The sequence below is a fragment of the Lotus japonicus genome, chromosome 2 (genome assembly GCF_012489685.1).
Source record: "Lotus japonicus ecotype B-129 chromosome 2, LjGifu_v1.2".
Lineage (NCBI taxonomy): Eukaryota > Viridiplantae > Streptophyta > Magnoliopsida > Fabales > Fabaceae > Lotus > Lotus japonicus.
The window spans coordinates 13,458,032-13,530,120 of NC_080042.1; the positions used below are offsets into that span (position 1 = coordinate 13,458,032).

Genomic DNA, 72,089 nt, shown 5'->3' on the forward strand with positions numbered 1-72,089 from the left:
AAAGTGTAGCGCCCGAAGGCAAAATGTACAAACCAAATCTAAAGGTAAGTGTCCGCAACACTATCCCTCAAAACTGAGAATAAGCTGGCCCATCGGCCTGAAACAAGACCTCCTAAGTCCAACCAACTCTCTGTGATTCCCGTAACGAAACCACACAAAAAGCTATAGGTGGGAAACTACCCTGTCCCGAATGAAACAAATGATGTTCAGAGCTAAGACTCTACTCCTACACTAATCCTATCTCGAGGAGCTCACACTAACACTCAATCCTACATGCTAGCATGATCGTCGCCCGAACCTGAATTCAGAACGATCTAGTCTAAGTACACCATCCGTCCTCCGCTCGCTATCGCGATGCGCTCCTGTTCCAGCATCCCAACTCTAGTTTCCCCCGAAGGGTGAACCGTCGTGAACCAGTCCGCCAAAGACATCTGACAAAGGGCGTTTGTCCGCCAAAGCACACACAGAAGACGCGAGGGTCAACTCCAAAGAATTACATAAATAATAGCACCAATAGATATAGATAAGAGAATAGCCACTTAGGCTTATAGGTAGGGATAACATCCTAGGGTTACATTTTCCATAATGAACTTAACAGCAATAATAACAATTAACATGTTCCAAATAGGGTTACCAAATAACAATCACACTCGACAACTAAATCAGTATGCATGAATGCAGGATGATTAGTCAAACAACGTCTCCGACTCTCACTCGACACGTCGCCACGTGTTCTAGGTAAATTAAAGTCTCTAAAAGCTTACCCTAAGGTAAAGTCGATTCTGCGACAAAAGACACTTCTTCACATCAACATAGTAACTCATGATGATCTCCGGATCATCCGACTCATCTCAATCCGAGGGTCACAACTGCTCAACAAGCAAAGAGTATCACATACTCGGAAACTACCGGTTTCCCGAACTTATCCCCAGGATAGCCCAACAATTAGGCATGTCAAGTCGATCCAACCCCTTGGGTTGAACATACGGACTCGCACACGCAACTCCCACAATTAGGCATGTCGAGTCATCCAACCCATCGGGATGAACATACGAACTCGCACACGCAACAAATGACAACGCCAAGTCGGTTCACTCAAAAGAGTCGAACATACGGACATTGCGCGTGTCCAATGACTATCGCCGAATCGATCCAATCCATCGGATTGAACATACGGATCCGCGCGAGTCGAAAGGTTATCGCTGAATCGATCCAATCCCTCGGATTGAACATACGGATTCACGCGAGGTAAAATGGCAATCGCTGAATCGATCCAATCCATCGGATTGAACATACGGACTTACGCGTGCCTGAGTGACTACCGCCGAATCGATCCAATCCATCGGATTGAATATACGGATTCGCGCGTGTCGAAAAGTTGTCGCTGAATCGATCCAATCCCTCGGATTGAACATACGGATTCACGCGAGTCGAAAGGTTATCGCTGAATCGATCCAATTCCTCGGATTGAACATACGGATTCACGCGTGCCTGAGTGACTACCGCCGAATCGATCCAATCCATCGGATTGAATATACGGATTCGCGCGTGTCAACAATTATTGCCGAATCGGCCCAACCCGTCGGGTTTGGACATACGGATTCGCGCCGCAAAGTCGAAGATACACCCAACAACATAGCTGCTCCAACAGCACAACCACAATAGCTGCTCCACAGCACAACAACAACCGCTGCTCCAACAGCACCACAACATCTACATACTCGAAGCCCCTCCACTTTCTCAATGCTGGGATCCGACGACACTTCTCGTTTTCCAAAATTATGATTTGCATCCAAAGCTTCCTTCCGAGATTATTACCATTACTTAAAGATTTAGAGGTTGTTTAATGTCTTATGAGTTTTCTTTACAAAATAATTATCTCTTTAGTCTTATCGCGAATCCTATAAGTTCTCGGGATCTCCTAATCCCCAAATGACTCCAGAGAATGTCTCGATCCATACAACACCACAACAAGGCCCGAATCTCATTCGTCCTTTCAAGCTTTCTCAAAACTCTCAAAATAAAATCGGCATGACCTGCCCGCTTTTCTCACCGTTCAGAAACTCAGATTATAGTGCAAAAGCAGAATTAACTCATCATAATCAATCAACATGTCATATGTCAATATCTTAAGCAATAACCACATAGCACCTAGCATATAAGGCATGCACCACACATCCTAAATTACCCAATTAGCACTTAGCATGTCATTCACTCATCAAAAACATTCAGTAGATGCATCATCTACACTGTCAGCCGAAGCCTCAGAAAACATTTTCCAATCACACACAATTCCAGTGCATAAACAGTAAACAATGTCGAAACATCGACCCTAAGCATTAACTAGAGATTCAGTGAGAAGCCCTCACCTGTAGATTCTCCAGGACGATCTCCTAACACTTGTTCACAATCAAAGCCTTGCTCCTCTGGGAATTCCTCAAAATCACCTTTAGAGCAAAACCACAGAAATACTATTAGAATCTATCGAAAACTAAGCTATCGATACTTACTAAGGTTACTCGAAGTAATCTATACTCTAAGGTACGATAATCTAGCGCGAAAGACAAGTTTTCGGAAGAGGAAATTTTCCTCCTCCCCCTTAATAGGGCTCGGCCACTTTAGGTAATTATGGGGCTCGATTTTTCTTCGATCAAACTTGGTTCCTATGCTTTCATAAGCCGTAACTAAGGGTATTCTGAACTCGGAAAAATTATCGGATCAAAAACTGTCGCAGGGGTATTTTGGTCATGATTTTTAACTTAGAAATTTCAAAACTGAAATCCCAAAAATAAAATTTTGCAGGGACGTCACCAACGACGTTTATGACAACTAATCCTACTAACACTAAGCCAAGGCGATAGTTTTTAGCCTAAAGGTTGAAGCTTTACCTCAAAAACTCCAAAAATGGGTATTTAAGGCTAAAATTGATTCCGGCGGAATTCCGGCGACATAACGGAAAATCTAATCCGGCAGAAGTGATCTTGGGCACATATAGAAGAGGTTTAGAATCAGAAATGAAAGATTCAGGATAGTTTTGCAAAAACCCATAAACTATCCGCTCAGAAAACTCTACAGAAAAGCTATGGAAAAAGCGATCAGAGGTAAGGATTAGCGACTATACCTCGAAACCTTGAAGCAGCAACTGATTAATCAACGATCAAGCAAGAGATGAAGAAAAACTCTTCTTCCTTCCTCTTCAATGGAGCTCGCGGGTTTGGGAGAGAAATGGAGGAGTTCTTGTAAATTTTCTCACCTTTCTTGCTATATGTAGAAGATGGAAATTCGCGGCGAAATGAAAGTTTCGCGAATCTGATTTTTCCGGCGTCATTCTTCATGAATTCTAAGATATGTTTTGGCGAAAGAATTCCAAAACTAAAATGAGGTCTCCTTATATTTTTGGCAACAAATGCATAGTCGGTGTAAAACTATTTTACCCGATAAGTTGCTTTTTGCATCGAATGTCGGAATAGAAAACTTCCTTCAGAAGAAAGATTGAAATCATCAAGAGAAATGGGTGTACGCGTGTGGAATATTCATTTGAAGCTCTGAATAGAAAAAGTCTTCATTGTCGAGAAATTCTAGGGTTTTGAAATACCAGGGTTTCGGTTTCGGCAAACTTCCGATGATTGGAATCGGACGTGCGTAGATCCTAGAGTTTCGCCTCGAAACGGTTGTGATATATGGAAAAAGAGAAGTTCTAACATTTCTCTGAAGATTTTTGGAATTAACTTCCGTCGTGCCTAAAAGTGAAAATTAGCTATATACTAGGGTTTCTGACCTAGGTTAAGCGTATAACGATCGTGCTATAACTTAAATCGACTTCGATAAAATCCTTTGACTTTTCCTGAACTTTCTCCTTCATAAATATATTTCCTTTAATAAACTTTTGTTCAGGTTTCCCTTCTCAATACGTCAAACCTAATCGTGAATGGAAATCTCTTCCACTTATTCTAAGCTTAAAAACTTGGGTCTTACAGCTACCGGCAGGAAACTACCCTGTCCCAAAATCGAAAAGCATGACGGTCAGAGCAACGACACTACTCCTACACTAATCCCAACTCGAGGAGCCCACACTAGCACTCGATCCTACACGCTAGCGCGGTCGTCGTCCGAATCTGCATCTAGGACAACTAAGTCGACATACACAACGCTACCCTCTCTATCCACCCGTAGGCGCTCCTGCACTGGTCTCTCGGGCTCGGGGCCCGGACCAGGATCCTCGATGACAGCAGCAGTAAACGAACTGGACTCCGTCGAAGTCCCACCCACTAGCACCTCCTCAGAGGGGTCCTCATCATCCGAAGATAATGGTGGTGGTGGTGGTCCTCCCAGGCCGGGTCCACAATGCACGCCGGGCGGCAAGTTGAAGCTCACTATATGCCTCCTCATCACCCCCTCCGTCAAGCGTCTGAATCGGTCAACACGGTCCTCCATGATCCGACCAGTGTAGGTCGCACGGTGGCCTATGGGGTCGACCACCCATGCACCTGGGTCGTCCTGGTCAAGCATCTCGAATCTGGTCCCCCCCGAGGGGCTGACCATCGTAAACCAATCCGCCATACTCATCTGATAATGGCGTAGTCCGCCCAAACACACACAGAAGACGCGAGGGTCAACTCCAAAGAATTATATAAATATTAAAGCCAGATATATATATATGGGATAATAATTATTAGCCTCTCAGGCTTATAAGTTCAGAGATAACATCTTAGGGTTTCATGTATCACAACGAATATAAAAGATCATAATAACAATTAGCATGCCTCAAATAGGATAAACAAGTACCAATCACACTCAACAACTAAGTCAGAATGTATGTTGCATGCAATGCAATGTTTGTTAACAAGATGCATTCCGGAAGAAGGATGGACATCAACGAGGCGGCCCTAACACCAGCCACGGTGGGTACCTTCCTGCTCGCGTGTCTCTTACACCACACAAAAGTAGTCAGATCAGCAGTGAACCCGTAGGTCTGCCATTCCGTCTGCTACTAAGGACCACCGTAGTGTCCTAAATATGGAAATCCGGGTCTTATGACCATTTTGGAATCCACCGAGGTCCGGTATCACGCCGTGTATTAACCTCAAAATGAGTGCATGAATGCAAGTGATTAGCCAAACAACGTCTCCGACCTCACTCGACACGTCGCCACGTGTTCTAAATAACTTAATGTCTCTAAAAGAATACCCTAAGGTAAATGTCGATTCTGCGACAAAATGAATTAATCAAGAGAAGAAAGAATGTACTTTGGAACTCATGGTTCCCGGCTAAACTTTAGATAGCCAAACAACAAACTGCTCATCGAGCGAAAAGGTACCGAAGTACTTGGAAACTTCTAGTTTCCGGCTAAACTTTAGATAGCCAAACAGTAAACTGCTCATCGAGCAAAAGAGTATCAACATACTCGAAAACTTGTAAGTTCCTCAAAACTTGGACTCGACGACACTTCTCATATTTTCAGGACTAATATTCAGGCTCTAAGCTCTTATCTAAGGTTGTTATCATTGTTCAAGGGGTTTAGAGATTGATTAATGTCTTATGAACTTTCCTTGAGAAAATAGATTTCTTTTAGTCTTATGATACTTCCTATGAGTTTCAGGGATCCCATAATCCCAATTAATTTCTGAGAAGGTCTCGATCCATTAAAATATAACAAGGTCCGAACTTCGTTCGTCCTTTCAAACTCTCTCAAAATCTCATAAAAATTCGGCATGACTTGCCCGTAATCCTCACTCTCCAGAAACATAGGCACGAGTGGAATAGCATAAATAAAACAGCTCAATCAATAAGCATAAACAACATATTCCAACACATCCTAAATTAACCATGTAGCACATAGCATGTGAATCATTTAGCACACAATATCATGGCATCAAGTACTCAACAAGATCGGCCGAAGCCTCAGAAATCATTTCAGACATTTAGCAATTAAGTGCATAACACATAAATCAAGTCGAATTCGTCGACACCTAAAGCATTATCTAGAAATTCAGAGAGTAGCCCTCACCGGTGGGTCCTCCAGCTTCCTCCTCACGGGTTCCTTCACGCTCCTCTACTTGATTTCCAGGAAACTCCTCAAATGAACCTTAAGCAAAATCAGAGAAATCAACACAACGAATCAGATACTCAGCAAACAATAAGTCCTAGGGTCACACGGAACACTACAAACTCCGTGGTACGACAATCTAACGCGTTAAGACGAGTTTTCGAAAAAGTCGGATTCCCGCTCTCGGCCACTTTCCTTAATTGGGAGGGTCGATTTTTCTTCGATCAAACTCGGTTCCTAGGTTATCATACGCCGTAACTAAGACGGTTCTAAGCTCGGAAAAATTTTCGGATCGAAAACTGATATAGGGGTAGTTTGGTCATTATTTTCAGCTCAGAAATTCAAAATTGGATTTTTGAAAAAAAAATTGGATGGGAACGTCAACAACGACGTTTATGACGATTAATCCTACTAGCACTAAGCCAAGTCGATAGTTTTCAGCTTAAAGGTTGCGACTTTGCCCAAAAATGGGTATTTGGTGCAAAAATTGATCCCGGCGGCATTTCGTCGACATCTGACAAAATCTAATCCGCAGAACACGCTCAGGAGCATGCAGGGAATAAGTTTAGACACTGAAATCAGCTTATTTGAACAGTTTTTCAAAAAGCTCAAAACTTTGAGCACAGAAAGACATAGAAGAAGTCGACAGAAACGACGATCGGAAGAGAGATATAGTTTACCTACCTCAAGGTCTTCGATTAGCAACGATCGATGAAGCAAACGGGCAAGAAACGTCGAAGATCTGGATCCTCTCTTCCTCTCTTGGAGCTCGCGGGTTTGGGGAGGGAAATGGGTGAGTTTTTTTGAAAATATCTCATTTTCTAGCTATTTATAGGTTTTGGAAAATGCAGAAAAATGATTTTTTTGCGATTCCGATTTTTCCTGCGCGTTCCTCTGCGAATTCTAAGATAGGTTCTGGCGACAGAATTCCAGAACTCAAAACGGAATTCTTGGAATTAAACCAAATGATCCAAAGTCGGCATGAGTCGGTGTAAGTCGGTTTATCCCGAAAAACTACTTTTTGCAGTGATCGTCGGAAGAGAAAACTTCCTTCTGAAGAAAGATTAGGAATAACGAGAGAAATAGGAGAACACGGGTGGAATCTTCATTTGAAGCTCCGAATAGAAAAAGTCTTCATCGTCTGTCGATCTTAGGTTTCTCGAACTATCAGGGATTCCGTTTCGGCAAACTTCCGAGAATTGGAATTTGACGTTCGTACTTTCCAGGTTTTCGCATCGAAATAATTGTTTATAGACGAAAAAGAGAAGTTCTAACATTTCCCTGAAGATTTTAGGAACTAGTTTCCATCGTGTCCTAATGTGTAAATTAACGATTCACTAAAACCTTTGACCTAGGATTAGGCGTATGTTAGTCGTGCTATAACTCTTATCGGTTTTTCGATAAAATTCTTGGACTTTTCCTGAACCTTTTCCTTCACAAATTTATTTTAATCAAATAAACCCTTATATTTTATTCACTTATCCAAAGCTTAAAACTTGGGCCTTACAGAATGAAGTAAGTTAAGACCAAACCAAAGACATATCAATTATTCATTTATGTTAATATATATATATATATATATATATATATATATATGTAAAGCTCACTTGAGCTATAAGTATTAAATGCATTAAATAATGAAGTTAAACAAATTTTTATTCAACTTTTTTTTTTAATTTTTAATTAGTAATTGTTAAACTTTTCAATCTCTCATATTTTAAATAAAATATTGATATTATTTAAATTTTAATTATTAATGAGGGAAATTTTTAAGTAATAATAATAATTGAAATTGACTAACTTTACACTAATAACAATATTACATAGTTAATAGTAATTTTTTATACTTCTTTCTAATTGTAAAACTTTCTAATTTTTTATATATTAAAATTAAAATTAATTTAATAATAATTATTCATCATAAGTTGAGGAATTAAAAAAAAAAACTTATTACTATTTTTTACACCACCTACTAAAATGTAAAAGTAAAAGTTACTTTGAACCTTTGTATTAACATTTTCATTTGTATTAAATAAGTTATATTAAAATATTAAAAATGAATAAAACTGCCTAAGTCATTAGCTATTTAAACACCTATTAAAATGTATAATTAAATTGAAATTTTGTTATAAATACACCAAAAAAACAAAAAAAATTGTATTATATACATTAAACTAAACTAAAACCTGATCAATAATATTTTCAAATTAATAAGTTATTCAACTACCAACTAATTTTCATGTTTGTTATATAAGGTAAAATAGAACATGAAAAAAGACTCCTGAAACATAACTCTTTAGTTCTCTAAAAATGTGTGGAAAAATAAAAACGAAACAAGACACTCTAATAAACAAAAACTTCACTTTTATTTCAGGTAGGGAAGTTAATACGAGTTAGTGTAATGATTTAATAAAATATTTAATTAGATACAAAAATATTTCAAAATATATATATTAGTCATAGTCATTTATTTTTTAATTTAATTATCATTAAAAAATTCATTAAATACATTAAGCAGTAAAATCTTCCTAGCTTTGTACTAAAATAAAGGAAGCAATAGAAAATTTCTTTGTAATTAATATATTAAATAATAAAATTAAAAACTGAAAAAATTGTATTTTCAAGAGTAATTCAACTACCTAAATTGAATAATAATGGTCATAAACTTTAAAAATTGACTTGAATTTCGCATTAGGGAAAAATAACAAAAATTAAACTTGATTAATGACAAAAAAATGTTATCAATAAATAATTTAGGTAAAATAGTTTAAATTTTAAAATGACGCTATAAGGTATTTACTATTAACTATAACGTAACGTTCAAAAAAATCTACAGCGTATGTGTGTTTTATTTGAAGAAACAATCTCAATATAATTTTATGATCTTATTATATATTAGTAAAAATGATTTTGAGCACGCTTAATAGAGAAAAATAGTTATGACCGAAGTTGAATAAATATAAATTTATTACATAATTCTTAATCTATTTAATTTATATCTTATTATAGTTGAAAAAGATGAAATTACTTTATTTTTCACGATTTTAACATGTGTAAACCTGTTTGGGAAATTGTGATTACCCTTTCCAAAAAATGACTTTCCCCGAAAAAAGTACAAAAAATGGTAAAAAAACTTTTTTAATGGCATTAAAAACTCATTGCTTAATCTTTTTTTCAAATGGACTGTATTATTTTTCACATTATTAAATAAATAAATAATTAAATTTATAAAATGATCTAACATGTGTAAATCTATTGGGGAAATTGTAATTGCCCTTTCCAAAAAATGACTTTCTCCGTAAAAAGTACAAAAAATGGTAAAACAACTTTTTCGATGGCATTAAAAACTTATTGCTTAATCTTTTTTTCAAATGGACTGTATTATTTTTCACGTTATTAAATAAATAAATAATTAAATTTATAAAATGATCCAATGTTGATTATTAAATATTAATTATTAAATTCGAGTAATATTAATATTAATTATTTATAAAGAAAACTCCAACGCTATTTATTGAAAAGTCTTTTTTTTCAAAATTATTGAAATAATGAACACAATTATTATTTTTTATTTTAAAATAAAAATTATTTTAATATTTATGTAATAATTTAAACTGTAATTATTATTATATAATGTTAAAAAATGTTGTAAATAAACCCGTGCAACGGACGGGTATAATACCTAGTAATCATGTATTTCCAAACACCTGGAAGCTTCACAAACATAACAGAAGATTAATATTAGTTCTTTACTAATTCTATATTAAAGACTATTTGTGTAACTTTTCAAATGCTTAACTTAGATTATGTATTGTTATTTTGCTTCAGTTTTTAAATGCTTAACTTGCATTATGTATTGTAATTTTTCTTAAATTGGATTATGTAACTTTTCAATTTTAAATTCATGGTATTTTTCCAGCAATTGGACTAAAGTCATGGTACTGAACTGTAATTAACGCATCCGAACACATAATTCTCGGACGGAGTCCAAAATCTCAACAACTGGACTGGGGTAGAGGTTTAAGTCCCGGAAGGTAGTCCCCAACATTTTTTTAAAAAGGCTGGAGTGGCAATTCTAAATAATGGGGTGGGAAATCTAATTCTCCTGGACTAACTGGTTTCCGAATCTTATTCCTCCCCTTTTGCAATGCTTATCCTCCTCGCGGATACCCCATTTCACGAAATCACCCAATTCCTCAATCATATTACTCCACACAGCTCTTGAGATTGAAGTAGAGGAAACCCAAAGTGTTTGATTAGTTAGGGCTATGAGCTACACACAAAGGTGCTTGCCGCAATTTTTACACATCAGAGACCGCAGCGCACTGTTACCACCTCCACTCAGGTACCTCTCATCACTTATTTGGTTGATTTTTTAGGGGTGGTGGTGATAATTGATGATCACGAGTATGTGAGCTGCTTATGGAACTGCAAAGAGTGAGGTGGGAGGGTGTTCTATGGGAGTGAGTGAGTGATGGGGAAAGGAGGAGAGGTTTTAATTTTAATTTTATTACATTTGGTAGAGAGGATGGATTTAAAATAATCCTCGTTTATTAGATTTATACATAGCCCCCCGTAGGATAGCTCAAGTGGTTGGAGCTGGGGGACATATGAGTTGGGTAGGGGAGGTCCAGGGATCGATTCCTGCGGGTGGAAATAAGTTGGGCTAGGTTGTGCTTTGCTTAAATAGGCTTGACCTACTAAATAGAATTTTAAAAAAGCCTTAACTTTGTCTGTTTATTAAGTCGGTCTGACCTAAGCCTGTCCCGTGTCGGCAGTCTGACCTACTTCTTACCCTCAATTCAGAGAACTAATTCCATAAAAAAAATAAACTACTCTATATTTGTAGTTGTAGACTTGTAGCAAAGGTTTCTCCCTTCTAACCCCTAAATCTTCTGACAATTCTGTAACTTTTTAACTTCTTGCAGCCTCTCGCTTAAACACCAAGGGCAATCAAAACACAGGTAAATCCTTCAACCCTCGTTGAAATTTCAATAACTTCTAATCTATAATTTTTAAGGTAACATTTGATAGACATATTACTATGTGAATGGGATGGAAGTGGATGAAGAGCAGAACACAACAGACTCTTCAGTTCCATTTATAGTTTAGGACTTTAGGCTGTATCTTGTCAAATGTTACGTAAAATAATTATAATTGTTCCTTGTTTTTATCTATTCATTTGTTAAATTTTTTCTTTTTCTCTTTTATCTTTTGGGAAATCGAATGTTCTGCTCCTGGATAGCTAATTCGTTTCTATGCTGTACGCTTTATAATTGGAATGAAAAACTAGAACTTTGTAGTAGTTACTATAATATTTTTCTAGATGAGTAGATCAAGTGGGAACATGCTTGATACATGATTAAGCACCAATTAATTGGTTGTACCGTGGTTTATTGTTTTATACTGTTGGCTTGAGAAAATCTTACAATCTTTCAAGCTATTTGTGAATGAATCCTGACAATCTGAATTATGTAATAAGTCATATGATTATGTGTAATTGGTTAAATGGATAGAAGCTCACGAAACAGTCTAATTATTTCCATTTATTTTCTGATTAACTTGTTCTAAATTATGTTCAACTGTAGGAGGGTTGTTAAAATGTCTGCAGCTGAACTCACTAACTCTAGGATCTCATATGAGTCCTTTGCAATAAAGCCTCCCGTACACCCTACTTACGATTTAAAAGGCATTATCAAGTTAGCCCTTGCAGAAGATGCCGGTGATCGAGGTTTTTGCCTTAACTTTCTTCTGGTTTCATGCACTAGCTGTCTTGTTTCTTCCTAATTTTGAATTTTATGAATTCTATAAGCACTCTTGAGTTGCTGTCTTCTTTCTTTATTTAAAAACGAAGATGTATCTTTTTCTTTGCCATTGAGCTTCTTCTGCAAAATAAAATAAGAATTACAAAAATTACGGATGCCTACTATGTTATTTGGTACTTATACTGTACTGTATACATGGCATTGAGATTTGAGTACAATTTTTTTTTTCAATTGTAGGTGATGTAACATGCATGGCTACCATTCCATTTGACATGGAAGTTGAAGCTTATTTCTTGGCGAAGGAGGATGGCATCATTGCTGGAATTGCACTTGCTGATATGATATTTCATGAGGTTGATACTTCTTTGAAGGTATGAAAGCACTGAGAAGATGTCCTACCACTATATGTGCATTTAGTACTTGGCTGAATCATTGCTGTATTGCTCTCAAATATCAGGTGGAGTGGTCTAAAAATGATGGAGATTTTATCCACAAGGGGCTACAATTTGGAAAAGTTCGAGGTAAGACATTATTTGGAAAACATAATTACAAAAGCCAATGAAATAAAGTACATTATTAGTTTGTAGTTGGTTTCATTAAATGCTTCTATGAATCGTCAGCAATTCATGTGTAGGGCGGGCACACAACATTATCGTAGCTGAAAGGGTAGTGCTAAACTTTATGCAGAGGATGAGTGGGATTGCAACTTTAACTAAGGTATTTTTGTTTTAAATAATTTTTTTTTAGATTCTCTTGTATGCTTAAATCTACATTATAATATTATATGCTGATTGCCATGAAATCTTATTGAACTTAGGTAGCTAACATTACATGCTATTTTTGAAGTTCCCTGTAAGGTGTTGATGACATTAGATGTTAATAAATGGCAATATGAGGACTAGTGCATCAAAATTACGAAATGGCTGAATTTTTTAGAAAGAGGGAGAAATTCCCGCTTTAGCATTCATGGTTACTGGTTGAGTATCTTTTTGATACAAATTTTTTATCATTTCATCCTCTTTCTGGTCGAATTTTGTCACATACAACTTCGCAAAATTATATGAGGGATTATGCAAATGGCAACAATTAACAACAACGATCTTCTGATATCCTACCTTGTGGGATTGGCTACATGCATTGATTAATGCTATTGAGCTATATCAAAAACTAGATTTACAACAAAACCGTTTAGATTGAGTTCTTTTTAAGTGCTTTTCATATTGTTTCTCTTCTCACATTACTGGATCATGTTGGGCACATCCCAATACGTGCCACTCCAACACTCCCTTGTATATATGATAGGATCAGAGGTAGGCCTGTGGTTAATGTGTATGTTAGGAGGCCAACTAAGGATAAGTAATTGAGTCAGTTAGGGGCTTTTGTGTAATAAGGGGTTTGTTAAGGGACTTAAAGTCCAATTAGTAGAATAAGTGTATGATGGCTATAAATAGCTGATAGCCAGTTGGTTATTCAGTTTTTGGTTAGTTGGGATTGGCATAACTGAATTGTGGAATTCAGTTGGGTTTTCTCTTCCTCTGTAACCGTTTTCTGTTCTGTTCAATAAGATTCTTCTCCATTTCTGGAGAATTCTCATCTTGTTCCCAATTTCTCAAGGATCTTGATTACCAGTTCTAACACTGGTATCAGAGCACCGATCTTGGTGCCCTGATTTGCTTCCGCTGAAGAGTTCGTGAATGCCAGAAGAATTTTGGAGATGGTGACCACTCGCGCGGTATCACAGGTTGGAGATGAAGCTTCGACAGAGAAAGAGGAGCTTCGAGCTCGCATGGAGCTTAACGAAGCCAAAACCAAGCGCATGGAAGATGCGATTCAGGAAAACGAGGCCAGAGCAAAGAGAATCGAAGATTCGCTCTTCGCGGTTCTCACAAAATTGGGGATTTCCACTGTTGATGAAACCCTAGCTCGTGAAGTGCAAGCTGAGGAAGGAATCGACCCCAATCCCGATCGCGATAAAGGTAGCAGTAGCAGTAGATGGAGAAAATTGGAGATTCCAATTTTTGGAGGTGATGATGCTTACGGTTGGACTCACAAATTGGAGCGCTATTTTGCTTTGAGAGGTGTTGAGGAAGATGATCGCATGCAAGCAACACTCTTGGCTTTGGAAGGGAAGGCTCTAAGCTGGTTTCAATGGTGGGAGAGGTGTAATCCAGCACCTACATGGGAGGGTTTCAAACTCGCAGTAATCAGAAGGTTTCAACCAGCAATGGTGCAGAATCCTTTTGAATTGTTGTTATCCTTGAAGCAAACCAGTACTGTAGAAAGCTATGTTGAAGAATTTGAGAAATATGTGGGAGCACTGAAAGAAATTGATCAAGATTTTGCTAAAGGAATCTTCCTGAATGGCTTGAAGGAGGAGGTTAGAGTAGAGGTAAAACTGTATGAACTTTCCTCTTTGACTGCTGTTATTCAGAAATCTCTAATGATAGAACAGAAAAATTCAGTTTTGAATAAGCCTAGTTCCAGCAATTATTCTAAGCCTAATAGCTATAATAGAAGTAACACATTCAATAGAGTGGTAACTGTGGATGCTAAGGGTCTTGGAGATAAGAAAACTGAGGCAGTAGCTGGAAATTCTAGTACTAGTAGTGTTGGAACAACTACTACAATCAGAAGTGGAGATTATAGGCATCTCACTAGTGCTGAAATGAGAGACAAGAGGGAAAAGAAGCTCTGTTTTAGATGTGATGAGCCTTACAGCAGGGAACACAGGTGCAAGAATAAGCAATTGAGAATGATTATTATGGAGGAGGAGGAGGGCAGTGAAGGAGAGGAAGGAGACATGGATGTGGAGCAGTTCAAGTCTATTCAGTTGTCAATTTACTCCATGGCTGGTCTGACAACTGCTAAATCTTGGAAGATTGCAGGAACCTTAAGAGGGCAATCAGTGGTGGTGCTCATTGATTGTGGAGCTTCCCACAATTTCATTGCAGAAGAGACTGCATTCCAGCTTCAAATTCCAGTATTGGCTACTCCAAAGTATGTTGTGGAGGTGGGGGATGGACACAAGGTCAAATGTCAAGGGAAATGCCAGCAATTATTATTGAATGTGCAAGGGGTGGACATCTTACAAGACTTTTACCTGTTTGGGTTGCAGGGGGTTGACCTGGTTTTGGGTCTTGACTGGTTAGCAAGCCTAGGAAAGGTGAAGGCAGACTTTGGAAAATTAGAGCTGTCTCTCAAGTAGGGAAACAAATGGATGAAGATTTCTTGTGATCCAGCATTGGCCAAAACTCAGCTATCTTTGGGCTCTCTTATGCAAGTACTCAAAACTGAGGAGGAGGGATTATTACTCCATTGTACAGAGGAAATTCCAGAGAATAGGAAGGAGTTGCCAGTACCATTGGCACTTTCAGAAGTGTTGCAACAATTTGATTCTGTCTTCCAAGATCTTGAAGGGTTACCACCTTCAAGGGTGCAAGACCATGCCATACATCTTAAGGAGGTGGCTGAAATTCCAAATTTAAGACCATACAAATGTCCTCATTTTCAGAAGTCAGAGGTAGGAAAGCTGGTTGGGGAAATGCTACAAGCTGAGATAATAAGGCCTAGTATAAGCCCTTACTCTAGTCCTATTATTTTGGTGAAAAAGAAGGATGGAGGGTGGAGGTTTTGTGTTGATTATAGGGCTTTGAATAAGATTACAGTTCCAAACAAGTTTCCTATCCCCATTATTGAGGAATTGCTGGATGAGATTGGGGGAGCCCAAGTCTTCTCTAAGCTTGACCTCAAATCTGGTTATCACCAAATTAGAATGAGGGCTGAGGATATAGAAAAGACTGCATTTAGAACTCATGAAGGTCACTATGAGTTTCTTGTTATGCCTTTTGGCCTTACAAATGCTCCCTCCACATTCCAAGCATTAATGAACAAAGTCTTGAAACCATTTCTGAGGAGGTTTGCCTTGGTCTTCTTTGATGATATCTTGGTGTATAGCAAGAGTATTTCTGATCATGTCTCTCATTTAGGCCAAGTGTTGGAGGTCTTAGACAGCAATTTCTTGAAGGCCAATAGGAAGAAGTGTAGCTTTGGTCAAGACAGCTTAGAATACTTGGGACACATCATTTCTGGGCAAGGAGTTGCTGCAGATTTGAAGAAGGTAGAAGCTATGCAGCAGTGGCCTATACCAAAGGATATCAAGGGATTGAGAGGGTTCCTTGGCTTGACTGGATATTACAGGAAATTTGTGAAGGACTATGGTAAGTTAGCCAAACCTTTGACTGACTTGACTAAGAAAGATGGGTTCAAATGGAGTGAAGAGGCTACTCATGCCTTTAATACTTTGAAATCTGCCATGGTGGAACTACCATTGCTTGCTGTTCCAGATTTATCAAAACAGTTTGTAATTGAAACTGATGCTTCCAGCAGAGGCCTAGGGGCAGTTCTAATGCAGGAAGGTCGACCTCTGGCTTTTTGGAGTAAGGGCCATTCAAAGAGGACACAACAGAGGTAAGTTTATGAAAGAGAACTTATGGCACTAGTACATGCAGTTCAGAGGTGGAAACACTACTTAATAGGAAGGCATTTTGTGATAAAAACTGATCAACGGAGTTTAAGGTTTTTGACTGATCAGAGATTGTTCACTGATGATCAATTTAAATGGGCTGTGAAGCTCATTGGCATGGACTTTGAAATTCAGTACAAACCAGGGGTGGAAAACAAGGTTGCTGATGCCTTGTCTAGGAGGGATATGTACTGTGCTTTATCTGTAATCAACAGTGATGACACAGCAGCATGGATTCAGGAGGTCGATCAGGATGAGGAGTTACAACAAATCAAGCAGGCCCTGGTGGTTTCACCTACTTCTCATTCAGGTTATACTCTCAAACAGGGACTGCTGCACTACCAAGGCAAATTAGTTCTTTCCAGCTCTTCTAATCGAATTCCCCTACTCATTTCAGAGTGTCATGCCACACCTACTGGTGGCCATTCTGGATTATGAAGAACTTACAAGAGAATTTCCAGTTTTCTCTATTGGAAGGGGATGAAAAAGGATATTCAGCAATTTATAGCTGAATGTGATGTGTGTCAGAAAAATAAGTATGCCACATTAGCTCCAGCTGGTTTATTACAGCCATTACCCATTCCATCTCAGGTATGGCAGGACATCTCTATGGATTTTGTCACTGGATTGCCAAGGGTGAGAGCTAAAGACACTATATTGGTAGTGGTTGATAGGTTAACAAAGTATGCTCACTTCCTAGCTTTGGGACATCCCTTTACAGCCAAGGATGTGGCCCTGCTTTTTACTTCTGAAGTGGTCAAATTGCATGGTTTTCCCTCTACCATCATCACTGATAGGGATTCCATTTTTCTGAGTTATTTTTGGAAAGAACTTTTCAAACTATCAGGCACTTTGCTGAAATACAGCACATCCTACCATCCACAAACTGATGGTCAAACTGAAGTTAATCGATGCTTGGAAACCTATCTCAGGTGTTATGTGGGGCCCAATCCCAAGAGGTGGTTGGAGGGGTTGATGTGGGCAGAGTATTGGTATAATACTACCCACCATATCTCAGCTGGTATGACTCCATTTAAGGCCCTCTATGGCAGGGAACCCCCAGTGCTGGTTAGGAGCTGTACAATTCCTTCTAAAATTGAAGATGTGAACTAGTTGGTACAGCATAGAGATGAGTTGTTAGGTCTCTTACAATCAGTGTTATAAAACTCGGCTCGGACCGGCCGGTTCGACCGGTCCGACCGGGAATCGGACACCTGACCGGTTCGAGTTACACATCGGATCGGCCATGCAATTGACCCAGTGGGAACCGGAACAACTCGGCCGGTTCAGACAAAAAATCGATGACTCGGGTTTGAAAGGTTGGACCGGCAAGTCACATTTTGAACCAAGAAAAAAATCTTCTCCCCGTTTTTTTGGTGCCACCCAACCCAATTACATCATCAGATCAATGAACAAAAGAAGTTACAGGGAAGAATCCCAGAAATAAGAAAAAGGAAGAAACAAGAACAACCCAGTAGCAAACATAGGACGCAAAACAGAGTAGATCCTTCGTTCAATGCTCTTGCCAAGATCGTTAGAATGCCTCAATAACAAAGCCATCTTCATATCTGTGTAAAACCAAAAATGAAAAACCAGATCTAAATGAAAGGCTGCGCACAAAGTTTCTTTTATAGTTAGGGTTTCACACTTTCACCTTATTAGTTACTAGAATCAGGGAAATGGGCCGTATGTTTTTTTTTTATTATACACACTAAGTGGTTTTTGCTATTTGCTTCTATTATCTAAGTATTTGGGTCACCGTTTTATTCTTTTATTCTTTTCAACTGAATATGTAGATCTTTGACCAAAAAATAAACTGAATATGTAGACATTAGAGCAAATCAAAAGAGTTAATTTCTTAAATACATGTTTCAGATCTAATTCGTTGGTGTTGGTTTTTAATAAATCATATAATAAGTTAAGTTTAAAGATTATATGCCATATACAATTTTTTTTCTCACTTGTTAAATATTGTTTGGTTATATTATGAAATTAATTTTTTTAGTAGACACCGAGTCAAGCGGTTCAACCATCGACTCACTGGTTGAACCAGTGACCCATTGACCCAGTCCCCTCACCGAGTCGATCACCGGTCCGAGTTTAATAACACTGCTTACAACAACATCTGCTGAAGGCCCAAGATTTAATGAAGGCTCAAGCAGATAAGCATAGGAGGGATATTACTTTTGCTGTAGAGGATTGGGTTTACTTGAAATTGCAACCTTATAAGTTGAAATCCCTGGCTCATAGACCCTATGCTAAACTGGCTGCTCGGTATTATGGACCTTACCAGGTTGTAGAAAGGGTAGGAGAAGTGGCTTACAAGTTGGCATTACCTGCTCATGCCAAGATACATCCTGTCTTCCATGTTTCACAGTTGAAGGCAGCTCTCAAACCTCAACAACAACCTCAGCCGCTTCCTCCTATGCTCAATGAGGAGTATGAATTAGCAGTCGAACCTGCAGATTTACTAGAATGGAGGACAACTGCTCAGGGACATCTGGAAGTTCTCATCTCGTGGCAGGGCCTTCCACCATGTGAGAATTCTTGGGAATTGGCTGCTGATATACTGGCTACTTTTCCTCAATTTCCCCTTGAGGACAAGGTGGTTCTTTTAGGGGGGAGTATTGATAGGATCAGAGGTAGGCCTGTGGTTAATGTGTATGTTAGGAGGCCAACTAAGGATAAGTAATTGAGTCAGTTAGGGGCTTTTGTGTAATAAGGGGTTTGTTAAGGGACTTAAAGTCCAATTAGTAGAATAAGTGTATGATGGCTATAAATAGCTGATAGCCAGTTGGTTATTCAGTTTTTGGTTAGTTGGGATTGGCATAACTGAATTGTGGAATTCAGTTGGGTTTTCTCTTCCTCTGTAACCGTTTTCTGTTCTGTTCAATAAGATTCTTCTCCATTTCTGGAGAATTCTCATCTTGTTCCCAATTTCTCAAGGATCTTGATTACCAGTTCTAACAATATATTCTTTCCATGTCCCCTCATCTATACTATACTTGGTTTGTCGTTGGTTCCATTACCCGATATTCACTACCACCATATAGCATTTCTGATCTTACGGTCATCCGGCAGATTTTTCTTTTGAACTTGGTAGCTAGTTTGCAATCATAGCTTATACTTAAAACAAATCCCTGTTACTTTCTGATAGGAGCTGATTTTACAACTAACAAAAGGCGGAGTCCGTAAGGGAATTCGAGATTTCTTGGAATTCAAACAGACCAGAAAAAAAAAGTATACAGGACACGGAAACTCTAAGAGAGAGATTCCTAACTTTAGGAATGGTCAATGGTCAATCCCAGCCAAATTTCCCTACCCACTCTCCACTGCCTTTCCTTTTTATCCTTTCATTTCTTCTCATACTCCTTGCCATGTTTCCAAGTTTGTTATAACCTTGCATCACAAATTCCTCATCTCCCCCTTACTCATATTGTTCGCAAGATTGTTGTCATATGTAACCTAAGAGCTTTTCAAATTGTTGATGTTAGTATGTCTTAACTGTTGCACATATTTTATACAAATGTAATGAGCAAATTATAGTCACAAATGTGAAAAGCGAGTTGATTTGTACTACAAATTCAGATTGGATTAAAAAGATGGTGTTAGGATCAAGGGTAGACCTATTGTCTCGCAAGTCTATGTTAGGAGACAAAATAAGGATTAGTTAGTCCATGTTTAGGACTGACTTAGAATAAATACTTTCTTAAAGGACTAGTTTGTAATATAGCAAACTAGGATATAAATAGCTTTACTGTTAGTGAGAAGTGAGTTTTTGGAAACAGTTGAGTCTTGAACTGAATTGAGGAATTCAGTTAGCTAGAGAGAGAAAGTGGTTTCTCTTCCAAACTGTATCCAAGCTTGTTCTTCAAGAAATCCAAATCTTCTCTAATCTCAATTGCATTTTCCTTCTCTGTTCTTGATTTTTTCCCCAATTACTGTTAACCTAGATCTACCAGTTCTAACACTGGTATCAGAGCACCGATTCTGGTGCCCTGATTTCGTTTCCGCTGAAGTAATTCTACTGTGAAATCGCGTTCTGTGGAGGAATCGACTATGGTGATGACTCGCGCTTCTGCTATGGGTGATGGCGAAGGCAACTCAGAGAGTGAGGAGCTTCGGGTTCGCGTGGAGGTGAACGAAGCTAGGACCAAGCAGGTTGAAGACGCAATTGCAGAGACTGCAGTTCGAGCTAGGAGGATTGAGGATACACTTCACGCAGTGCTCACTAGGTTGGGAATCGCAACCCTAGATGAGGTAGGGACGTGTGATGTGCGATCTGAAACTGTCTTGGAGTCCAATTTGGATCGTGACAGAACAGGGAGCAAATGGAGGAAGCTGGAAATTCCAGTGTTTGGCGGTGATGATGCATTTGGCTGGGTACAAAAATTGGAGAGATACTTCCAATTGAGGGAAGTTACTGAAGAAGAAAAGATGCAAGCAACCTTGCTTGCTCTAGAAGGGAAAGCACTGAGTTGGTTTCAGTGGTGGGAAAGGTGCAATCCTAGGCCTTCGTGGGAAGCATTCAAAGTGGCTGTAGTGAGGAGGTTTCAACCTGCCATGATGCAAAATCCTTTTGAGTTACTACTGTCTTTGAAACAAACTGATACTGTAGAAGTCTTTGTGGAGGAATTTGAGAAATATGTAGGGGCTCTAAGAGATAGATCAAGATTTTGCCAAGGGAATCTTCTTGAATGGCTTGAAGGAGGAGATTCGTGTAGAGGTAAAACTTTATGAATTGACTACTTTAACTTCAGTAATTCAAAAAGCTTTAATGATAGAACAGAAGAATCTGGTTTTACAAAAAGCTATTCCCAACCCTAGCAATAGAGGGAGTGGATATTATAGGAATAATCCTTTTAATAAGGTTGTGACTGTTGAATCAAAGTCATTGGGAGATAAGAAAACAGAAACTGGTTCTAGTAGTAGTGCTAATACTGCTAATGTAGCTCCTGCTTTGAGAAGTGGAGATTATAGGCAATTGTCTAGTGCAGAAATGAAAGAAAAAAGGGAAAAAAGGCTATGTTTCAGGTGTGATGAGCCTTTCAGTAGGGAACATAGATGCAAGAATAAGCATCTAAGAATGGTGATTATGGAGGAAGAAGAAGAAGAGGAATTGGCAGTTCCTGGAGAAGAAGACAAAAGTATGAAATCCTTGCAATTATCACGTCATTCCATAGCTGGTTTTACTTCTGCAAAGTCTTGGAAGGTGAGGGGATTCATCAATGGCCAGGAAGTAGTAATCCTCATAGATTGTGGAGCTTCCCACAATTTTGTTTCACATGAATTAGTGGCCTCCCTGCAACTGCACATTAGCCCTACAGCAAGTTATACTGTGGAAGTGGGGGATGGATACAAGGTAAGATGTCAAGGCAAGTGTGAGGGGTTGATGGTGGACATTCAAGGGATTCAGTTCCAGCAGGAATATTACTTGTTTGGGTTACAAGGCATTGATTTGGTGCTAGGCCTTGAATGGTTGGCCAGCTTAGGATAAGTAAAAGCTGACTTTGGAAAGCTGAAATTGTCCATTAAACAGGGAGATGAATGGAAGTTAATTACTGGAAATCCTGCTCTCACTAAAAGTCAAATTAGTGTTAGGTCCTTCATGAATTTACTGAAGGCAGAAGGAGAGGGTTGGCTACTGCAGTTGATAGCTGAGCCAAGTCCAGCTAGGAAGGAAGAGGAAATTTGTCCAGAATTGAGTGCAGCTTTGGGAGAATTTGATGAAGTATTCCAGGACATTCAGGGATTACCACCTTCAAGGAAGCATGATCATGCCATACATTTGAAGGTAGGAGCTTGTTGAAAATCTTCAACTGAATTTCATTGATTGAAAAGGTAAAGATTACAATGAGTGATCTCAGTATTTATAGAGAATACAAGGCTTGCTAAGCAAGCTACCAACTCTAACAGAATCAGTTATGTGACAGCTGTAATGACAGCTCACATGACAGCTGTATTGACAGCTCATTCTAACAGAATGTAACTAACTCAAATATTAACTATACTACTAACAGTAACTAACTTCTTAATCAGAGTAATGTGTACTCTACTCTAATAGGCCCCCTCAAACTCAAGGTGGGGGAGAAAGTGATTTCTCAATCACATTGAGTTTGCCACGAAGAGTTTCAAAACGAAGTGGTGATAGAGCCTTGGTAAACAAATCTGCCAGCTGATCAACAGAAGGAATGTGATGCACAAAAAGAGACTTGTTGAGAACTTTTTCCCTCACAAAGAAGATGTCAAGCTCCATATGTTTAGTGCGAGTGTGAAGAACTGGGTTATGAGTCAAAGCCACTGCACCCATGTTATCACAAAACACCCTAGGAGGAGAAAAAGGAATCTGCAACTCCTGCAAAAGAGACTGAACCCACAACAGTTCAGCAGAGGTATTAGCTAGGCTCCTGTATTCGGCTTCAGTACTCGATCTAGCCACTAGGGTTTGCTTCTTTGAGCTCCAAGAGACAAGGTTGGGACCAAAAAAGACACAAGAGCCTGAGGTGGATCTCCTGTCATCAGGATCTGATCCCCAATCTGCATCACAAAAGGCCACAAGAGGGACTGGAGTGTGCAAACTACAAGGCTTGAGGTGCAGGCCATGAAAGAGAGTACCCTTAAGGTATCTTAGGATCCTTTTAACAGCCTTCCAATGCTCTTCTAGAGGCTGACTTAGAAACTGACAGACTTTGTTAACTGCAAAGCTAATCTCAGGTCTTGTTAAAGTTGCATATTGGAGAGCACCAACTATTGATCTATAGAGAGTTGGGTCAGCAAAGTAATCTGCTCCATATTTGCTGAGTTTTGCTCCACTAACCATGGGAGTAGAGATCCCCTTGGCCTCTCCCATTTCTGCCCTTTCAAGAAGGTCAGTTATATATTTAGTTTGTGTCAAAAGCAAGGACCTGTCCTGAAGATGATGCACTTGAACACCAAGAAAGTAGTCAAGTTGGCCTAATTGCTTCAAGGAAAATTCAGAGTTGAGGTTCTGCACTACTTTCTGAACCAGAGGCAAGGAATTGCCTGTAATGATAATATCATCTACATAGACTAGTATGTAGATGCAGCAAGTTGGAGTGTAGAAAGTGAAGAGAGATGGATCACATCTACTTGGTTTAAAACCATACTTCACAAGGGCTGACTTCAATCTGTCAAACCAAGCTCTTGGGGCCTGTTTAAGGCCATAAAGAGCTTTGTTAAGTCTGCAAACAAGAGATTTGTCTTCATGCTGAAATCCACTTGGTTGCTGCATGTATACCTCCTCTTGAAGAGCTCCATTTAAAAAGGCATTATTCACATCAAGTTGATGAATATGCCACCTCTTAGTAATGGCAAGGGAAAGAATGAGCCTAATAGTTATAGGCTTCACCACAGGGGAAAAGGTTTCTGAATAATCAAACCCCTTGACTTGATGGTAACCTTTGGCCACAAGTCTGGCCTTATACCTATTGATGGTGCCATCTGCATTTTCCTTCACCCTAAAAACCCATTTACAACCAATTGGCTTCCTATCCTTGGGAAGTGGAACCAATGTCCATGTATTGTTAGCAAGCAATGCATCATATTCAGCCTTCATTGCAGCTAACCACTTAGGATCTTTGAGAGCTTGCTTGGTGGTAGCTGGCTCAGCTTGAGTGAGCAGTAAAGTTGGAAATAATCTGGGCATGACTATGCCAGATTTTGCTCTTGTCTGCATAGGGTGAGTATTTCCCACTGGCTGAGGAATAGGAGCAGAAGAGGAAGAACCAGTCGAAGCTACTTCAGCTACTTCAGTGGCAGTAGCTGCTGGTGTAGGTGGAGATTGTTGCTGAACAGAAGCTTCACCCTGAGAAAAATTCCCAGAAGAAGAGGCTGCAACTGAGTCTTGACCTTGAAAAGGCTGCTGTTGCTGAACAGGAACTTGAGGAGCTAAAACAGGAATTTCTGAAGGGATTCCTTGTGCAGATGAATCAAACCCAGCAGAGAAAAACAGGGTAGGATAGGGAAATTTAACTTCATCAAAAATAACATCCCTTGACACAAAAATCCTACCATCACCATCCATGCATTTGTACCCTTGATGAGATGATGAGTAACCAACAAACACACACTCCTTGGACCTGAGTGACAGCTTAGAGTGTGTATAAGGCCTCAAGTGAGGATAACAAGCACAACCAAACACCCTAAGTATCTTGTAATCAGGAAGAGTCTTGAACAACTTGAAATAAGGAGTCTCATTGGCCAAAACAGCAGTAGGAAGACGATTAATAAGAAAAACTGCAGCCAGGAATGCATGATCCCAGTATTGAGAAGGCATTTTAGCAAATGCAAGTAATGAAAGGCCAGTTTCTATGATATGGCGATGCTTCCTTTCAACACTACCATTTTGATGGTGTGTGTAGGGGCATGTCAATTGATGCACTATGCCAAGCTTAGCAAAATGAGATTGTAAAGGTTTAAATTCAGTGCCATTATCTGTTTGGACAGCCTTTATTTTCAGATTAAACCTTAACTCTACCATAGCTTGGAACTTAAGAAAAACAGAGGAAGTTTCAGATTTGTGCCTAAGTGGATAAATCCATGTGAAACGAGAGTAAGCATCAACACAAGTCAAAAAATAAGAGTAACCACAAGAAGACTCAATGGAGGAAGGACCCCATAAGTCAGCAAAAACAAGCTCTAAAGGTGTAGCATAAACAGTAGTAGAAGAGGAAGAGGGTAACTTGTGAGACTTTGCTACACAACAAGCTGAACATTTAGAAAATTTTGCTTTATTAGACAATGATATATTACATTTGGACAAAGCAGAATGTAAAGCCTCATGATGAGGATGACCTAGCCTACAATGCCACAAGTCATAGGCAGTAGGATCTACATTATTAACAGAAGACACAAGAGAAAATGAACTAGCACTAGGTACACTTGAAGATGAGCTAGCACTAGGTACATTGGACAAAGGAACTGAAGCAGAAAAGACAGATGGAGCAGCTACTGGTGAAACAGATGTAGATGAAACAGATGAAGCTGGAGGAAGGGTTGGAACATGCATCCCTTCAAAATTGTATAAACCATCAGGACCAACAGTTCCTTTGAGCAAAACCCTAGAAGTTTCCTGACATTTGACAACACAATAGGATGAGTGAAACTCAAAAAAGACACGATTATCACGAGCAAACTTGCTTACACTAACTAAGTTCTTGGTGATGTTAGGAACTAGAAGCAGATTATTCATAGTGAGTGTAGTGTGTTTATGATAAGGAGATGGAAAAGAGGCATGTCCAACAGAAATAATAGGCAAACCTTGTCCATTTCCCATGAGATATGATCATTACCATTTAGGGAAACACTGTCAGAAACAACTGAGGCATCATTGGTAACATGATGTGTAGCTCCAGAATCTGGAAACCATGAGCTAAGATTTGCTGCAGCAGGAGTGTTAGTACCAGTAGTAGATGAAGTAGGTCCAGTAAGCATAGCCTGTGGAGCTCTAACTGGAGGATTTCCAGGTCTTGATCCACCAGAAAACTGAGAAGAGTTCCACTGTGATCCTCCAGATGGTTGGAAACCAAACTGCTGAGCAAAATTTCCCATGCCTAAACCTTGAGGAAATTGACCAAACATGTTTGGAAAGCCTCCATACTGTGATGTACCAAACTGAGAAGGTACACCAAATTGTGAGAAGCCAAACTGAGGCAACATCTGAGAATGCATAGGCAGTGGCATACCAAAACCAGTTGGCTGCAAGCCAAACATGCCAGTAGAACCAGTAGAACCAGATGATGAACCACGATGGTAGCAAATACTAGCATCATGCCCATACTTCTTGCAAATCTGGCATTGAACACTTCGATTTCCTCCTCGTCCACCGCGAGAGTTGTTACTGCCGTTACGACCACCGTAACCGCCACGAGAACCGCCATAACTGCCGCGATTATCGTAGGAACGATCATCGTAGGAGTTTTCAGAGGAACCTGAAGCATAGTTAGCCTCAGAGGTCGTCGGCGACGATGTTGATGAAGAAGACGACGACACCGGTGCAGGTTGCGTCGCCGGTGACGCAACTTGAGAAAGGAGCGCTGACGGAGGATTCGCACTCAACTGACGCGTGCGAGAACGCTCAAGACGCGCTTCATGCGCGATAACCATAGCTTCAGCTTGCGAGATCGTGCAAGGGAACTCGCGACTGTAGATGATAGTCATGAGATGACTATACTCGTCGGGAAGACCATCAAAAATCGCTTCAAGGTGCTCGCGAAACGATACAGGATCTCCGATCGAGAGCAGAGCATTGACGATGGCCTTGATTCGCTTGAGGAACTCAGAAGCAGTCTTCGATCCCTTGGTTATGGATCTCAATTCCGATCGCAGCTGCGTCGATTGTGCAAGCGATTGTGCTTGAAAGAAATCAAGCACAGCTTCCCAGATCTGCCAGGACTGAGTGCAGTTGACAACGGTTGGAAGCACTGATGAAGACAGAGACGAGAGAAGCCAGGTGAACAAAGCAGAATCCTGTTGATCCCATACCTGATATGCAGGATTCTCTACTGCATTCACGCGATCCTCCTCACTGAGAAATCGAGGAGGAATATCAGGATGAACAAGAAAATTCTGCAATCGATGAGTTCTAACGATGCCTTCAACGTGCTGCTTCCATGAGAGAAAATTGGAATCATCAAGCTTCAGAACGAGCTTGTGAACCAGAGAAGAAGAAGCCAATTGTGGTTGAAGAACTGCAACTGGAACAGGAACTGCAGTTTCTGGTGCATGACCTTCATCAGCCATGGTGATGAAGAAGAAAGAGGAAAAAAAAAACGAAAATCTAGAGAGAGAGATCTTCAAGGATCGTACTCAGCTCTTGATACCATGTTGAAAATCTTCAACTGAATTTCATTGATTGAAAAGGTAAAGATTACAATGAGTGATCTCAGTATTTATAGAGAATACAAGGCTTGCTAAGCAAGCTACCAACTCTAACAGAATCAGTTATGTGACAGCTGTAATGACAGCTCACATGACAGCTGTATTGACAGCTCATTCTAACAGAATGTAACTAACTCAAATATTAACTATACTACTAACAGTAACTAACTTCTTAATCAGAGTAATGTGTACTCTACTCTAATAGAGCTGATATTCCTAATCTGAGACCTTACAAAATTCCACATTTCCAGAAATCTGAGGTGGAAAAGATGGTTCAGGAGATGTTACATTCAGGAATTATTAGGCCTAGCATTAGCCCTTTTGCTAGTTCTATCATTTTGGTTAAAAAGAAAGATGGAGGATGGAGATTTTGTGTGGATTATAGAGCTTTGAATAAGGTGACTATCCCCAACAAATTTCCTATACCTGTTATTGAAGAACTTTTGGATGAAATAGGGGGAGCTACTATTTTCTCTAAACTGGACCTTAAATCTGGCTTTCACCAAATCAAAATGAGGGATGAGGATGTGGCTAAGACAGCTTTTAGAACTCATGAGGGCCATTATGAGTTCTTGGTCATGCCTTTTGGGCTCACCAATGCTCCTTCCACTTTCCAAGCCTTGATGAATGACATTCCCAAGCCATTTTTGAGGCGGTTTGTTCTAGTCTTCTTTGATGACATTTTGGTCTATAGTAAGGACCAAGAAGCTCATATATCTCATCTCAAGCAAGTGTTGGCTACACTTCAGCTCCATTCTCTTAAGGCAAACAAAAAGAAATGTACTTTTGGCCAGACCAGTCTAGAGTATTTAGGGCACATTATTTCAGGACAGGGGGTAGCGGCTGATGAGAAGAAAGTAGAGGCAATGCAACTCTGGCCAATTCCTACAGAAATCAAGGGATTGAGGGGTTTCCTAGGGTTGACAGGCTACTACAGTAGATTTGTCAAAGATTATGGAAAAATAGCTAAACCCTTAACAGATTTGACCAAAAAAGATGCATTTGTATGGTCAGCAGAAGCTACAACTTCTTTTCAAGCTCTCAAGCAGGCTATGGTTCAATTACCATTATTGACAGTCCTAAATTTTGATAAAACCTTTGTAGTTGAAACTGATGCATCCAGTAAGGGGATTGGGGCAGTCGTCATGCAAGAGGGGAAGCCTTTGGCATATTGGAGTAAGGGCCTTTCTCCTAGATCCCAACTTAAATCTGTGTATGAGAAGGAATTGATGGCCCTAGTTCAAGCTGTCCAGAGATGGAAGCACTACCTTTTGGGCAGACATTTCATCATAAAGACTGATCAAACAAGCCTCAAGTTTTTGCAAGACCAGAGATTATATAATGAAGAGCAATTTAAGTGGGCAGTTAAGCTCATAGGGCTGGGTTTTGAGATCCAATATAAGCCAGGAGTTGACAATAAAGTGGTTGATGCTTTATCTAGAAGGGACATGTATTCTTTTATTTCTATGGTCCAAACAGATGAGGCTGAGGAATGGGCTCAAGAAGCTGATAGAGATCCCACTTTACAGAAGATTAAGCAGGATCTATTGCTCAATTCCTCTTCACATCCTGGTTATGAGCTGAAACAAGGCCTCTTGAGATATAAGGGCAGGTTAGTCCTCTCTCCTCAGTCCAATAAGATCCCAGTCATCATAGCTGAATGTCATGCTACAGTATCTGGGGGACATTCTGGTATCTTTAGGACTTATAAAAGGATTGCTAGTTTCTTATTTTGGCCTGGCATGAGAAGTGATATTCAGAAGTTTGTGGCTGCTTGTGAAATTTGTCAAAGAAGCAAGTACCAAGCTTTGTCCCCAGCTGGTTTGTTACAACCTCTTCCCATTCCTTCCCAAGTATGGCAGGACATTTCTATGGATTTTGTGGGAGGGTTACCCAGAGTTAAAGGGAAAGACACAGTGCTAGTAGTGGTGGACAGGTTGACTAAGTATGCTCATTTCCTTTCTTTGGGGCACCCCTATTCTGCCAAAGATGTGGCTATGCTTTTCATCCATGAAGTGGTTAAACTGCATGGTTTTCCAGCTACCATAATTTCTGACAGAGACCCTCTTTTCTTAAGTATTTTCTGGAGAGAATTATTCAGACTATCTGGCACTCTCCTGAAGATGAGCACCTCTTACCATCCTCAAACTGATGGTCAAACAGAGGTGCTGAATAGATGTCTTGAAACCTATTTGAGGTGTTATGTTGGACCCACACCTAGGAAGTGGTTGGAGGGTTTGCATTGGGCAGAATATTGGTACAATACCAATTTTCAAGTTTCTGCTGGCATGACTCCCTTTAAGGCTCTATATGGTAGAGATCCACCTATTTTGGTGAAGGGTTGTGTGGAACTAACCAAGCTGGATGATTTATCTCAGTTGCTACAGCAAAGAGATGTGTTGTTATCCCAATTGCAGCAGAATTTGCTTAAAGCTCAGGCTTCCATGCGGACTCAAGCTGATAAGCATAGGAGGGATGTTGAGTATGTGGTTGGTGATTGGGTATATCTCAAACTTCATCCCTATAAGATGAAGTCTATGGCTACTAGGACCTATCCTAAGCTTTCTGCAAGGTTTTATGGTCCTTTCCAGATTGTGGCTAAAGTAGGTCAGGTTGCTTATAAGTTGGACCTGCCTCCTACGGCTCGCATACATCCTGTTTTTCATGTTTCTGTTCTCAAAAAGGCTGTTGCTCCGGGTCACACTCCTCAACCTCTTCCTGATACTTTGACTGAGGAATTTTGCTTGGAGGTGGAACCTGCTGACTTGCTGGATTGGCGGCAAAATGCTCAGGGTCAATTGGAAGTGTTGCTGTCTTGGAAGAACTTACCAGCTCATGAGAATTCGTGGGAATTAGCCACTGCCATTATGTCTCACTTTCCTGATTTTCCCCTTGAGGACAAGGTGGTTCTTTTAGGGGGGTATTGTTAGGATCAAGGGTAGACCTATTGTCTCGCAAGTCTATGTTAGGAGACAAAATAAGGATTAGTTAGTCCATGTTTAGGACTGACTTAGAATAAATACTTTCTTAAAGGACTAGTTTGTAATATAGCAAACTAGGATATAAATAGCTTTACTGTTAGTGAGAAGTGAGTTTTTGGAAACAGTTGAGTCTTGAACTGAATTGAGGAATTCAGTTAGCTAGAGAGAGAAAGTGGTTTCTCTTCCAAACTGTATCCAAGCTTGTTCTTCAAGAAATCCAAATCTTCTCTGATCTCAATTGCATTTTCCTTCTCTGTTCTTGATTTTTTCCCCAATTACTGTTAACCTAGATCTACCAGTTCTAACAGATGGTTGTGTTACTTCTCACCTGGCTTAGTGATTATGGGATCTATCATTTGTTATCTAATATTTATCAACTGTGAAGCAAATTTTGTGTTTTTCTGCAGGCAATGGCAGATGCAGCATCCCCTGCATATATTTTGGAGACTAGAAAAACTGCTCCAGGTTTACGTTTATTGGATAAGTGGGCGGTGTGAACTTTGGATCACTTCCTTGCTTTTATTAATAGCCATTTATATTTCTACACATAAAATATACTCAGCAGGAATTTCTTTCTTCAGGTATTAATTGGTGGAGGTCGGAATCATAGGATGGGTTTGTTTGACATGGTGATGATAAAAGATAATCACATATCAGCAGCTGGAGGTGTTACAAATGCCCTGAAAACTGTTGATCTGTATCTAGAGCAAAAAAACCTTAAAATGGAAGTTGAGGTAGTGCTCTCTTTCATCATTTTACAAATTTATTTTCCTTTTCCATTGAAGTCTAATTGGTCTTCTCCCCATTTGTAAGTTCATGGAAATTTTGATCCCACTGACTTATTAGGAGTTACTATGATAACTATCTGTGTGAAAATAATTTGTTGATGCAGCATCAAGATGATAGGAACAGATTTGACGGATAGTAAAGATAATCTCTCCTTTACTTGGGAAAACGAAAAATACATAATGATAGAAACACCTGCAGATCTCAGTGTCTGCTAATTCCCTGCGCTAAGGCCAAAGTTGCTTAATGATTGCCTCATTCACCCTCTCCCCATTGCAGCCTTCTTTTTTATTTCCTTGAACAAATTTCGCTCCTCAATTTCCCCCTTCAATGCTACCCGCAACATGTGCAGGATGGTTACTGCTCAAATTTCCATCTTAACCTTTAGTCACCTCACCTTTGCTAGCCTAACCAATATTTTCTTAATCCTTATATTTATTTTCCTGTTTGTAAATGCAATGGTGTTAGCTTTGCATATTGTCACTATCTTGGGTTTCCATCTTGAAGTACTTGGTTTAAAGTCAAATGCATGTGTGTATGTGGTTTTCATGCATGTAAAGGACCAATTCTGGCTGCAGCTATAGTATTTTAGGCTGTGTTTTTCCCAGGTTGAGACCAGGACTCTTGAGGAAGTGGAAGAAGTATTAGGTTATGCATCTCAAACAAAGACTTCTTTAACTCGAATAATGTTGGATAATATGGTTGTACCTCTAACAAACGGAGATGTGGACATATCTATGCTGAAAGAAGCTGTACGGTTGGTCAATGGGAGATTTGAAACTGAGGTATTTAGGACTAAATTTTCTTCAATTAATGTTATCATATTAATGGGATTATCTGTTGACTGAATGCTTCAGAATATTCTGGTACTAATTTCATAATTTTTATTTCTATAATTTTATTTCTGTCAATTTGCTGAGAAACTAGCATGTGCTGTTATTTAATCATCCAAAGAGGTGGATGGAAAATCGTTCAGCAACATCTAATGGAAAGTGTATACTCCAAACTATGGATTTACACTAATGTTGGTCCTTATGTCTTGAGATCAGTATTTTACGCAATGACCACGTAATGAAACAAGAAGCTTGTAGTGAAATATAGTGCTGCAATGGTTTTGGTTTTCATCAATTTATTACTGGTGGTCTTGCTGTGACAATTCCCTTTTTCCTTTGGAGTTCTTAGCTTTTCTTACATTAGTCATTATTCATTAGGGATATTTGTAAATTTATATACCATATATTCACTGCTCTTAGGTGAGGTAAATACTAATAGTCCTCTGTAAGTGTTCTTCGAGCTCGACAACTTTCCCTACCTTGGGGTATTGTCCTGTATACATAAATTTCGTGCACCAATTATTATTATTTTTTCTTTATTTGTTTGTCTAGGATTTCTGTAAATAATTTCATCTTGTTCTTTACTAATTTCTAGTTTGTCATTTTTATGGTATCAGGCATCAGGCAATGTTACTCTAGAGACTGTACACGAAATTGGTCAAAGTGGAGTTACCTTCATCTCGAGGTAAACTTTTAGCTGCACAGTACTTCATAATACCTAGTATAACAACAATGAAAGCCTTTTTGCACTCAGTGCGGTCAGCTACATGGATAAAATGATATCACAATATTGCTTTATAAATCATAATACATTTGGTATCATAAATCATAATACGTTTTCCTTCCATTTCTGCCAGCATTGTTGACTTCCTTAAGTGAACATTGTTTTTATCGTTATTAAAGTAAAAGTGAATATGACGCATCCAACACCTGAAATTACCTTGTTTAGAGAGAGAGTTGCTGTTTTTTTAATTTACGTCTCAAGGAGTGATGTTTTGGATCAAAAGTTCACAATTTTTGCAGAATAGGAGCATAGACTTGTGGTTCTCTGCTTTCCATGGATTTATTATTCATGCATTTGTTATTTTATGGGTGTGCTCAATCAAGCTCCATGTTACCAGCTGGTGGGTCTCATAGTAGCTATTCATAGAGCCCGTTGAGATAGACTTGTTGGAGCCTATCTACTTGAAAAGCAGTAGATAAGCGCCAATAAATGCTTTTTGATTTGAATCGAAACGGGTTCATTCTAACTTTTTTGGGGGAAAGAAGTGATTTTTATAGGTTGAAGTACTGTGCATCGTTGCATCCTTAACAGTGGTTTAAATTCGCATACAGCAGCATTATATCTTGAAAATATCACTACACTAACTTTTTTTGCAGTGGTTCCTTGACGCATTCTGTAAAAGCACTTGACATCTCCCTAAAAATTGACACCGAATTGGCACTTAAAGTTGGAAGGCGCACTGGACGTGCTTGATTATTCTTAATTATATATTTTCTCATGTTCTTGCTGGTCTTCACTATGCTACATGCATATCTTGAATCGGCTTCTTTTTGCTATATTGTGTGACTTTCATGAAGTAATAAAAGACATCTCAGATCAAAGATATAAAACAGTTGCTTACCATATATATGCTCTGCCAATAAGAAAGCTTGTAAATTTGAGTTAGCTTAATAGGATAGGAAGCTCTGTTTTGGTGCAAAATTAGGTTTCCAATGCATAAATCTAACTCACTGGTATAGTTGACTTCAATATAGTTTCACTCCATTACAGGATTTAATGGCGTTAATTTTTTATATGGTACTTTACTTTCTGTATTTTCATCTGTTGATTAAGTTCATGGTGTTTTAATTGTACTCTACTTTTTCTATTTTCATATATGGATTCAGTTCATGTTGTATGATAGTGCTAGCGGTTTCTAAATGATCCTAGGTAAAATTTTAGTTTTTTTATTTTTTTTTATTTTTTAGGATTTTAGTTAAATCACTCATGATTCTAGGTGGATCAATCGTTTTATTGGTAGGCTTGGGGTCGGTTGTTTTTTTTTGGGGACCTTAGATGGGTTTTGTTGGTTGATTTAGCTTCTAGTCAGGTTTGTTTAGGCTTTGGGGGCGGTTTTTTTTGGGCGTATTCCCGGGCGTGAGGTTTTTTCTTGGTGGTTTTTCGGGTTCTTTCGAGGTTGCTTATTTTTTGATCCTTATGAGGAGGGTGTAAATCTTGCAAATTTTCTCATCCTTTATTAATACATATTTATATTTTCGAAAAAAGATAAGTGAGTTAGAATTTTCAGATTTTATATATTAATTTGTTTATAAATAATCCAATTAGTGAATTAGGGTAGAGTTAAGTAACATCATGGATCATTTAGATAACCTGTAATACAACACAAATCAACACCCAATATTAATTTTTTTGAATAATTTTTTTTATGAAAATATAGTTTGAGTGCTTCTCTAAAATAAACTAACAGTTCTTCCAAAAACTTTTAAAATTTTCATCATAATATTATTTTTGTTTCCTTTTAAGTTTAATGGACTCTGATCTAAAAGAACCTAAAAAAGAAATGTATGTTATTTGATGTGATGAGTAGTGTTATTGAACTATATATGAAGAAAATTATTCACAAACATATAGGTGCCTGCATAAATTCACTTCATCATTTTGCTGATTTCTTTTCTATGAAACTAAATAATATGCAAAGCACCCATATAATTATTGTAACAGCTTGTAGTTCTTAATATAGTAACTAAGCAATACAATCACCCATTAAACTAAACATCTAGCTGCACCCTTGAGGCTTCATTTTATAGCTTCAAGCTTAATGTGAAGTGTCTGGTTAAAAACCCACAGCTATGGGACTCCCACCTTCACTGATTGGCATAAAGCTCACCTTTTTCTGCAAGTAATGACATTGTTGGCAATCCAAATCAAACAAATTAGTTGTGCAAAAACACTTCTAATCATTATGATTTATTTTAATATAGCTACAAATTATATAGATAATAGAGTAGAATACATGCAATTGTGCCCATGCAGAATAGTATTATTTCCGCAACCACTCTTTCATTAATAATTGGTAACCAAAGTCTCATCAATTTTTTAAAATAAATTTATTAAATTATTGACAATCTTTGGAGGAATCATTATCCTGTGCAGAACCAGCAAATTGAAAAAGGACAAGTGTTTAATATTTTGAGTTTAAATTATTTGCTGTTAGGGAAGAAGGGCTGGAGTCTTATCGAAGTAGCTTGATGATAAATGATTAAGTTAATGAAACTGCTTGCCATTAGACTCACTCCTATAATCTTATATTGTGTTACTTGCTACATTGCTTATTGTTTTCAACGAAATCTGAATGGTTTTATGATTTGCAAATTAAATTTGCATCACAAGTTAGTTGGCACCATTTCCATGAATAAATAAACAATCAACATAACTAAAAAAATGAAAATGTTATTTCAATAATAAAATTATGTCAAATTGGCATTACCTATATTATATTTTAAGCATTAATAACTTATCCTCCCTCTCTATCCATCTGATGGTAGGTAAGCAATGCAAATGTCTTAACCTCTCCAGAACTTTCATAAGAAAAAATACTGAAAGTTAAATATAGTGTTTATATGATTATCTTTAAATAAAAATGATTAAATAAATGTATATAAATTTTTATCATTTTTATAATTTTCAATAAATCATTAAGTGAGTAATAGATAAAAATAATAATTTTTTCTTTCAGATGCAAAAACAAGATAACAATAATTTTTAATAGCAACATTAGACACTAATCCCGTTTGGATCACGATCTCCCACAGTATGTCATTTATATTAAGTAAAATAATAATAAATAAATTAGATTAATAATTTTTCATGGTGAGATCATGGATTGCACAGCCTACAATTACACATCCAACCTTTCCTTAGATAAGATGTCTATCATTATCTTTTTCATTTTACACTCTTTATTTAAAGTGAGCTAACTCACCCATCTAATCATCTCGTGATGAGTTAAGTCGGGTTATAATTTTGGAGGTTCACTTGAAAAGTGAGCCGGCTTGGCTCAGCTCACTTTAGTTCCAATTCGTGGTGAGACAGCTCAGTGGGCCATGATGACTCAATTGGACACACCTATTCATGCTAGGTAATGGGTCATAAGAAATAAGATAGATAGGAAGAGAATGTAGATCAAACTGAAATGGAATATACAAGGGAGAGTAAGCAATGTTATTAAACACGGTTTTTTTATTTTTTTATAGGCAAATGCTTATTTGTTAGAAATGTTAGTAAATTACTCTCTCTTTCGAGTTTGAACCCGGGACCCTTTACTCTTCATCCCACCCAACCCTTATGTCCTTAGTTCGAGGACACAGTTTGATCATCGACTCATGTGAAGTACTGGAACAATGGATTACTAATACAACTAGTGAGTCAATGGTTGGAGTTGTAAAACCGGACATATATGTATTATTTTACCATGTGGTTTTGTGATCGTAGCAGTGTAAGCGCTTTTTACGACTCATATATAGATTCTTTGTTCGATAATTTTAGATGAACTAAGGGCCCGTTTGGTGACCAGGACAGGATAGGATAAGACAGGATAATAATCATATCCTGTTGTTATCTGTTGTTTGTTGCGCCAGCAGGATATGATAACACTATCCTGTCTCCTATCCCATCCTGTCAGTCATGTGTAAAAGTTATCCTGAGGGGGGAGCTAGGATAGAGCAGGATAGGATACCAGTTATATATTTTCTTTCAGTATCCTAACTCCAAATTAATTTATTTTATTATTATATAATTTATAACTTATAATAATATTAATTAATAAATATAAAAATATTAATTTAACTAAAATAAAAAATAAATAAAATTATTATTCATAAATAGTAAAATAGACTACTCACTTACAAATATTGATTTATTAATAATAATAGACTAATTTAATATTTTCATCTCCTATTATTTAAAAATTATTTATCTACTTATATAAAAATTTAAATATAAAGTATTTTTAAAATAATAATATTTTTAATTTAGTTAATTTTTATTGTTTATCACGTGTCACAACTAAGTGAAAAACATTGATTATAAATATTGATTTTTTTAATAGTAAAAGATTAATTTTTTATTTTCATCTCCTATTATTTAAAACTACTTATCTACTTATATAATAATTTATAATTCAAATATAAAGTACTTTTGAAATAATAATATTCTTAATTAAGTTAACTTTTATTGTTAATTATCACGTCTCACAACTAAGTGAAAACCAATCGGTTAACTGCATAATTTTATTTGAAATATAGGGTATCTTCAAAACAATAAAATAGGCTAATTATTAAAATTTAAATTAATTTAATTTATAATAAAATATACTCATTCATGAAAATGTAAAGAAATTAAATTTAATAGAATGATCAATTTTAAATGTATTTTTTATTCAAATATAAATCTGATACATTTTTCCTTATCATATCCTGTCCTTATCATGTGCACCTCAAACACAGGATATGATAAGAGTCTATCCTGCTCTTATCCTATCCTGTTGATATCATGTTCACATATCATATCCTATCATATCCTATCCTGACCACCAAACGGGCCCTAAAAGAATATGGCAAGGGAGAGTCCTGATTTTCTACACCAAGCACCATAACTCTACACCTTCCAACAACTTAAGCCACATAAGCACCAAAATTATTACGCAAGGTGGAAATTGGAATAGGAGAGTGAGTATAGGGAGATGAAGTCAATATAGTAAGTTGGCAAAGCATCATTTTCACGTTTCATAACATGTCAACGCAGGTAACCAAAATCAATTTTTTTTCTTTTTCTTGTCTACTTAAGAATCGGTCACTAAGTAGAGAAAAATGCATGTAATTCATTGACTCCAAAACAACGCTAAGTGCTCAACGATAGAAATTCTTAAATGAGAGACCAAACTAGCTCATCCAAAAGAATTGCCATGAACATTAATGTAGTACTAAACATTATTCTGCAGTGCAATTCTTGCATAGCTATAGATCTAATGATCCAAAACATGTTTTGAAATAATAACAGTGAAGAAAAGATACAAAACTAGTTCTAAATTAAATTTCATATGATCTTCAACTTTTAAATGGTGGTGCACGTTTGGTTCGACTTCTCTCTACTTAGAATCAATTCTTAAGCTCAAAAGCAATCCATATACTTTTCATAAGAATTGATTCTGAAATTAAATTTCAATGCAGAATGCTTTTATGGAAACTCTTATACAAATGATTTTGAATGCAAAATCAATTCTAGAGAAAAGCTGTCTAGATGGATTGCAGAAATAATTCTTATATATGAAAGGTAAGCACATCCAAAGACGCACTTGATAGATTGTGTCTATATAAAGCATACGTACCTGATATGCTTTTTTACATTCACCAACTCTGCCTATGCTCAGCACCTTCATCATATCTCCATTTTTCACACTTTCCCATTTGCTGCCATTGTTGGCCATGCAAAAACTCATAATCCTCTCAGCAGCCTCAGCCTCATTTCTGCTACTTTTGATCAGCTTCTCCACCTCCGCCTTTGGAAGCCTCAGTTTCAACCTCACCGCACCGCCACTCTGCGACCCCTCCCCGCCCTGCACCACCACACTGCCGCCACCACCACCACCCTGCATTTCGCTCTGCTTCGCCTTCATGATTGTAAGGTCAGAAACAGACCTCCGAGACAGGACTAGACTTTCAAGCCTGTCCTTGGCACTCATGTTGATGCTAGAACGAACCCTTCTTGGAACTTTCTCCTTTGGAAGCTCCACAAGAAAATAGAGCCTCTTTGGCTCCAACTCTTCGTGCACTTCCAATGGCTTTGCCCTGGTCCCATAGTGCTTCACTGCCTCAGATTCTAACAAAACAAGACCAGGGTGGTCTTTAAGGACATCACCAGCTTTCACTGGTGTCTTTAGCTTGAAGGATTCCCCATCAATTTTCATGACCTTTGTGGTCTTCTTTGAGCCAAAGCTATTCCCCATAATTAGCACTACCACTATCCCAATTTGGGTTTGGTTATTCACCAATGTGGCGAATTGAAGAGAAAGCAAAGTAGTTATTTATCTTTGTTGGTGAAAATAACGAGCAATTTGATGTTGTGGGTAGTCTTCAAAAACGACCAAAAGTGCAACGATCACACGGGAAATGGTGGGTGTGAGACAGTGACATGGGTGTGTAGGTGGTTGTGGATTTTGGCTCCTTGGTCAACAAAGAAGGCAAGGGTTTGAAACCAAGACAAATTTTGACACAAGGTACCTAAGGAAAAGACACTGAAACTAAGTAGCATTTCGCTTTCCAAAGTACAAAAATCCGGAACAAGCATGCTGGCTACGATGCTCGAAGGCGAGTATGGACACTTTGGACAGTTAATGTGTCAACTGTCAAGTCATATAATCATGTATTTTTTTTGAAATGAAGTCATATAATCATGTAGAATAATACGAATTTGTATTGAAATATTTCTCATATATATGCATGTGTTTTATTTTCAAATTTTGTAAAGACTTTTCACAATAATTACATCTTATATATGTTAATCATATTGTATATGAAGCTAATAGGATTGAATAAATAGTTTTTTTTTTTCGAAACATGAAGCTTTACAAATAAAAGAAATAAACTTGAAAAAAGAAGAAGCATTATAACACCCTTCTCAAGTAGGGATATCAAGTACCATTAGCCATATATGAAAATTAAATATCCATAAAGACTCCTCCCTAGAGCATTTCTTCTTTGCTAAATTGTCTGCCACACGTACAAATACTGCTACATGTTTTAGGCCTTATCTACATCCAGGATTATATTAGGTCATTCAACAACCGTGGTTTTTAGATCGAGTCCCCAATATAGAACTTTAAATGTGTTAAGTGTTTCGTTTTGGTTTAATTTTCTAATCTCTTCGACGATGAGACAAACGGCAATCACGGCGCAGATTCAAGGACGTGTAGAATTTTCAAAGGTAGGCATTTGATTTATATGTGAAGTGAAATCGATTTTGACTTTTGCTTGAAGGTATATGCAAGCAAAAATATTGCTAAGCCACTTAAGAGTATTTATCATTATTTTTATGACATCGGAAAACATTTAAATTCTTCTTCTAAATAATGATTTTTGGATCTTCTCCTCCTTAATGTACATGTTTTTAGATTTTATCGTTTGAGTTATCATTTGATGACAAAGTACATATCAATTGAAAGCTGACAAAAAAAAAGGGCTTAAATAAGTTTTTGGTCCCTAACCTTTGATGGATTTATGCAATTCATAGCCTTCACGTGAGAAAGAATTGTCGCTCCATCATATCTCGTCGTCGCCGGCGCCAGATGCAGAAGGAGGAGAAAAGGTTAAGGGATCTGGGGAATTGAGATCTCGCCGCCGCCACTCCAGATCTCGTCATTTTCCCCGAAGGTGGTGGTGGACCACCACCACCTTCGATATGTCTATGAAGAAGCACTACAAAAAATTCGCTGTTTAGTGGGGGTTTTTTAGCGGGGGTTATTAAAACCCCCGCAAGTTTCATTAATTTCTATTAATTACGGAGGTTTTAATAACCCCCTCAAATTTAGTTTAATAGTTCCCAATTTTCACTCTGAACTCACTCGCTCTCTCACCCTCTCCTCACTCACGTTAATTTCACTCTCACACTCTTACTCGATTCCTTTTCCTTCTGATGGAAACCCAAAACAGAAAATAGAACTGAAGGAATGAAACAGTAATCAGGATTGTTTATTGATGAATTGGAAATCGTTACAGAGAAGGAAAAGCCTTTCCTAAACTGACCAGAGCCAAGCTCCTATAGGAAGCTATTGCTTCCTACTCATTACTACACGCTCAATGATTTCAGAATGCACTCCCTACCTCTCACTACCTTCCTTATATTATGGAATGGATTACAATCCTACCTCCCCTCTCTCTCGCCAGCTCACCAGCTGTGCTGTTAGTTAGTTACTACTCCCTTTGTCCCTTTTGCCCCTTCTAGAGTATACCTTCCACTCTTTGGGCTTCGACCCCACATGGGCTAATGACTCACTTGGGCCAGCTGCTGGATCATAGTTCCTAATAATGCCGCCGTCTGAACTCACAACCTTGTCCCCAAGGTTGAAGTTTGGGTATAAACTCATGATGGTGAGGGCATCCTCCCAGGTAGCCTCCTCAGCAGTTTTGCCTTGCCATTTAATTAGTAGCTGCTGAATGGTGTCACCCTGCAACTTCACCAGGCGAGTGGCTAAAACAGTGTCGGGTGTGTCCTTGTCATCACACTCGCCCTCCAATTGATCTGGCAAATCTGCTTCTGCAGAATAGTCCCCAATCGCCTTCTTGAGCAATGACACATGAAACACAGGATGAACTCGCGATCCTTCTGGTAAACGTAACCTGTAAGCCACCGCACCCACACGAGCCACGATAGGATAAGGCCCATAGTATCGGGCTGCCAGCTTTGCATGAACCCGGGTTACTACAGATTGTTGACGATGTGCGCGAAGCTTCACAAAGACCCATTCCCCGACAGTAAATGATTTTTCAACCCGCTTAGTGTCAGCTTGTGACTTCATTCGATCCTGGGCTCGCAAGAGTTGTGCCTTCAACTGGCGCAGAACCTCATCTCGATCAACCAATTCACGTTGCACTGCGTCAACCCTGGTCTCCCCGAGTCCCCAACGTGTGATTGCTGGGGGTTTGCGTCCATAAACAACCTCGAACGGGGTCATATGTGTGGCTGAGTGGTAAGATGTATTGAACCAATACTCAGCCCAATGGATCCAAGTTGCCCACGTTTTAGGTTGATCAGCCGAAAAACAACGCAAATACGTTTCCAAACAGCGATTTACGACTTCCGTTTGTCCATCCGATTCGGGGTGGTACGCGGAACTCATATTCAACTGTGTGCCCTGCAACCGGAAAAGCTCTTTCCAGAAATGACTCATAAATACTGGGTCCCGGTCGCTCACAATGGTTGAGGGAACTCCATGCAAACGTATGACTTCCTTGGCAAACAATTCAGCGATGCTCTTCGCAGTATAGGGGTGCTTCAGCGGAATGAAGTGACAGAATTTGGATAGGCGATCCACGACCACTAGCACTGCCTCGTATCCCCTGGATTTAGGTAGGCCAGTTATGAAATCAATCGAGAGATCTTCCCACACCTGATTTGGGATGGGTAGAGGCTGCAGCAAGCCTGCGGGCGATGAGGCCATGTACTTTTGTCTTTGGCATGTATCACAGCTACGAACAAACTCTTGCACCGTGTTCTTCATGCCTACCCAATAGATGTTGGCCGCGAGCCGCCGATAGGTGCGGAGAAATCCGGAGTGCCCGCCATGTGGGGTGGCATGAAATTCCTTTAACATCTGTGGAATTAGAGAGGAAGTATGTGACAAAACCAGCCTCCCTTTGTACAACAGAATCCCCTGCTGTAGACTGAATTCCGGATGAGTTGATGGGTCATTTTGTAACTCCATGATCACATGCTTAAGTTTTGCATCCTGCTGAACCTCTGTTGCTATCAACTGGTGATCTTCCCAGCGCGGGTACGTGCACACGGTCCTGATCTCACCATATTCCCCAACGCGCGATAGCGCATCTGCTCCCTTATTTAACTTCCCAGGTTTATAAACGATATCAAAGTCATACCCCAATAGCTTCGCGGCCCAATTCTGTTGTTCCCCAGTAATAATCTTTTGATGGAGCAACTCTTTAAGACTCTTCTGATCAGTAGACACAAGAAATTTCCGTCCCAATAAGTAAGGACGCCAATGCTGTATCGCCAAAGCTACTGCCATAAGCTCTTTCTCATAGGCGGACTTAGCGAGGTTCCGTGGTCCTAAGGCCTTGCTATAGTATGCTATGGGTTTCTTGTCTTGCATCAAAATCGCCCCGAGGCCACACCCTGACGCATCACACTCAATTAGGAATTCTTTCTCAAAATCTGGAAGTGCCAAAACAGGGGCCGTTGTGAGCTCCCCTTTTAGAGTTTCAAATGCATTTTGTGCTGCAGCTCCCCACTGAAAAGCATCTTTCTTTGTCAAATCTGTGAGTGGCCTTGCTATTTTCCCATAATCCCGAATAAATTTCCTGTAGTAACCGGTTAATCCAAGAAAACCTCTCACCCCTTTTACATTCTTGGGCACGGGCCAACTCTTGACACTCGCCACCTTGCTAGGATCAACCGCCACTCCCTGTGCTGAAATCAGGTGCCCCAAGTATTCAACTGAGTCTTGCGCAAACTGACATTTCTTCTTGTTTGCTGTCAAGTGTTGCTGTTGGAGGAGTTGTAAGACCTTCTCAAGATGCAATAGGTGCTTTTCCCAATCGCTGCTATACACTAGAATATCATCAAAAAATACAAGCACTCCCTTCCGGAGCATGGGACGAAAAACTGCGTTCATCAAACTCTGAAACGTCGATGGTGCGTTCATGAGACCGAACGGCATTACGAGGAATTCGTAGTGCCCTTCATGGGTACGAAATGCCGTTTTATGCACATCCTCTGCCCTTACGCGAACCTGATGATACCCCGACTTGAGATCAAGCTTTGAGAAAAATTTAGCACCATTCAACTCATCGAGCAGCTCTTCAATTACAGGAATGGGAAACTTGTCAGGGACTGTTACCTTATTGAGTGCGCGGTAATCCACGCACATACGCCATGACTGGTCCTTCTTCTTGACCAAGAGCACTGGACTGGAGTAAGCGCTTGAGCTATGTCGTATGATGCCGGCTGACAACATCTCCTGAACCTGCCTTTCAATTTCATTTTTATGGGTATGGGGATAACGATATGGTCTGACGTTGACTGGTCCCTGCCCTTCCTTTATGTTGATACAATGCTCTTTGCCTCGACTCGGGGGTAGCCCCTCCTGAGCTTCAAACACACTGTCATACTCTTGCAACAACTTCTGCAAGCTTTCCTGTTGCGCTGCCTCTAGATGCTGACCTTTGGGAACCTCATGCCGGTGCTCCAAGAGTCCAAACGCTAGCTTGCTGTCAAGGTCAGACCTTCTCAGGATGCTTTGCAACGCCCCCATGGAACTTCCGCCAGCACTAAGACCCTGTAGCCTTACCCACTGTGTGCCGTGCCAGAAACTCATAGTATGCTTTCCCCAATTAGCAATTGTATCTCCCAACGTCTTGAGCCATTCAATTCCTAGCACAATATCAGGGCCTCCCAGATCAAACAAATGGGGTGTGCACGAGAACTTGTAATCCCCAATCTCCAGGTTAAGCTCCTTACACTTACCTCTGGTGTGAGTCTGGAAACCATCTCCCAACTTGATGGACATCCGTGGAGTGTCTTCCACTTCCCAGCTCATTCGTTGCACAACCTTGTGGTCAACGAAATTATGAGTGGCTCCGCTGTCGACTAACACGAGCACGGGCACCCCTCGCACTTTTCCTTGTAGCCTCATGGTTTGTGGCGGCTCACCATGGTCGACGAGATTGCACAAACTCATTATACTTAGCTCACCATCGACCTCGTCTTCCATCTCGTTCATCTCTACGGCGAGAATGTTCCCATCGCCGGCGTCGTCGTCGCCGTCTTCGACGAGCAGCACTCGGAGTTGGCGATCGGGGCATTTGTGCATTGGGTGGAAAGGGCCTCCACATTTGAAGCACTGACCCTTTTGTTTCCGCTCCAATAATTCATGATAAGTGAGATGGGAGAATCCCCTGTCACGTGGACCGGCCCTCCTAGCTTCTGTTGTTGCCTTGGGGTCTCCTTTTGGGCCACCAAAAACTGGTTTATTAGTAGTCGCGGGCCCATTATCCTTAGCGCCTTTGACCCAGACCCAATCGGTGCTTCCCGGGCGACCCGGCCCCGGGCGATCGCCAGTCCGAAAACCCGCTCCACCAATCCTCGAACTACGGTTATAACCCGACCCGGCTTCACCCCTTACTTCCTTCTCCACCGCCCGGGCGATCAAGAGCAATCTTGAGCGGTTCACTCCGCCCATCGCCACCAAGCTCCTCGCCTTTCCCCGTATCTCTTCTTTCAGACCATGCAAGAAGTATCCCTGGTATTGCTTCTCAGGTAATTTTGGGATTTGGGCCGTCAAATATTCGAACTCGGTAATGTACTCCTCCACCGTACCTTTCTGACGCAACTCAGTCAATTGCTCGTACACGTCACCGTCGCCGTGACCGCCATAACGCTCCAGAAGAGCTTGACGCAACTTCTCCCACGTCAGGGGAGCTTCTGATTCGAGCAAAGAGTTGTAAAAATGGATGGTGGGTCCATCCATGCTGAGCTGAGCGAGGCTCACCTTGACCTCCGGTGAAGTCTCTTGCACACGGAAATACACCTCCGCGCGTGAGATCCAGCCCGCCGGGTCTCTCCCGTCGAAGATCGGCAACTCTACCTTCTTTACTGACTGGCGAAACTCCGCCAACGCATCGCCGTGTAGAGGTTGCGTTCGTGGTCCTCCTTCGTTCGCTTCAGGTTGCTCAGGAACCTCAGCGCTTGAGCTTTCTCCCTTGTCTCGGTTTGCACTTGCATCTTCCCTGTGTGACATTTTTCCTAACGATCGTTCCATCATCGCAATCAACGATGCAGGAAGATCCTTCATCGCCGTCGTAACAGCTACCAGCGACGTTCGCATCTCAGCGAGCTCGCCTTCAAGAGCATCAAGCTTTGCTTCCATCGAGTTTGTCGTGTGTTTGGATTTTCTGGGTGGCATTCACTGGTTCCGCTGGTTCGAATCCGGCAGGTCGGACCAATTTGATGGAAACCCAAAACAGAAAATAGAACTGAAGGAATGAAACAGTAATCAGGATTGTTTATTGATGAATTGGAAATCGTTACAGAGAAGGAAAAGCCTTTCCTAAACTGACCAGAGCCAAGCTCCTATAGGAAGCTATTGCTTCCTACTCATTACTACACGCTCAATGATTTCAGAATGCACTCCCTACCTCTCACTACCTTCCTTATATTATGGAATGGATTACAATCCTACCTCCCCTCTCTCTCGCCAGCTCACCAGCTGTGCTGTTAGTTAGTTACTACTCCCTTTGTCCCTTTTGCCCCTTCTAGAGTATACCTTCCACTCTTTGGGCTTCGACCCCACATGGGCTAATGACTCACTTGGGCCAGCTGCTGGATCATAGTTCCTAATACCTTCTCACCATCTCCGCCATAACCGCAGGCTCTTCTTCTTCCGACGAGAACTTCCGATCTATCTCCGCCGTTCACCGAGAGCGAGACTGTCGCAAACCACCATTCGTCTTCTCCATTACCGCAGGCACTTCTTCTTCTCCCTTCTCCATTGCCGATCTGTCAATTTTTGCGATTTTAGAGTTAGGGTTCAGTCGATTTATCAGATTTTCAGGATTATTTGTATGTGTTTTCATCATTCACACCATAGAATTCCACCTAGGTCTGCATTTCACTCTATGTTGTGTCTTTCTCTGCTTTGCTTTTCTCCTATGATTTCAATTTCAATCTCTGATTCATGATTATCGTCTGAGTGTGGTTGATTTCTTATCATTATATTCATGATTTCTGAGTGTGGTTGATTTCACAATCAGTTAAATTTATCATTATTTTCATGATTTCTTTCAATTACGAATTTGTAATCTGTGTGCGGTTGATTTTGTGATTTTGTGAATCAGGAATCTGAATCAGCTAAGAATTTGAACGCTCGCAAGTAAGAATTTGAACTTTCGTTTTCACTTTTACAATAGCTGGAAAAGTACTCCTACATGTTCTTAAATTTTTCTCTGTTCCTGAATTAGTGGGTTTCTTGTTATATATGAGTGTGGGTGATGCAGCTACAATACAATTACTGTCGCAATGTGATTGTGAAAACCTTCGAAATCATGAAATTATAGCTACAATCACATCATTGGGGAGCTGATTTAAAGCCTTGTTAGTTGTTACCTAGTAGGATGTTGGCCGTATAGAAATTTTTGTGATTTGGGATAGTTAAGTTGTGATGAAATTTGATGATTTTTTTTAGATGGAGCTAATATATACTGCTACTTGTTAGTGTACTTTATACAAGGAACACGTCATGAGGCATCACCATTTCCAAGAGCACAAAAACTCATTAGAAAGCACAAAAACTCAACTGACGTTCCTAGCCACCAGCTAAGTCACTCTGTTTGTGAGGAAGATGTGAGCACGTACTTCAATTAGTGTAGATTGTGTTTTACTTTTACCTTATAAATTGTAATGATTGTGTTTTACTAGTGTATTTCTAGAGGCTTATTTAGTCCAGATATGTTTTTTACATGTGTATAAATGAATTAGTAATGTTTATATATTACTTAGGAGTAAATAAGAATTTATTTATAATTAATCATCTGCTGAAATTTGGAAGCCTCTTAAGTGTTTTAAATTACTTTGTTGCAGCTTGGAGGACCCCATATCCCTCTTAAAACTGGAAGAAGGGATGGGAGAAGGAGCAGAGCCTCAAAATGAGACACAACCCATATGCTGCAAATGTCTTTCGCACCTGGCTAGTGTTCCCTCGCGAACGACACTCACCTGAAGCCGGGCATATCTGGTAGTTACATTCAAATCAGTTATCTTGTTTCATTCAAATTAGTTCTTTGTTTTAGGTTCATTCGATATCTATGCAATTTTACTCACACGGTATTTGCATTTCTCTCTCTGTTCTCTCTCTATCTCTGCATTTGTTTGTGATTCTCATTGTTGATTTGTGTATTGGTGATTGGATTTGTTTCTGGAAATTGATCAATTTCTTGCTTATTGTGGTATGTGATTGGTGTATATAGGATTTTGCGTACTTATATAGATTAAGTTTTCAATTAACAGATAGTTTCAGAACGACTTAAACATGACCATTTGCGATTTCATTTGCTGAGCTTCAGGGTGATGAGGAACATGCATTCAGAGATGAAGACGTTCAAGGGAGAAATGTTCTGACAAATTTCTGGGTATGATAGGTTTCTAAGGCTTCTTTTGATCACTATATTTGTCTTAAATTATTCTTATCAAATCTCATGTGGATGTGAATACCACTGATAATTACATATTGAGGATGTTCTGCATTGGATTTTCCAAGAGGAGAACTTACATATTGTGTACTGACCTTTAAATTGAAATATGCTTAGTGCAAAATGTAATGGGTTTGGTTTGATGTTTGTTTCAGTTTTCATTTACCTTGAGATAAATTTAAAGTCATTCTTCCCTTTCTCATGCAAAAATCTCTCTTCTATTTTTTGACTTCTCTACCTGTGAAGGTCGTGATAATTTTGATTGTAACAGTTCTAGCTAATGTCCTTGGTTTCTATACTAATGGTTAAAACACTGCATGTAAAATATGTTAGTGGAGACAATTGCATAACAGTGAACAATCTATCCTGAGGATGTATATGAAAGAGCTTGACCAATTGTGTAGCCTTGATGATGAGTATGTGTCATTGGCTACGGTTTAGATGATGTAAATCTATGTTGTGGTCAGTAATACTACTATTATCATTTCTGCTAAGAAAGATCCGAATAAGGTCTGTTGTTGTCTCTGCTACAACATAGAAATTATACTCTTGCAATAGCCTAATTCTCAGTGTTTTTGCTTTGTTTATGCAGTCATGGCAAAGGTCAAGCGTTTCCAAAGTCTGACAAAAATCAGCGTTGAACCACAATGTGGAGCATATCCTCCAGCACATATAGAGCCTACACCATCAGTTGAAGTTTCTTCGCAATAGGTAAAAGTGTTATGCTTTCATTATCTTTAAATAATTAGCATGTTGATGCAATAGGTGTAAATAATTAGAAAACGAAAGTGTTAAGTTCAAATAATTAGAAAATGAAAGGTGAATTCATTTAAAAAACTGTAAACAAGCTAATCTAAGCTTGTTTACCACAACCACAAAGTGTGAAGTATGCCCTTACTGTGCAATTAGGGAAACTCTCATCTCCTTACTCTTATTTTTCTTTTTTCTTTTTAAATTTTCAAAGCAATTGTTCCTTATAATAAAACAATCTATTAATCTGGCATTTTCATTTTTTTTCTTCATTTTGTATCATTACTTTTTTGATTCAGTGTCAACCTTTGGAGCCGTGCTTGACATGATAACAGACAGGTCATTCTCTCTTTACTCTATGTATGCATGCAAGCCAAAGGAATGTGCTGATTATTGCTGTTTTAACTTCTTTATATTGTTTCACAAGTGTACAAGTATGATATTTCTCCTTTCCAGCGGTTCATCAGTTGTTATAATTTTTAACTTCTTGGATTGAGAGTTGTGTATGAGTTATTTTGGATTGAAAGTTGTCCATGGGTTTGTTTCTTTATTTGAACTGTTTTGTTGTTTTGGATATTGCAACTTTAAGTTTCTCTCTATGGATGTTTGGATTATGAGGTTAAAAATGTCCCAAGAATAAACTCTAGTAGCCAAGGGAGATTTAAAGCGGTAAATAATCTCTTGCATTTAAGGGAGGTTGAAAACTCCCGTTAAAAAAAGCTTGCGGATAAGGGAGGTTTAAAACCCCCGCTAAAAACCGCCGCTAAATGCATCTGCAGGTACCAGGATTTGCTGAAAAACGCCGCTAATAATTTGTGGCGAGTGTAACTTCGGGATTTTTCAAAACCTTCGCTAAGTAACTCGCGGGGGTTGAAAACCCCCACTAAATCCAAAAAAAAACCCCACTAAATAACGTTTTTTTTTGTAGTGAAGGTTGGTAGGCTGGATTTTCAGATGTAGGTTTTCTCATCAGTTCTCTTGGCTTGTACGTGGCTTGTACTGATGGTTGTGATGCTTGTTGTGAGAGCAGGTGGTAGGATTCAAATTGGAGGATTCAAAGGTTGTGCACCTTTGTTGATGGATAATCAATTGATTATAAAAACAAAGCAAACACAACAAAAATTTGGAAAATTTCTGGGTAGTTGCTTGTTCAGTTCAGTGTTTCTTGTTTCAATCTGTGTTCAATTAGGTGAGTGGGTTTGTGTAGGTATGTGAAAGGGAAGATGAAGAAAAGAAGGAAGAGATGGATGAAGAACAAAATCTGGGTTTTTGATGAAAGATGTGGAGATGAAGAGATTTATAATTAATAATTAGGTGAGGGATTAAATTAGTAAATTAGGTTTTAATTACAGAGGTTAATTTCCTTTTTTTAAGAATTTAAATGAAAAATAAATAAAAAAATCCACCTGGCCTCATTAATCCCACGTGGCCATGCCACATGAGCCACCGGAGCTCCGGCGTTGACCCAGAGCTCCGGAGGGACTAAGACCAAACATTTTGACAAAGGTTAGGGACTAATACCCACCTTTACTCCGGCGAGGGACGAAAACCAAGCATTTAGTAAAGGTCAGGGACCAAAAACTTATTTAAGCCAAAAAAAAAAAAAAAAAAAGTATCACTTGAAAGTTGAAACACTTACTTTCGTGTCATTTTCGTCTACAGCAAAATTAAATGAAAAATAATACTTTTCTTATCATGTCAAAGTTGCCAAAGAAAAAAAAGTTGCATGTCCAAAGTGTTCGTTACTATTTAATGACTCACGTTTCGGAGCTCAAATGCAAAACACACTAAAATTTCACTATCAAGGGGTTCCTTATTGTGGGTAGTTGAAAAGTGTCTTATACTAAATTCAAACTTACAATAATTAGTGATATATATCCAAGTTTAGATAGCAAACATGGATTTTATTTGGGTCACTGGTTGCATTTGTCAATGTGAATAAGGAAAGACTAATTAGGCAGAAAAGGTTTATACGAATTGAATGGTTTGATCTTTGAAGTTTGATTAGATACTAGACTCCAAAAATGGAGTCTAAATGGATAGCCGGCTCGTAAATGTGAGACATACAGACATATTTAATAATTGATGATATTGAGCAAGATGGTGATTTCTTTTTCTCTTCACTTTGAAAATATTCTACTAGCTAGGGTTCTATGCGTGCTTGATGTAGTACTCTAAATCAAATCAATATTAATTTTGAAGAGTTTATAGCTATAACATCTAGAAAGAGCTGAGAAAACATAGTGTGTGTAACACCCCGATTTCGGTGGCGTCACTTTAGTAACCAAAATAAACTTAATGCGGAAAAACGTGAATATACTTTTTTTTTATAATAATAACTAAGACAAGACGGAATTAAATAAAACCCAACAATAACAAAAATCCGAACTAATATACAATATATAAACAGCCCCCGTTGTAGTAGCAACCTCGTCACGAGTAACCTCCAGTGACGGAAAGAAAAGTGCAACGCCCGTAGGCAATATATACAAACCAAATGAAAAGGTGAAGTGCCCGCAACACTATCCCTCAAAACTGAGAATCAGCTGACCCAATGGCCTGAAAATAAGACTTCCTAAGTCCAACCAACTCTCTGTGATTCCCGTAAGGAAATCACACAAAAAGCTATAGGCGGATCTACCCTGTCCCCTAAGTAACAAATGAAGCAAGACTGTCAGAGCTAAAACTCTACTCCTACACTAATCCTAACTCGAGGAGCTCATACCAACACTCAAAACTATGTGCTAGCATGATCGTCGTCTGAATCAGAATCCAGAACGACCAAGTCTACTAACCCTATCCGTCCTCCCCTCGCAACCGCAGTGCGCTCCGATGCTGGACTCACGGGCTTAGGGCCCGAACCCTGATCATCGATGATCGCAACGGTGGGTGCACTAGACCCTGCCGAAGGCACTCCCACTGGAATCTCCTCTGAGGGATCCTCCTCGTCTGAAGACAATGGTGGTGGTGGTGGTCCTCCAAGTCCTGGTCCACAGTGAACGCCCGGTGGCAAGTTGAAGCTGATAGAGCATCGCCTCAACACTCCTGACCTCAGAAGTCCTCCGCTATCCACGTGATCCTCCATGATGCGCCCCGAATACGTCGCTCGATGGCTCGCGGGGTCAACCACCCACGACCCGGGGTCGTCCTGATCGATCATCTCATACCTAATCCCCCCCGAAGGGTGGACCATGGTGAACCAATCCGCAATATTCATCTGACAAAAGGCGTTGTCCGTCAAAACACACACAGAAGACGCGAGGGTCAACTCTAAAGAACTATGTAGATAATAAACCCAATAGGTACAAGTAATAGATAGCCACTTAGGCTTATAGCTAGAGATGTCATTCCTAGGGTTGCATGTTCCACAATAACATAAACGCAATAATAGCAATTAGCATGTTCCAAATAGGTTTATCAATTACCAATCACACTCAACAACTAAATTAGTATGCATGTTGCATGATATGTATGCAGGTTAACCCAGTCAACCAATATGCAATTCGGAACGGATGGACATCAACGGATCAGCCCTAGCACCAGCCACGGTGGGACCATTTCGGCCCGCGTGCCTCTTACTCCAACGACAGCGGTAGTCAGATCAGCCGTAACCCGTAGGTCTGCCATTTCGGTCTGCTACAAGAGACGTCTACAGACGCTCTTTCACGGAAATCCGGGTCTTATGACCATTTTGGAATCCGACGAGGTCCAGAGTACGTCCTGTGTTAATACCCCATTAATGTTGCATGAATGCAGGATGATTAGTCAACCAACGTCTCCGATCTCACTCGACACGTCGCCACGTGTTCTAGGTAAATTAAAGTTTCTAAAAGCTTACCCTAAGGTAAAGTCGATTCTGCGACAAAAGACACACTTCACGCCAACACATAACCCACGATGATCTCCAAATCATCCGACTCATCTCAATCCGATGGTCACAACTGCTCAGCGAGCACAGAGTATCATACTCTCGGAAACTAACGGTTTCCCGGACTTATCCCCAGGATAGCCCAACAACATCGCTGCTCCAACAGCACAACAACCAACGCTGCTCCAACAGCACAACAACAAACGCTGCTCCAACAGCACATCAACAACAGACTCAACACTTGGATCCGACGACAATTCTCGTTTTCCAAAACTATGATTTGCATCCAAAGCCTCCTTTCGAGATTTATACCATTACTTAAAGATTTAGAGGTTGTTTAATGTCTTATGAGTTTTCTTTACAAAATAATTATCCCTTTAGTCTTATCGCGAATCCTATAAGTTCTCGGGATCTTCGAATCCCCAAATGACTCCAGAGAATGTCTCGATCCATAAACCCTATACAAGGCCCGAATCTCATTCGTCCTATCAAACTTTCTCAAGACTCTCAAAATAAAATCGGCATGACCTGCCCGCTATTCTCACCATTCAGAATCTCAGATTTCCAGTGTAAAGCATATTTAAATCATCACAATCAACAACATGTCATATATCAAGAAATCTCAACATTAACACTTAGCACTTAGCATATAAAGCATGCACCACACATCCTAGATTACCCACATAGCACATAGCATGTAAGTCAATCTCAAAAACATTCAGTAGATGAATCATCTACATTGTCAGCCGAAGCCTCAGAAAACATTTTCCAATCACACACAATCCAGTGCATAAACTGTAAACAATGTCGAAACATCGACCCTAAGCATTAACTAGAGATTCAGTGAGAAGCCCTCACCTGAAAGTTCTCCAGAATGATCAACTAGTGCTTCCTCGCACTCAAAGCCTTGTTCCTCAGGGAATTCCTCAAAATCACCTTTAGAGCAAAACCACAGAAATACTATCAGAATCTATCGGAAACTAAACTATCAATACTTACTAAGGTTACACGAAGCAATACATACTCCGAGGTACGATAATCTAGCGCGAAAGGACAAGTTTTCGGAAAAGGAAATTTTCCTCCTCCCCCCTATAGGGCTCGGCCACTTTGGTTAATTGTGGGGTTCGATTTTTCTTCGATCAAACTTGGTTCCTATGCTTTCATAAGCCGTAACTAAGGGTATTCTGAACTCGGAAAAATTATCGGATCAAAAACTGTCGCAGGGGTATTTTGGTCATGATTTTTAACTTAGAAATTTCAAAACTGAAATCCCAAAAATAAAATTTTGCAGGGACGTCACCAACGACGTTTATGACAACTAATCCTACTAGCACTAAGCTAAGGCGATAGTTTTCAGCCTAAAGGTTGAAGCTTTACACCAAAAACTCCAAAAATGGGTATTTTAGGTTCAAATTGATTCCGGCGGAATTCCGGCGACATAACGGAAAATCTAACCCGGCAGAAGTGATCTTGGGCACATATAGAAGAGGTTTAGAATCAGAAATGAAAGATTCAGGATAGTTTTGCAAAAACCCATAAACTATCCGCTCAGAAAACTCTACAGAAAAGCTATGGAAAAAGCGATCAGAGGTAAGGATTAGCGACTATACCTCGAAACCTTGAAGCAGCAACTGATTAATCAACGATCAAGCAAGGATTGAACAAAATCTTCTTCTCCTCCTCTCCTCTCAAACTCGCGGCCTCCTTGGATGAAATGGGTAAGATATTTGTTTTTTCTCATTTCTTGGCTATATATAGAGGTTGGCAAAACGCGGTAAAATGAAAGTTTCGCGAATCTGATTTTTCCGGCGTCATTCTCCGTGAATTAATAGATATGTTTTGGCGAAAGAATTCCAAAACTATAAAGAGGTCTCCTTGTATTTTTGGCAACTAATGCATAGTCGGTATAAAACTATTTTACCCGATAAGTTGCTTTTTGCATCGAATGTCGGAATAGAAAACTTCCTTCGGAAGAAAGATTGAAATCATCAAGAGAAATGGGTGTACGCGTGTAGAATATTCATTTGAAGCTCTGAATAGATAAAGTCCCCATAGTCGGGTGATTCTAGGGTTTTGAAATACTAGGGATCCGGTTTCGGCAAACTTCCGATGATTGGAATCGGACGTTCGTAGATCCTAGAGTTTCGCCTCGAAACGATTTTGATATATGGAAAAAGAGAAGTTCTAACATTTCTCTGAAGATTTTTGGAATTAACTTCCGTCGTGCCTAAAAGTGAAAATTAGCTATATACTAGGGTTTCTGACCTAGGTTTAAGCGTGTAACGATCGTGCTATAACTTTTATCGATCATAATACAATCCTTGAACTTTTCCCTGAACTTTCTCCTTCATAAATATATTTCATTTAATAAACTTTCGTTCAGGTTTCCCTTCACATTACATCAACCCTAATCGTGAATAAGAAGTTTATTCACTTAGCATGAACTTAAAAACTCGGGCCTTACAGTGTGCCGAATGTTTATTGATTTTTTTTGGCAAGTATTATCGATTAAAAACTTGAAAATAATCAATGAGAAATATACAAACATATTTAATATATTTGAAACCCATAAAATAATTATCTAACTAATAGTTACAACTCCTTTCAAAAAAAAAAAACTAATAGTTACAACTCTAATGAAACCAATTAATCTTCAAAGGTATGTTTTCGACGCTTCGGTAACTCAGGAGGTTCATGGAGAATTTGGTTTTATTGCCCGTAACAACCACGGTGAAGTCCTTGCAGCAGCTTGTTGGAGCTATGGGCCGTTCACGTCTCCAACGGTGGTGGAAGCTCTCTCTATGCATGCGATGGTCGATGATTCTGGCCAGGGATCTTGGTTTTCGGCAGGTCGTTTTCGAAATAGATCGCTTACCTTTAGCCCAAGCCTGGAAACGCAAGGGTGGTGGTTGCTCTTTTTAGATTCTATTGTGAGGGATTGTAATTTTTTGCTTTCAAAATTTGAGGTCTTTTCTTTACTGTTCGTCTGCCATACGACCGATGCTTTAGCTACATTATCGTTTTCGCAGGGTGAGTTTGTGTGGATTGATGATGTTCCTCCTCAACTTATTGGCATTGTCCAATCTGATGTACTGGCCTTAGTGCCTTCTGCTTCTTCGTTATTGATGAGTTTGATTTCAAAAAAAAAAATTTATGCCAGTTTACCATGGGTTTTAATTTAGGCTTAAATGCACTTTTGGACCCTCATGTTTTAACTTTCTGCGATTGTCAACCCTTATCTTTTTTTTTCTACGAATGGGAACCCTATTCTTTCAAAACACTGCACCGTTTACCCTCCCGTCCAAATCCGTCTAAAACTTGACGGAACACGTTGATATGGCCTTCCACGTGGATAAAAGGGGGATTTAAAAAAATGGCTTAAATGCACTTTTGGACCCTCAAGTTTACATTTTTTTCGATTGTTGACCCTGATCTTATTTTTAGTTTGAATGAAGACCCTAATCTTTCAAAACGTTGCACCGTTTACCCTTCTGTCGGAAGGCCAGGTAAGTGGGTTCCGTCAAGTTTTTGACGGATTTGGACGGAAGGGTAAACGGTGCAACATTTTGAAAGATTAGGGTCTTCATTTGTAGAAAAATAATATCAGGGTCAATAATCGCAAAAAATATAATCGTGGGGGTCTAAAAGTGCATTTAAGCCTTTAATTTAAGGATTGAAATTACATTTAATCCTCCACTATAAAACTATAAGATTGTAGTGATTTAGCGTCTAAAATTAGCATCGACTAAGACACCAGTGTTAAATTAGGCATATTTGTGTCTGCCTAGTCGATGCAACATCGAATCAAATAGGGAAACAAAAAACATACTTAATTTACGATAGTATAGCCGACGATAATTAGCATTTTGTTTTGACAAGTTAGCGTTAGTTAAGATCACCGGATAATTAGCGCACGAATTTTACCGACACTAACCCTACGTACGAATCAGCTAGAATATGAGTCGAAACTTTAGCATCGGTCGGACCAATGCTACATGTCATCTTTTCCTCCGTCCATCTTTTCTTATAAGCTTCTCTCTACCAGAACTCTACCAAACCCTACATTTTATCTTATCTTCTTCTGCACTCTCTTCCTTTATCTCACTTTTACCATCAATCCCTACCCTTACAGTTTTCTCTCCCCAAACCCTCCTTTATCGCGCCTAAGCATCACCCTACCCTTATCATCGCTCATCCTCGCACCATCCTCTGCCACTATAGGTCGCCTTTCATCCCTTGTCCTACATTATGGCCTCCCTTCGCTGACCCTTACCATCCCTCTAGTGATTATACCTATTTTACCCACCTCCCTCCTCTTCTATAACCCTCACCTACTCTCTAAACGACCAAATATGCGGCCCTCAATCTCTTCCTCATCCTCTCCCTTCACCGCCTCCTCATTGCTGCAACCTCACCGCCCTGAGATGTAATAAAATAACACAAGAAAGGAGAGGGGGGTCGAATTGTGTTCTTTTAAAACTTTGTTTTTCAAACAATTATAAGTTTCAAAAAAATTTCGCAATCGTTTGGTACAGTTGAGAAGAAAGTAGAAAGGTAAACAGGTAAACAATGGAGGCAACAAAGTTTTATCCTGGTTTACCCGTAAACGTTAAGGCTACGTCCAATCCTTGGTTATACCAAAATTTCACTATGCAAGTATCAAGGACTTCTCCTACAAGTATTCTCAGGGACTTCTACCACAAGTATCTCCAGGACTTCTCCTACAAGTATTTTCAGGGACTTCTCCCAGACAATCTTTTCCAAGATAGTTTTGTTCTTCAAGAGTCTCTTCTAACAAGAGGGATCGTAGATACTTTCTAAGCACAGGAACGATAAGTATGTGATTTGAAAATTGACTCTATCGATCTTATGTTCTAATTCTGGAGAGGTGGGTGCTCTAAACGATCGTCATATGTCATATGTTTGAATTAGTCAATCCGATAAGAAAGCTAGCTTCAGCAGCTGTCGGTTTTGTTGCGTATAAATCTTTCCCACTCTGTCTTATACTGACCTTCTCAGACATGCCTTTTTAGGGATTGGTCTTCCGCACCAGCACCTAAGACTCGTAGACTAAAGCACTTATTTTGAGAGCATAGTTCAATACGGCGGAATTCTTATTCAGATAAGTAGGAAAGCAAGAGCTCCAGTAGATGTTGAAAGATTCTATTCGTACCTTAGATATTGGGGATCTAGCGGGCGACTAATCTATGGAAATACCTTGGACTACCGCTTCTAAAAGGAAGGGTGACTCGTCATGATTTTGCTTCCATCATTGACAAAGTGAACAAAAGATTGACATCATGGAAGAACAGGTTTTTGAACAAAGCTGGTCGTCTCTATCTTGTAAAATTCGTTTTGACATCCCACCTAGTCTATGCTATACAAGCGCTTTGGCTCCCAGAATTAGTTTCTGACTTTGTTGATAGGAGGATCTGCAATTTCATATGGGCAAAGGGTGACAGTACTAGGAGTTGAAACTTGGTACCTTGGGAAGATATCACTCGCCAAAGGAAGTTGGTGGGCTTGGGCTTCGCAGTACTCACATTAATAACATAGCTATGCTTGGTAAACTTGTTGAGAATCTCCTGCATGATAGAGGGAAACCCTGGGTACTAGCTCTCACACAAAAGTATCTAAGGAATGACATGGTTTTTTATGGAGTCTATAAATTGGGGAATTCTTATATCTGGCGTGGTATTGTCAAGGCTAAGGAGTATGTCAAACACTTGTACCGCCCGCAGCTAGGGGAAGACATTGCTTCCTTTTGGTATGATAAATTGCTCGGGATTATAGAGATCCATATGTTAACACATCAGATACTTTGCTTCGCATTTCGAAGGTTTGGGAAAAAGGAGGCTGGAACCTGTCCATATTGAACACAATGCTCCCAATAGACACTATGAGATCCTAGCCATTCAAGTGCCTACTCTGGCCAACGGGAGAGATGCAACAAGATGGGCCACCACAAATGATGGACACTACACCACCGCGTCGACCTATGCCTCACTTGTGGATTTAAATGATTTGGAAACAAGTTTATGGAAGAGAATATGGAAGTCAAAGGTGCTAGAAATGATCCGTTTTTTCATCTAGTTGATTCACAAGGACGCACTGCCCACGAATGAGAAATGGCAACTGAATCACTTGAGCCCTACCTCCAAGTGCCCGAGATGTGATGACACTTGTGAAGACTTGGACCATCTGTTCATAAGGTGCCCGCAGGCGTGCCTTCTTTGGCTGGAGTTCGCGGGATTTTTGCCATCCATTGATGGGGGAGCATCATTCCAAACTTGGTTTACTGGTCTGTTATTGCATCTGTAAAGTTTGTTGGCAACTTCCTGGTGGAACTAGCGTTGGCGCAATAACAAAGTGTTTGGGGAAGAGACATGGCTGCTACCACAGGTCCTGCGAAAGGTGCTTTTGTACGCCATGTACTGGCGTGGGGGACTTGGGTTAGAGCGAACCGACTTGGTGGCAGGTTCCAACACATCCACAGGTACGAGAATGGGGCACTACCTTGTTGTCGATGGCAGTTATAATTCGGTTACGGGTGCAGTGGCGATGTTAACTTCATCCGATAGGGGTTGGTGCACAACGATTTCGGAGAGCAAGGAGTTTGGGACAGCCTGTAAATCAGAACTTTGGGCAGTGGAGTTGGGCTTTACACATGTCTGGAACGTGGGAATACAATCGTTATTTTGTGCTTCGGATTGTGTCGACGTCGTTCGTGTGCTTGGGGCGCAGGTGAATATAGACACATTCTGGGAGAGAGATCAAATTATATATGGAGGTAAGGGATTGGTTGAGGAAGGACCGTTATGTCTCTTTTATACATGTGCCACGTGAGAAGAATAATGTGGCGGATTTCCTTGCAGGGAGGGCTAGATGCATAGAATATCCACTGCTATTTATACGTCCTTGTATTTAGACGCTTGTGTGTAGTTGTTTTCATTTTCGTTATCTTTCCTCCCGAAACCAAAAAAAATTCATTAAGAATCCCGTTATTATTGGAGGAGACCTTCATATTCTATCTTGTACCAATGCCCTTGAATACATATGGTTCCCACAACTGGTTCATTGATGTTGATCTTAACAAAGACTCTTGTGTACCTGCCTCGTACTACATTGGATACCCATTTGTTAAAGTAATGAAGATAGTCTAGTTGATAAATTATTGATCATTATAGCTTCCAAAATGGATGGATCATGGATGGTTTAATATGAAATCTATGAAGGTAAAATTGAAAAGTGCCATTTTTACAAACAAACATTTATTGTCTCAGCTGTTCCCATAGACAACAATGACACAACCAAAACATGAGTTAAAATCCTGCTACATATGATTTTCATTTTTTGGACTAGATCCCATCACCAATGAAACACCATTTTCTTCATCCAAATTTGTCTCAGTATTGATATCTAGTTTCCCCTTTTCATTTTGTGTATTTGCTACGTCATAAGATGCATGTAATCCTACAAGTAGGTAATACACCACCAAAAATGCAGTCCACAATCCAAATCTTCTAAATGAATCCTTATCCAATGTTCCAAGAAGGAAAATGTTGATGCCAATTGATGCTGATGGCAAGAATGGAACCAGTGGAACACCCCAAATCTTTGGCTTCTTTGCAAGTGGAACCAAAATCCAAATCCCAATTGTTCCCAAAAACCAAAGAGGTACTAAAATAGCAAAACCAATCCAGTTTGTGGTTTTGGACCAGTAAATTGCAGAGCCAATTGAAGAGCCTATGATGAGAACAATGCAGCAAATGAATTTCCCAATGTTAAACCTTGTAGTCACTCCTCTGGCACAATAGCGGCGAACCAAGAGAGCCAAGGCCACAAGGGAAAACAAGAATAGAGTAGAAATCGAAAGAAGATTGGCAAGAACATCAAGGCTAGTGAAAAATGCAACAATAGCAGTGGCAAAAGTCATTACAATTGTGGCATTGATGGGTGTTCCAGTTCTTTCATTCACTCTTGCAAACCAGGAGGGCAACAAGTGGGTTCTTGCAATGTGTGTGAGGTACCTTGCTTGACCCACTGCTCCAACAAGGAGAACACTAGTCATTCCTTTTAGTGCTCCAAATGCAACAATGTACTTAGCCCAACTCATCCCAACAGCTTCAAATGCTACTGAGAAAGCTGCACTCTCATCAACCTGAGTGAGGACAGGACCAGAAAAATTTAGCACATTAAGCAAAATTAACTATGACTAATTAAAAGTGATAATATTAATTCCCTTCTCGTTTTTCTAAATTTCAAAACTGATTTTGGAAACAATTTTAAAAACCTGATTATTAGAACATTTAAAAAAACAGTTTGGACAATATGTTTCGCCAAGCTGAACAACCAGCCATGACCTGAAACCTAAAAACATAAGTTAAAAAATCGCTTAAATGTTTTAGGAATTTAATTTTAAAAACAATTATAAAACGTCAACCCCCATAAGTTAAAATTATTCGCATCAAACAATTAAAAAAAAAAAAAACACTGAAAACTGTTTTACAAATCAGTAGTCAAACATCCCCTAACATTTTAAGAAACAAATTCTCTTGAAAAACATCAACCCCAATTTCTTAACACAGTTCTGTCACTGACCTGAGTGTATTTCTGCATCAAACAGAGTGTCACAGCTAACATGCAGTATAAAAATGTTGTCAAAGTCATTGAGGCAATAAGACCAATAGGTATGTCTCTTCCAGGGTTCTTTGTTTCTTCTGCCATTGTTGAAACTGCATCAAATCCAATGTAAGCAAAGAACAAAACTGCAGCAGATTGGAAGATTCCTCTTGCACCAAAAGGGGCAAAGTCGGAGTAGTTCTCTGCTTTGGCTTTGGTTAACCCAGCAACTATGATGAATAAGAGGACAAGAACATGAATAATTGAAGCAATGTAGTTGAAACGTGAGGAGCCCTTTGTGCTTGAAATAGCAAAGACACAAATAACAGCTAGAACTACAACAGCAATGGGGTCAAGCTGGTTGTAGTTTTTTGCAAGGCCATGGGTTTGGATGAGAAACTTGTCGGACTCTTGGTTGCATAGGGTGGCAAAGTAGGATGTCCATGAGCGTGCCACTGCAGCGCCGCCGATTACATACTCGAGGAGAATATTTCCTGAAGCTATGAAGGCGAAAAATTCACCAAGCTCCACTCTGATATAAGCAAAGGAACCACCTAGGAGCATGAAATCAACATTCAATGTTTGCAATAAGTTTTTAGTTAACTATAATTTCATCCAAGTACAAATTATTCAAGTACCATGTAGCCTTCACAATCTGTTAATCTGTATAAAGTATGTTCAATTAGCTCTAGTTCAACAAGAAACTAAGGTGCAACATGGATAAAAAGAAATCTGGGACATACTAGATCGTAATCTTCAAATTAACATGGAAAAGAAAAATCTACTACTAGGATCAAATTATTTCAAACATCAAATAACCAAAAAAGTGTAAAGAGATTATTGGCATTTAGAAAGTTCAAAATCATTATTTGAAGAAAAACTTCTCTCTTATAACTTTCTATTAAACAATCATTAGTAGATTTTAAAACTCTAAAATCAGAAACACTAACATTTTCTTTGTCTGCACTAAACTTAATTGAAAGATACCAAAGAAAAATACATACCAGCCACAGGGATTTCCACAGCAAACTCAGTGTAGCAAAAGACAGAAAGCATGGCAGAGATGCCTGAGATAACATAGGATATCACCACGGCAGGTCCCACAGTTCCCTTCACCTCAAGCCCTGTGAGGACAAAAATGCCAGAACCAATGACACTGCCCAAACCAAACCACATCAAATCCCACCATGTGAGTGTTTTCTTCATCTCATGCTGACTTCGTTTCTTCACCTCCACCAACTCCACTTCATCCATGGATCGGGCCAAGACCCGATCCACAAGTCTAAATGGGGTGTGCAAGAGTGCTCTTCCATAGCTGGATAAGTTCTCAAATGACTTCAACTTTATTGGTGAAGGGACAACATCTTCTGCTGCTAAGTTGGAATTTCCATTTGCTTCCATTCTACAAACATGGTTCACAATAGTGCTTAAGTGGGTGCAACCCTACTACAAGGAATGAATGTATCATGTATGTGGGAAAAGAGTAAAAGATACAAATCATAGAGGGAATGGATTTTTATACCTGTTGCAACGAATATTTATTAATTTTCATGCTATAGTGACTTCCTTTATCCAATAGTGAATGGGTCTTTTCTATGTGAAGGGTATCTCGCAACTATCAATTAGAGACTAATTCCAAATTATTAAAATGGTTTTTGTCTAAGCACAACTAGAATAGTCTGATTTAGAGTTCGGATTAAATGTCAACCACGACACCAACGCTAAATTTGACTCATTAGAGTCAGCTTAGCCGAACCAAAGCCAACGCAACTTTTCGAAAAATCTTTAAAAGATGTGATTACTTTATGAAAATTAAACTAGCGTTGGTTCAAGCGAACACTAAAAACATCAGCCAACGTAGTGTCTTGCCCTCTTTTGTTTTGCGTCGGTAAATGAGGAACGCGAAATCTCTAATCAACTTATCATTGGGACGCCGACTCTAATTTATCAATGTACGGGTCATTTCGCAAGGCCCAAGGTTTAGTGTCGAATTGGCTACGGCTATGTGTATTCATGAATCCGCCATGCCTTGAATATAAACCTCTTCAACCCTTCACTCTTCAAACCCTAACCTTCATTCTCTTCCTACCCCACCGCCTCCCTACTCCACCTACCCCTCCCTCAGCCTCCGCAGCTGTCATTGTCGTTGCTGCCCTTCTCTTCCCACCCTCTTCTTCTCCTGTGTTTTTTTTATGCATCACATATACTACTATGCATCGTATTTATGCTCTTCAAATTCAGTTCTCTAGCTTGGCCACTTAATCCCCTGATTTCTCTATTCTTTGTCTTGATGATGGATGATAATTGGGAAATCAATATCATGACCATGTTATATAACCAATTTCAAAACTTATATTGGCAATGCATGATACTTGGTAACAAATAAAAAACATGTACATATTTTAATGATCAAACTATGCAGCTTTATCTATTATTGAAAATCAGTGACAAGATGAATTGGATAATTGTGAACTTCTACATGAATCTGGCGTTGCTGTTTTGAAAATAATATCAACACATACTCATATGACTGCCACTAATTATTATAATTTAGTATCGACCTTAGTCTCTGTTGGATTTCATGGGCTTAGAGCCAGCTCAACCGACTCTAAAGTTTTACGTCGGTTAAAGAGTCAACTCTACACACATTAGTTTCAACCTATTTAAGTAATGTTCGCCCCGATCCCGACGCTAAATTTTTGACATGTTTGCAACAGTTTTTTTTTTAACTATTCCACATTTTTCTTGTATTGAAGACTGAATGATTGCACAAAATCTAAGACTAAAACTTAATCTTTAGAAGTATTTGTGAAATCATTTTGGTTCCCTTCTGAAGTATAAAGACAAGTTAAAACATTTATAAATAAACAAAATAAATTTTTTTATTTGTTATGTGCGCTAGCTGCATATTTAGAAATTCTTTTATAATTAATTTTTAAATAAAAATCAATTGTAAAAAAAAATTCTATTATTAACTTTTAGATTTCAAAATTGATTCGCAAAAACATAACTAATCAAAACATGCTAGTAGCTAGACTACTCTGCATATTCATTAAACAAGACCTATAAAGGAGAGCATAATCATAAGTAATTGGAATAATTTTAAAATCCTATAGAAAAGTTTAAATCAATTAAAATTGCTGTGAGTGAAATATTTTCTAGTACAGTTTGTTTTTTAGTTTTTAGCGTACATTTATATATTATTTATGCAATAGCCATTCTACCTTTATAAAAACTATTTTAGTAATACTTTTAATTAATGTGAAATTTCTAACACTTGTAATATCAACAGAATTTCTCAGCAATAAAAGAGTGCTTATAAGTTATAATCTACCAACCATTTTCCGGCAGAACAACCAAGTATATATAAAACAGCATGATATATCCAAGATGTATAATTAACGACATCAATGCTTTACCTCTTCTTCGTGAGTATTTTGTGATGAGAAAACCCCAAGGCTTCAAAATTTCTCCAATCTTCGTGAGTATTTACGAAGAAAAGATTGGAGAAACAAAATCAGAACCAATCTTTTCTTGAATCTAGTTTTAAATACAATGCAAAAGGCCTTTTATTCTCTGTCCAGTCGGCAATAGGAAACCAACATACAAAGGGACAAAACCAAATACTTCCGATGGAAACAATTTTGCAGATGTTTATATATTATATACATAAACGACAGTGAATGGAAATATGGACATCTTAATTTTTGTGAACAACTAATCAACATAGAGCCAAATGTATCTAATTGGTTCAAATTATACATGTTTAATTTTCTCTAACTAGATCTTGAATTTATGTGAATGGAAAAAGAAACATCCACTACGCGCGAGTGTAAACATTATTATGATGTGAATATTTCTGACTTAAAAATATAGCCTCTCATAGAGTATACTTGGGATACACCAAGAGCCAAAGGTGTGTCTTCAATTTATATCATTTAATTCAAGATCCAGCTGCAACCATATGTAAGTACTCAGGGCCAGAAGACACCGAAATTTCCTAGGGAAAGGGCATCGAGAAAGATTAATTAAAACAATTAAGATTGTACCAAAATTTGTATAAATTAAATCTTCAAATATCAATTTACATACTTTATCAGAAGGTCTTGGGTTTGTGTATTTTAATGGAAAAATTCTCGTTGTGTAGGATAGTTCCACTCCCACCATAAAGTGATGTTTTCAACTTGAACATAATTATCTTCAAATGGTGATACTCATAAACATTAAAATTATTAAAATAGATATATGCAATTTGAGAAGTATTCTTCACATGGCAAGACACACGCATAAAAATGGGGTGATTGAAATAAATAACAATTAAATTTCAATAGTGTTCCGATTAGGGTTTTCAAAGGGATCAGAAGCATAAAAGACTAAGAAAAATATATGGAGTGCTATTTTAGTGTATAGAAGAAGAGATACATAGAGGGGCGGGGGTCTCCCTTTTATAACACGTCAACCTCCAAACCCTAATTGACACATTCATTACATGGTTGACCCTTGACAGGTCTTGACCCTTGACAGTGCGCATGATCAGTGGTTGACTTGCTTTCTCATTGACGGTTGAATATCTTCGTAGTGGAGTGGGCCTTCACTTCAGTCATCTAGCACGTAAGGCTCAGGCTTCATCTTTCCCGATCAACACCAAGAGGGCAGTCAGGCCTTCCGGTAGGGCCTAATCATCCAGTCAAAAGTCTCTAACGGTACACAGCCCCCCAAGGCTTGGGGCTAAATGCTTAAGCCGCAAAGCCTTAAGAGAGCTTGTGTGCGCAAAAGTTACACGTCGTGTAACATCTTCCATCTTCAAAGGTCAGCTTCCTCCCTCCACAATCAACCTTCTCTCTCCTAGTGCATGGAAGGTAATGTTGGTCTCGGTTGACCTTCTCTCTCCTAGATCTCGCGCTTCAACAGTCGGTTACCTTCCTTTCACGGTCAGTCTTCTCTCTCCTGGTTCATGTGCTTCAACGGTCATCTACCTTCCTTTCAAGGTCAGTCTTCTCTCTCCTGGTTCATGTGCTTCAACGGTCAGTTACCTTCCTTTCACAATCAGTCTTCTCTCTCCTGGTTCATGTGCTTCAACAGTCGACTACCTTCCTTTCACGGTCAGTCTTCTCTCTCCTAGTTATAATTCAAAAATTAATTACTTATAATTACAATTGAATTTAAAAAATTGGAAACTCATTTAAGTTTATACATTAATGAGATGTTCTGTCGTGATTTAATGTCAAAAATTACCAATTTAACAACTTATTAGGAAGTTTTAAATAATTATCAAAAGCTAAAAACAGTTTTAGATTTCAAATAGAACTTCCCTGAGCTATGCCAATCATGAAATAGATCTGAGGTCGTTGTCGACAGCAAGGAAGTGGAGCTTGAGAGAAAGAGACACGAGGGAAGAAGAAGGCGGAGGCCGTTGGCACGACAGGGACTTCTTACTGCGGCAGCTCTAGCACAACGTTGGGGTCCAAGTCTGGTAATGTTTTGATCTGAGCGCGGGTGTTTTGCGCGGTAACCCTTGGCGTTTTCGGCCATGTGCGCTGGTTTGGGACTTTGATATGTGGAGTATGTGATGTGGTCGTCGCCGAAGGGGGGGGGGGTCTCCGTCTCGGTGGATGATGTTTCCGATGCGGTGGGTGTTGTCAGATCGGTAAGCGTGCGACTGAAACAGAGCCTGGACAAGGCTAAAGTGGTGAAGGAAGAGAAGATTATAGGCCGTGACTGGCAAGAAAGAGGAAAAGGGTTTTGTCGGCAGGAGTGTAGTTGGTTTCCTGGATAATTGGAGGTCTTTGTTGAATTTGGCGTAGATGGAGGCTAGTTATGGTTCAAAGGCTGATAATTAAGAACCTTGATATTGGTTTAAGAAAGAATGAAGAATTTATTTGCCCATAGCTTCTGCCTTGGACTAAAGGATGTTTCGGAACAGTGAGGTATGGGAAAGTTCTACCGAGCCCCATGGTGGGCGCCAATGTTCTGGAATAAAATCTTAAGGCAGAGCGAAGAAGCTCAAGAGTATTATTCTGGTAATAGATGAACATATGTTATACATCAAAGGCTCCCCCTTATATAGTTGGTGAACCCACAACCCTAGTAATAAATTAATTGAATGAGTTGACTAGGTTACATGACTTGGGGAGGACATCAAGGGGAATACTAATTACTACTTTGAATGCTATATCCCGCTCTTGTTTCTATTTTTCTGTATTTGACGTTTGTTTCTTGTTGAATAAAAGTAGAGAGTACTCTTTTCTCTTCCGCTAGAGAAGAGTTTTTGAAGAGGCCCAAAAACATAAATATGTGTGTGTTCTACTTCTCACAAAGCACACCACTTGGTTACTCGACGAAGTTCATCGTTTCTCCGCCAACTCCATGTTTGGCGTCGAGGTCACACCACTTGGTTACTCGACCAAGTACGTCGTTTCTCCACCAACTTCATGTTTGGCGTCGATGTCCCACCACTTGGTTACTCGACCAAGTGCATCGCTTCTGCGCTAACTCAATGTTTGGCGTCGAGGTCACACCACTTGGTTACTCGACTAAGTGCGTCGCTTCTCTGCCAACTCAATGTTTGGCATCGATGTCACACCACTTGGTTACTCGACCAAGTGCGTCGCTTCTTCGCCAAATTCATGTTTGGCGTCGAGATCGCATCACTTGGTTACTCAACCAAGTGTGTCACTTCTCTGCCGAAATCACATCACCTGGTTACTCAACTAATCATGTTGTGCACATTGGGTTGGGTAATTAAGCCTACCACATTGTTGCCAACTCCAACGCACGAGCTGAGATCTCAACACTTGCTTAATTAAAAGCTCCAAATAAATAAATGAGGACAATCGATTAACATGAAAACGGCGAGGATGGGAAAAATACGAAGTTAGTTTCATTACAGACAGACACCCAACAAAGCATCCAACCAAAATAGGGTGCCTAGACAACACAAGCAATCAAATAAGTGATGGCACCCAACAAAGCAAAAGGAAAAGGAAAAAGACGAAAAAGAGGAGGGAGAATACCAACTAAGAAAGGAAGAGATGAAGCACATGAATTAGGAGAAAGAAGGTCGACCGAGGAAGGAGAAAGTCAACCAGTGTCAACCGTAGAAGGAGGAACTCGACTGGTGAAGCACATGAATTAGCAGAGAGAAGACCAACCGTGGAAGGAGGAAGTTGACCGGTGCTGACCGTGAAAGGAGGCACTTGGCCGGTAAAGCACATGAATTAGGTGAGAGAAGGTCGACCGAGGAAGGAGGAAGTTGACCAACTAAGGAAGGAAGAGATGAAGCACATGAATTAGGAGAAAGAAGGCGACCGTGTAACGAGGAAGTCGACCGGGGCCAATCGTGGAAGGAGGAACTCGACTAGTGAAGCACATGAATTAGAAGGGACAAGACTAACCGAGAAATGAAGGCAGCCGACCGTTGAAGCACATAAACCAGGAGAGAGAAGACTGACCGTGAAAGGAAGGTAGCTGACCGTTGAAGCACATGAACCAGGATATAGAAGACTAGTCGTGAAAGGAAGGTAGTCGACCGTTAAAGCGCGAGAACTAGGAGACAAAAGATCAACCAAGACCAACATTACCTTCCATGCACTAGGAGAAAGAAGATTGGAAGTTAACCGGTGGAGAATACCAGCTAAGGAAGGAAGAGATAAAGCACATGAATTAGGAGATAGAAGGCCAACCGTGTAACGAGGAAGTCGACCGGTGCCAACCGTGGAAGGAGGAACTCGACTGGTGAAGCACATGAATTACTAGGGACAAGACTAACCCATAAAGGAAGGTAGCCGACCGCTGAAGCACATGAACCAGGAGAGAGAACACTGACCTTTAAAGGAAGGTAGCTGACCGTTGAAGCAGATTAATTAGGAGAGAGAAGACTGGTCGTGAAAGGAAGGTAGCCGACTGTTGAAGCGCGAGATCTAGGAGAGATAAGGTCAACCGAGACCAACATTACCTTCCATGCACCAAAAGAGGGAAGGCTGATCGTGGAGGGAGGAAGCTGACCTTTGAAGCAGACATCAGAGATGAACATAAAAAGTCCAAATTGCAAGAGGACGTGATGGAAGATGTTACAGGACGTGTAACTGTTGCGCACAAAAGCTCTCTTAAGGCTTTCCGGCTAAAGCATTTATCCCCATGCTTGGAGGGGTTGTGTATCATTAAAGAATTTGGACTGGATGATTAGGTCCCTACCAAAACGCCAGGCTGCCTCTTGCTGTTGATCAGGACAGATGAAGCCTGGGCCTTACGTGCTAGAAGACTGAAGTGAAGGCCCACTCCACTACGAAGACGTCCAACCTTCAATGAGAAAGCAAGTCAACCACTGATCACGCGCACAGTCAAGGGTCAAGACCTCTGTTGACCAACACAGCCTAGCATCAAGTCAGCCGACTATGTGATAAAGTGCTTCTGTGATGGACAGGATTGGTCTGCAAGTTAATCGACACTATAATGATTACGCTCTATTAGTGGACATGATTGGAACACGGGTCTACCATGTAATGAATGTGTCAATTATGGTTTGGTGGTCGACCTGTGTAAAATGGGTGACCTCCGCCTCTCTATGGAACTCATCTTCTATACACTGAAATAACACTCCATACATTTTTCTTATTATTTTATGCTTCTGATCCATTTGGAAACCTAAACAGAACAAACAGTCTATACCGTATTGATAAGAACATTCTGTTTCAAATAGGAAAAATTAGTATTGATCTCGCGCCATGCACGGATATAATAAAAGTACTTTGTTGACATACATTAGACCATTTTATATTTCCTCTCCTGTTCTTCTTTTTAAATATGTATGTCACCTATTTAATTTTTTTTCTAATCCTAATTACAATCTAATTCTTTTTTTTATAATTTCTTATGTTTGATTCAATATACCAAAATCATTTTAATCTTTCTGATATATACGAAAACATAAAATACAAATATTTTGAGTTTATTTCCAAAACAATCCTTTAAAACTAATTCTTGGTTTGAGACATGTGTTCTTCTTCGGAGGCAATCATGTTCGAGTCGGGAACATCAACATCATGATGGGGCTAACTCTCCCACCTGGATTTTTTTCCATCCACAAGACTCAAACCCGAGACCTTTGAATTTGAATGTAAGATATTAAATTCAATTTTGTTTTATTTTGTTATGTAAAAAATAACCATAATCATTAAAAAAAAACTTTGTCAGCATACACCTTAATGGTAGAAAAGTCACAGTTGACTTTATTAATTATTTAAATATCATTAAAAATCATTAAATATCAAATTAATACAGTAGTTGTTTTTTGAAAAATGTCACAATTGACTTTTGTTAATTATTTTTATGTCATTAATAACTATTAAATGCAATATTAATACATTAATTATTTTTGAAAATATGAAATTATTTAATATTTAAATTAATAAAAAATTAGAATCTATATATATATATATATATATGTGTGTGTGTGTGTGTGTGTGTGTGTGAGACATCATTTACCTACTAATTATAGTATGCGAGTGAAAACTTATGAAGAAAGACATAGCATGAGAAAGTGACACTTGTCGAAGTTGTCACATTTTGGTTTCATAAATAACTAGCACCTTTACCCCGTGCGTTGCACGGCGAATATTGTTCTTTGAATAAGCAAAGAACATTGAGTGTACCCATCTTGGTCAAGTTCAATAGTTATCCTTTTCTGCTTGTACCATCTTTCTCAAACTCTTGGTCTCCACTTGCTCCAGTGAGAATTCTAATTACATCTGGTCAAAGACAAATTAAAATGTAAGGAAAAAATTATGAACTATTGTTCAAAAAATCAAAAGGCTACATAAGGGTTTATACCTATAAGGAATGACGTATCAATGTCCTTATGCATTATGTCACAAAGTGGAACGAAAGAGTATGTGGCTAAGTTGATAGCCTTGTTAGGAACCAATCATACATAAGTGTGAATATCAAAGTTGATATTGAATGGATGCGAGGTTGAACGAAAATCACGACCGCTTTCACCAACACCAAAGAATGAAATTTAATATACACGTCATTTACTTAGCAAAGACTAAAATCGATAAATCAGAGTCTTCCTAACTAAAGCATGAATCTTACAACCTTGGAATTTTAAAAGTAAAAAAGATAAGAGATTTACCAACCATAAAAAATGATATTAAAATAGGGTGAGTAATTAAAAAAATGCTATACCTTGTCATCCATAAGAACCAAGCCCATAGAAAAAGGGAGCTCGAACCATATAAGCTCGGACTTAGCCATAAATGATTGACTTTTGCAACCATAGTCCAATTCTCATTGGAGGCATCGATTTTGGCGAGATCGTCGATTCTGGCAGCCATCAAAACAAAGGTTAATTACAAAGATATCAAGTGCTAGAAAATGGATGGAATGATATGTCATATTTGATGTTCTATTTGGCTAAAAATTATCTATAGACATATGATTTGTCATATTTGATGTTTGATTGTTTCCAAGTTCAAATAATTTTGAAAAACTCGCCTAAAATTTTGCTAAATATTTGACTGGAAAAAACGAAATAATTCATGCATTAAAATGTAATTAATTGTTAAATGAGGTTTTTAAAAAGAAAACGAATTTCACTTTTATTCCATATAACGTTTATTAGATCTTTTATGAGTTGACTACAAATTACTATAATTAAGTTGTTTATATAAGGAAATTGAATGAAATAAAAAATTAATTTCAAATAGTGATTTTTCTTAAATAGATAGCTAATGAATTTAATAAGTAATTAATTATTTAAAGCTTTTTTTTCATTTTAAAATAGAAAATTATTTCAAAACATATTTGAACTGATTCACGTTATTAATTAATTTACATAAGGAAATTGAAAGAATTAATGAATTAATTTCGAATAGAATTTCCTAAAATAAATAATCAATGAATTAAAATTTAATTAATTATTTTACATGGGGTTTAAAAAAACAATTATAGCAATATATTTTTGTAGTGGCATTGATATTGTTAAGTTGTGGCATTTATTAAATGCCCCAAGTGTCATTAGTGGCATTCACCTTTAAGTG

The 72,089-nt window shown here is 39.0% G+C and overlaps 5 protein-coding genes and 1 long non-coding RNA gene across 6 annotated transcripts; 4 read left to right on the plus strand and 2 right to left on the minus strand.

The window, feature by feature from the left end:
- Positions 1-10,125: 10,125 nt before the first annotated feature.
- On the plus strand, positions 10,126-33,726 carry LOC130737627 (nicotinate-nucleotide pyrophosphorylase [carboxylating], chloroplastic). The gene is made up of 11 exons (XM_057589444.1): positions 10,126-10,391; positions 10,975-11,010; positions 11,635-11,777; positions 12,049-12,182; positions 12,269-12,332; positions 12,446-12,528; positions 30,621-30,704; positions 30,795-30,947; positions 31,608-31,784; positions 32,450-32,517; positions 33,213-33,726. Exons 1-11 carry the CDS (start codon positions 10,315-10,317, stop codon positions 33,307-33,309), a joined length of 1,116 nt encoding a protein of 371 aa, XP_057445427.1. The 5' UTR covers positions 10,126-10,314; the 3' UTR covers positions 33,310-33,726.
- LOC130737629 (uncharacterized) lies at positions 20,393-21,073 on the plus strand. The gene has a single exon (XM_057589447.1). It carries the CDS (start codon positions 20,393-20,395, stop codon positions 21,071-21,073), a length of 681 nt encoding a protein of 226 aa, XP_057445430.1.
- LOC130737628 (uncharacterized) lies at positions 21,111-21,830 on the plus strand. The gene has a single exon (XM_057589446.1). It carries the CDS (start codon positions 21,111-21,113, stop codon positions 21,828-21,830), a length of 720 nt encoding a protein of 239 aa, XP_057445429.1.
- A 650-nt stretch (positions 33,727-34,376) lies between the features above and the next one.
- LOC130737630 (uncharacterized protein At1g66480-like) lies at positions 34,377-39,072 on the minus strand. Its single transcript, XM_057589448.1, has 2 exons — positions 38,222-39,072; positions 34,377-34,729 (listed from the first exon to the last, which is right to left on the minus strand). Exons 1-2 carry the CDS (start codon positions 38,837-38,839, stop codon positions 34,670-34,672), a joined length of 678 nt encoding a protein of 225 aa, XP_057445431.1. The 5' UTR covers positions 38,840-39,072; the 3' UTR covers positions 34,377-34,669.
- Positions 39,073-46,457: 7,385 nt separating this feature from the next.
- Positions 46,458-49,134, plus strand: LOC130737631 (uncharacterized). The gene is made up of 5 exons (XR_009018821.1): positions 46,458-46,495; positions 47,203-47,356; positions 47,685-47,750; positions 48,403-48,521; positions 48,860-49,134. It is a non-coding gene; the product is annotated as an uncharacterized LOC130737631 (long non-coding RNA).
- Positions 49,135-59,639: 10,505 nt separating this feature from the next.
- On the minus strand, positions 59,640-64,624 carry LOC130737632 (cationic amino acid transporter 1-like). The gene is made up of 4 exons (XM_057589449.1): positions 64,470-64,624; positions 62,055-62,452; positions 61,030-61,604; positions 59,640-60,589 (listed from the first exon to the last, which is right to left on the minus strand). The coding sequence occupies exons 2-4, from the start codon at positions 62,449-62,451 to the stop codon at positions 59,762-59,764; spliced, it is 1,800 nt and encodes a 599-aa protein (XP_057445432.1). The 5' UTR covers position 62,452; positions 64,470-64,624; the 3' UTR covers positions 59,640-59,761.
- Positions 64,625-72,089: the final 7,465 nt, after the last annotated feature.

Bases quoted from the DNA above. Each gene is read 5' to 3' on its own strand.
- LOC130737627 (XM_057589444.1), top strand. From the start codon at position 10,315: ATGAGCTACACACAAAGGTGCTTGCCGCAATTTTTACACATCAGAGAC. The intron at 12,333-12,445 runs GTAAGACATTAT...ATTCATGTGTAG, and splicing joins ACAATTTGGAAAAGTTCGAG to GGCGGGCACACAACATTATC. The intron at 32,518-33,212 runs GTAAACTTTTAG...CTTTTTTTGCAG, and splicing joins GGAGTTACCTTCATCTCGAG to TGGTTCCTTGACGCATTCTG.
- LOC130737629 (XM_057589447.1), top strand. From the start codon at position 20,393: ATGGTGATGACTCGCGCTTCTGCTATGGGTGATGGCGAAGGCAACTCA.
- LOC130737628 (XM_057589446.1), top strand. From the start codon at position 21,111: ATGATAGAACAGAAGAATCTGGTTTTACAAAAAGCTATTCCCAACCCT.
- LOC130737630 (XM_057589448.1), bottom strand. From the start codon at position 38,839: ATGGGGAATAGCTTTGGCTCAAAGAAGACCACAAAGGTCATGAAAATT. The intron at 34,730-38,221 runs GTACGTATGCTT...CATTACTTGCAG, and splicing joins AATGTAAAAAAGCATATCAG to AAAAAGGTGAGCTTTATGCC.
- LOC130737632 (XM_057589449.1), bottom strand. From the start codon at position 62,451: ATGGAAGCAAATGGAAATTCCAACTTAGCAGCAGAAGATGTTGTCCCT. The intron at 61,605-62,054 runs GTATGTATTTTT...TCATGCTCCTAG, and splicing joins TGTGGAAATCCCTGTGGCTG to GTGGTTCCTTTGCTTATATC. The intron at 60,590-61,029 runs GTCAGTGACAGA...GTCCTCACTCAG, and splicing joins TGATGCAGAAATACACTCAG to GTTGATGAGAGTGCAGCTTT.